The sequence below is a fragment of the Somniosus microcephalus genome, chromosome 6 (genome assembly GCF_052327205.1).
Source record: "Somniosus microcephalus isolate GS21.2 chromosome 6, FLI_Smic_1.0, whole genome shotgun sequence".
Lineage (NCBI taxonomy): Eukaryota > Metazoa > Chordata > Chondrichthyes > Squaliformes > Somniosidae > Somniosus > Somniosus microcephalus.
The window spans coordinates 221,990,646-222,062,734 of record NC_140992.1 but is presented as its reverse complement, the minus strand read 5'-3'; the positions used below and the strand labels follow the sequence as shown (position 1 = coordinate 222,062,734).

General features: G+C 41.0%; 1 protein-coding gene and 1 long non-coding RNA gene across 3 annotated transcripts; both read right to left on the bottom strand.

The window, feature by feature from the left end:
* Positions 1–13,196: 13,196 nt before the first annotated feature.
* On the bottom strand, positions 13,197–27,459 carry LOC147116471 (uncharacterized). 2 transcript variants are annotated; one of them, XR_015078815.1, is made up of 4 exons: positions 27,273–27,459; positions 21,482–21,561; positions 19,758–19,812; positions 13,197–17,132 (listed from the first exon to the last, which is right to left on the bottom strand). It is a non-coding gene; the product is annotated as an uncharacterized LOC147116471 (long non-coding RNA). The 2 variants fall into 2 exon arrangements; XR_015078814.1 differs by lacking the exon at positions 27,273–27,459 and adding an exon at positions 26,774–27,145.
* Positions 27,460–33,111: 5,652 nt separating this feature from the next.
* On the bottom strand, positions 33,112–48,775 carry sall1a (spalt-like transcription factor 1a). The gene is made up of 3 exons (XM_085991446.1): positions 48,450–48,775; positions 36,285–39,703; positions 33,112–34,672 (listed from the first exon to the last, which is right to left on the bottom strand). The coding sequence occupies exons 1-3, from the start codon at positions 48,610–48,612 to the stop codon at positions 34,232–34,234; spliced, it is 4,023 nt and encodes a 1,340-aa protein (XP_085847572.1). The 5' UTR covers positions 48,613–48,775; the 3' UTR covers positions 33,112–34,231.
* Positions 48,776–72,089: the final 23,314 nt, after the last annotated feature.

Below are 72,089 nucleotides of genomic sequence, written 5' to 3'. Positions count from 1 at the left end.
CAGACGCAAGCGTCGTCTGCATACTGTAATTCGACGACAGAGGATGGGACAACCTTGGATCTGGACTGGAGATGACGGAGGTTGAACAGTTGCCCGTTTGTTCTGTAAATTAGCTCCACTCCAGCGGGGATCTTACTGAGGGTGAGATGGAGCATTGTAGCAAGGAAGATCGAGAAGAGTGTTGGTGCGATGACACAGCCTTGCTTGACCCTGGTTCATATGTGAATTGGGTCAGGATCACGGCTTGCATGTCGTCGTGAAGCAGGCGGAGGATGGTGACAAACTTACTATACAAAGAACTCCTTCGGAGTACACAAAATACACACCTCTTTTCTATTATTATGCAATTATAAAAAACTACCTTATGTGATTTCTAACACCAAATGTATTGAAGCAGAATTACAGAAACATGGAACCACTGATAATGTTAGATTTGAATTTGAAATAAACTTAAAAACCATAGTCTTCTATAACTTTGGATTTTGGTGCAGAAATCCTCTTCCAAGTCTTAACAAATGAAAATCTGGACTGTTATTTCTTTATATTCTCTATGAAGTCAGCTTGTCTGACCACTAATTGGCAACAATTCTGTAAATCCACAGGTGCCCCATTCAGGGAATCAAAATCTGGGAAGTCCTGACCAAGCGTCGGTTGAAAAGCTCTCCATGTCATGGCCCTCCTCCTTCATCAATTCAGATCATGTATTATTAGAATCATCTGCTACATCAGTGGTGCTTTCGTGTGCAGAAATTGCTGAGACAACAATGACATTTCACTGCTCTGCAGGTGTTGCTGTGTGCTGCTCGGAACCCCTAAGTGTGGTTTAATATTGTTCCATGTAGGCACTTTGAACACAGACACAAAGACCACATAGCAATCGGATGCCCTTTAGGCTACAGAGAGTTAAGGGTAACCAAAAGGCCACAGCAGGAATGGATGATTAATCCATAATATTTACCTCAATGGCAACTCCAAATCTCTTTAAAAGTCATAAAGCCTGATGCCTCGTTACACAACAACAGCTTCAAAACTGTTTTCTAAAACCACAAAACAAAGATCAATAAGTATTTTTGAAAGAGTATGAACAAACACATTGAAGGAATCTTCAGCTGGCATTTATCAATCATAATGCCATTATGAGCACTTCAACTGTATTTCTTAATACGTAAGTTTAACCTGGGGCAAGTCCTTTAATTTCATAACTTAGCAGGTATTATGTAAGACTGCATTTCACAAAGTATTTCCCTTTTCAGTACCAGCACTATAAATAACACTGAGGTTCTGCAAGAGAAGATCAATTGAACATATATTTGCTATCTGAGCTTTGGCTGCTGCTGTATTATTTCACAGTATAATCAATATTCAACCTCTTAAGTGCATAGCCAAAAACCCACATCATCATTAGCCCAAGTCAGTGTAGGTTTATTACACACCTAACAGCATGTTGTAGTCTTTCTCAGCATTACTAACTGCAACAAAAAATTCACACTGCAGTAATACTTTCTACGGACACTGCTAAGGGTGTACTATGACTGTCTGTTAAATTGTCAGTTATTTATTTTTTCACCTACCCCACCATGAGGCCTTTTATCTTCTGTTCGCACGTAGATTTCTCTACAGCCACTCGTGATGTCAATGCAGTCAATAGAAAAATGCATCAGGTCAGATTTTCCTGAATCTTCCACTAGTGTTCGAACAGAAAACTGAAACCTCGTCCAAGGTTTGCCAGACGGAACAACTGAACAGTAACTAAACCTGTAACCGTGTCTGAAAAGTCAACACCGCAATTCCTAAGGTACCAAGAGGGAGAAATTCGGTATAGCCCCATTTGGGGCACTAAAACTTTAAAAGTTGAAGAATTAGCACCAGGCGCTAATCATTGTCGACTCCCACGAAATTCATCGTTAGCGCTCCAAGAGGGAAGTGGAGTGCTAAATCAAGTGCTACACTCCTAACTTTGGGCACTAACTTCCGAGAGCGGAGTGTTACTGGCAGAGCGATAAAGAAGGTCATGCGCAGTCCAAACGGCACTCTTTAATCACACAGGCTGCTTCCATCTCTTAAAGGGAAGGGCCATCACACTGTTTAACCTCATAGTCATTGCAGCCCCCATCACTTTCAGAAAGTGCAGAATTTGGAGATGTTTGAGGAACAGGTGTAAAAAGTTTGGCGCAGACAGCAGACTGGTGCAAGTAATAAATGGTGCAATCACTGAAAGCGCCTTTTTCGCGATGTTCAAGCGACACGGAAGCATTTCCTTTAATTACCGCTCCTGCAGCGCACCTCCGAGTACACAACGCCTCCTCTTACTGGCGTCGTCAGCGCAAGGCACTAAAGCAGGGGGCGAAAGGCAATTTTGCATCAGGGCCATTAATGTGGCGTTGCACACGCATTGACGTCATCAGGAGAGGCACTAGAGGCCTAGGCGCTAACAGTTAGAGCCAGCGTTAATTCGCCACTGAAGGTCGCGTGCAGCGTTGGATTCGCTGCGGCCGGGCGCTAACCCATTAGTGACCCCGCCAAGTGCTAACGGGAGGCACTAACCTACCGAATTTCGCGACCCAAGATTCCCCTTTGTCTCTTTTTAATCACAAGCTTTCGGAGCGCTGCTCCTTCGTCAGGTGTAAAAAGTTTTTAATAACATTCATGAACTATTTTCAGGAATTCTTTATCACTGATATTTTGTGTTTACAGGGCGTTTTGCAATGTTTGTTTAAGGAAATATTTATGGATTTACAGCAGAAACCAAGATTTTCTGGCAAATGAAAAGCGGGGGAATAGAATCCATTTAAAAATGCGACATGCTATATTTAAACATCTGTGATTGGCAACAGAAATGTTATTGCTAGTAAGATACAGGACCATTTAAGTACTGTGAAAAAATTCCTGCCATGTTCCTGCCATTTTGGAGGCACATGATTTCAATGATGCCTCTCTCATTGTTTTCATGTTCCATTGATTGTTTGAGACAAAAACACCAAATCCAAAACATGGATCGCAGAAGATTATTTTAAATGGCTATTTTTCAGATCTTGTTCAATTCCAACAGTCTGAATCTGGTTTATGTATTAACCAATTGTTTTGGTGGGGTGGAGGAGAAAAGGTTCTATCTTGGAAGCTAGTAGCACCTGCCAAATCAATATGCTAAGCAATGTGTGGGGACCCTAGATACACAACTGTGTTGGCACTACAGGACACAACTAGGTAGAATGGATTTGAGACTCCTTTACCTGCCTGTGTAATGAAAGAATGATTCTTATAGTTCTTACGATGGAAGTAATGCTTACCTACAGATCAGCAAGGTACTGGGAAGAATGAAGGAATTGTGTACACCTGAGTTAGAGGAAATTTTACCACTTTGGCTAGGCTGAGGGTCAACAACAGCAATAGCTAATAGTACCCTCTGACAAAACAAGAGTATTGTTCAATGGTTCGTGACAATTTATAAACGGAGTACACTATTGCCTTGAATCCATTATTTGATCTAGAAACCTCGGAACATCTCCAGCAGATTACAACTGGTCTTCCAGGTACTTTTTTATCCTCCTAACTAAATGCTTATTAGTTTTATATTGAAACAAAATGAAGTTAGTCAGGCATGGTCATCAACAGCCACACAGCAGAAACTGAACACCAATACACAATGCCACAATGTGATGAAACACAGGTCCATGGCTGAGATCCTCAAGCACCATGTTTGTAACCTTAAACACCATTGGCAGGGAAAGGCACCAAACAGAGGTTAAGTCTTTCCCCACATAAGGTAAGAGTCATCCTACATCAAACTCTTGCACACCTCATAGTGGCCAGTTTCATAAATGGTAACTGTGGATGTCTGGGAGCAGGTTACTCATACACCCACTTGATTTTATCCTGCTAAAATCAAGGAGACAAATCAGTGAGTGGGTTGTGGGGGCTGTTGGTGGAACAAGAAGATAAACAAAAAGGTTTGGAGTCTCAAAAAAATAGGTTGAATCACAATTACTCCAGCACTTCAACAATTTAATTGAGCCTACACAAGCACTCCAATAAAGCTGATGCAGGATTATGCACCCTAATCCCATTTTTATAAGTGATACAAGGATAGACTAGATATCATAAACTGCAATCTACAGGAGGCTTTCTTTTTTCAAATGCAAAGTGATATACTGATGTCACTATATTTTAAACTAAAACCCAAAAACAGATTGCAGGAGTTCACACTCCAAGACAAACATGTGGCAGTCACGAGTGGTGATGTGGTACCAAGACTTTGCAGCGTACAAATGTGGTTAGCGCAGTTTTCTTTAGATCACGTTTTCATCTGCAGCTACCACCCTTCCCATTGTGGATTCAATGCAAATTGCAATCCATTTAGGAGCACAATCAGTAAATTCAGTAAAATATCTCTCCAACACAGATGTTTGCCAGATGTATGGTGAGGAAATGCTAGCCTGAAGTCTGAGTGCTTATGCCCGAGGTGAGAAGGTTAAAGGTGCTTTCACACTAATTTGTCAGTGCTAAGATTATTATATATATATTTCAGCGCAATTTAATCTTACACAAGGTTTACACTGACAACTTTATCAGTCTTTTATAAAAGAATGAAGTAAAAAATTGCAAGTGTAAGTGGGGTTTTAGTTGGGTAACAATCACACAGGGTTCTTGCAGCTGATAGCTATCCAGTATCCCTGCTTGAAACTGTAATGTGTGCCTAAGAACAGATTTGGGCTTGGCTCTAATGTCCCTACAGTCAAGTGACCTGCCAACATTCAGTGCCTACACTCACACATGAAACTACTGAGCATGGCTGGGACCCATACAATGGCATCCCAGCATGAAGCAACGCCTTCAGGAGACAAAGGGAGAAAAATGTTGGGGAAAAACCCAGAAGGGTGACAATAGAGCAGTATACTGGACTATCGACAATTAAAAAATGGCTGTGACAGTAGGGCAGGGTTTGGGAATCCAGTGAAGTGGAAGAATTCGCTTACAAAATGGGGTTGGGAGAACAAATAAATAAAAATTGTTAGAGTAACCCGTTAGCTGGGTACTCGAAACAATGCATATAATTAAACATTTTATGTAGAGTAAGATCATGGGGGAATTTCAACCCCCAAGAACTTTGGGACCGGGTAGGGGATAAAAATGATTGAATTTTAGAGCGGGAGCGCAACCCGGCTCCAATGCACCCACTTCCGGGTTAAACGGAGGTGCATTTGGATGCCAAAGAGAAACCTACTCGCCGAAGTCAGGGATTTCCTAATTGGATGCGGGCGGGTACTTATTGGCGCAATTAACATCCTTAGGAGATGTTAATGAGGTATTTTTAAATTGTTTTTAACTTGGCTCCAAACTTTAGTTGAGCAGGACGGGTTTCCCGCGGCTTGGGAAACTGACCAGGGAAATGGAGGTGAGTTTAAGCAGCAGTTCAGGTGGGTATTTAATCTCATTATTGTCCCATCTGAATAAAACCTCACTTATTGCAGCTGCTGCCTCAATTCCTTCTGGCAAATGTTTGGCAGACAGTGCTTGTGTGGATACAGCTTTTTTCAGCGTTTGAAGATTTTAAATTGACAAGATCAGGATGGAGGCGCCTTGGATGTGTTTGACAGCACATCAGAAGAGGAAGACCATCACCATCCGTGACAGCGAGGTGGGATCAGCACATGCACAGGAGAGGTGTTTGCAGGTGGAGGAGGACAAATGGCTCATCGCTCATCAGGTGAGGAGAACATAGAGGAAGAGCAGGAGGATGAAAATGGAGCACCCATCACCCGACCAGCCGCTTACACTGGCTGCTCGGGATGCCAGGGATGCCCTAATATTGCAAAGGTTCACCTAGTGTGAAATATATCAAATGAAATCCTGTGGTGCATTCCCAACACCAGCACCAACCACCACCTGCCCTCCCTTTCTACTAAACAGTCCTAAAACCTCTCATCCACCCACTGCACATCCGCCCAATGGGTCCAGTCATGTATTGACATTCATCATGAAACAAGTGAAAGGGCGAGTTGGCCCTTGGGACGCAATAATGGGCAAGATGTGGAAGTGGTGCTAATCATTAAATTTTATGTGGTACTATAAAACAAAAGGAAACTTAACAATATAACATTTTGTCAAACACCCATGTGCATATACTTGGTGAATTACAATTTCTTCAACTTAAGCTTCCTACCGCTTCTACGTGGTGCATCACCTGTGGCTTCAGCAGAAGTGGAGACAGACTGCTCAGATCCCTGCCCTGACTGTTCAGATGCTTTTGGCCTATGCCTTGTGGTTTTGCACCCCGAGGGCCCGGCCAAAGACTGTTCCACCTGCACCTGTGCGGGGGTAGACTCAGCCATCAGGAGACAATGTCGGGTACTGGCAGGGGGGTGGTGGTCAATGGATGAGAAGTGGGAGTGCTTTGGGGGAGTTCTCACTTCCATGTCCCCTTTCGCCATCATCTCTCTACTCGGCCAGCACCACATCACTTACCAATCTGCTGCAAACTAGCTTGGTGGAGATCAGTGACAGAGAGCAAGGCCACGGATAAGGTATCTAAGGCAGCAGACAAGTTGGCATCCAAAGTCTGCACTGTCATAGTCGTGGCCTGCATGGACTCATTTGAGAGCCATGCTTGAACCTCTATGGAGGCGGCCACTCTCTCCATGGCAGACATTCTCGCAATTCCCTGCGCCAGTGCACTAGTGATTGAGTTGGACTCCACCACCCTCTCCGCTATTGTGGACTGTGCGCGTGGCACGCCTGTCAGTCCCTGGCTAAGTTGCTGATGCACCTCTAGCATTCTCCTTCTCAATAATAGCCTCTGGGGTTCAGCATCTGTGTCCAGCTGAGCAGAGCTTGGACAGGATTGCACCTCCTGACACGGACTCTTCCCAGCTGTCCCTGCCACCAGTGACTGCTCGTGCTGATTTGTGAGGTGTGAATCATCAGATGAAAATACAACTGTCAAAAATCCAACTAACTTTAAGCGCCCTGAAAAAGTTAGCACCCCAGTGCCCAAAATTCACTGGTAGCACCCCAAGAGGTCAGACGGGGCGCTACTGGAAGTGCTCCAGCTCCCTCTTGGGGCACTACCAGGGAATATCGCGGTGCTACGTGCCGCAGCGCCGCGGCACTGCAGGCCTTCCTCCCCTTATTAAAGGGGAGGGGCCTTGAGCAGCGTGACCCGGGGCCTAGCTGGGCCACCAGGGATCAGGGTGCCAGACTGACGGAGTGCGGCCGGCACCCCATGAGGGAGCTGCAGAGGAGGGCGGGGATGGCAAAAGGGGCAGATGCTGGCAGGCGGCCAACAACAAAAATAGCTGCCTGGCAACTCCCCTTTAATTATCGCCGCCCCGGCCGCACGTACGCCCCCCTCACCCTGTCAGGCATAGAGTCCGGCGGTAAGTCAGGGGGGTGCTACCGAAGTTCGTGGCCGGGGCACGAGCGGGGCGCCGCGCATGGCGATGACATAAATCACTGGAGGCGCAGCACTGTGGGGCGCTACCAGTTATCGCTGATGCTAACCTCCCACTGAATTTCGCGGGAGGCGTTAGCGGCGCGGTGCCGTGCCCGGGCGCTAGTTGCTTTGCGTCCCGTTAGTTAGGGTGCTAACAGGAGGCTCAAAGCAACCGAATTTTGCCCCCATAAAAATTCTAATTAAACTCTTCACATGAAATATTAAGGAAATCATGGTTCATTACAGAATCTAAATACCTCAATCCAAACCTGCATTTCTCATTAAAGTTTTTTGAAAGTATCTTTTCTGATCATAAAATTGTATTGCAATTTAAACCAGAACCACAGATCCAAAATATGTTTTGGTACCAACGCCTGGAATTTCCATGGGTGTTGGTTGGCGGAGGATCTGTGGATCCTCAGAGACAGTTATGGTTATGCAGTGGTTATGGTTATGCAGTGGTTATGTTATTGGATTAATAATTCCAAGGCCTGACTAATAATTCAGGGAATAGGAGGTCAAATCCCACCATGGCAGTTTGAGAATTTTGAAATCAGTTAAATGAAATCTGGAAATAAAAAATCTAGTAGCAGTAAAAATGACCACAAAGCTGTCAGATTGTCATAAAAGCTCAACTGGTTCACTAATGTCCTTTAGGATAGCTAATCTGTCGTCCTTACCCGGTCTGGCCTATCTACGGCTCCAGTCTCATGCCAATGCAGTGGATTCTTAACTGCCCTCCGAAGTGACCTAGCAAGCCATTCAGTTGTATTAAAACTTCAAGAAGGCAATCTTCTCAAAGGAAACTGGGGATAGGTAATAAATGCCAGCCTTGCCAACAACACCTACACAACTGAGAATGAACTTTTTTTTTAATGTAAATAGCTAAAAATGATCAGTTACACCATTTTTCTGAGGCTTTTGCCCATTTCTCAACAAAGTTATGAAAGGAGATTGGGAGAACCCTGGGAAAATTCAGGGCCAACATTTTTATATTTAAATACAACTTCAAAGTTTAAAGATTAAATAACTACAAACTTTGCTTTCTTTAGTAAAAACATCAGTTGTTAGGTCAATTAAATTCATCTAATCAGAAATGTTTGTTTTGCCACAGGCGTGCACAATAATAAACATGGTTCCTCAAACCATTAAAGGAAAGTTGCGATACACCAAACTGTTTAGTAATTTCACTCTGGGAATCTTTCGGCCCATTTAGCATCGTAATTACTTTCATCTCATCAGCAAAAGAAAGAACCTTCTTCTTTAGAGGTGGTGTCTCCATTATTCACAGAGCCAGAAATTTTGCCAGTTTGTTGCCAAAGGGTTTGAGCATCACTAAAACATGGCAAATTATAAGCATCACAAAGCTTGAGCATTAACACCCAATGAGGATGGTTTACACACCTAAATAAAAGTGCTTGTCACATTGATTGCCAAAAGTACTTGAACCCATCACCTGATAAGGTGAAAAAGACTCAAACAAATTGGGCTGAACCTATCGGCTTTAACAAAGCAGTAAAACACTTAAATGAATAAATCCAAATTTTTGCAATTCATTTGAACATGTTATTAATTTAACTTATTCATTTGACAGGGACGACTACCATTGGAAACAATAGAAAAGGAATTTGTGCATTTATTCTCTTAAACATTTTCTTTTAACAGTTACAGTATTATTTATCAGCCCCACAACCCTCCGAAATCTCTGCGCTCCTTTAATTCTGGCATCTTGAGCATCCCCGATTTTAATCGCTCCACCATAGGTGGACGTGCCTTCAGCTGCCAGGGCCCAAAGCTCTGGAATTGTCTCCCTAGACCTCTCCATCTCTCTCCCTCGCTTTCCTCCTTTAAGACGCTCCTTAAAACCTACCTCTTTGACGAAGCTTTTGGTCACCTGCCCTAAAATCTCATGTGGCTCGGTGTCAAATTTTGTTTGATAACCCTCCTGTGAAGCGCCTTGGGACGTTTTACTACGTTAAAGGCGCTACATAAATGAATTAACCACAGCAACAACTTGCATTTATGTGGGATTGACTGTACTACTAAAAAGATCTATGTGCACACATGCAAAACACACATATAACAACCTTCTAGAGTTTTCATTCAGAAAACAAAGACAATGAACACATTTAGGGGTAGATTTTCCTGAAGCTGTCGGGAAGGAGGCGGGACTACAACTTTCGGGTTTTAGTCCTGCCTACATCGACGTCCGGCCAATCCGCGCGATTTTCCCTTGATTGACCTTGTTGAGCCCACCCAGCGGGCTCAGCAGGCCAAGTAAGGGCCACCCGGCAACAGGTGACGTCACAGACTGAAATTTTATCTGTCAAGAGTTCTTGACAGATGAAATATCAGTGTTTCACAGCTGTTTGAAGCTGTCAAACACTGACAGTCTGACTTCTAACCTGAGTCCTTCTACACAGACTCAGTTAGAACTGTCACCGGCAATGAAAGCTGAAGGCTGTCACTTTTGACAGATCGCAGCTGTTCAGCTTTCAGTTCCGGCTGAGTGATGGACTCCCGCAGCCTAGAGGAAGAAAGGCTGTTAAGGTAAGTACAGGTAATTTAAACTTCTTTACACACTTTAGACACACCAAACACACTTACCTTTGCACTCATGCACCCATCACTCACCTGAACACCGACATCGCGAACCCTCCAAGTCCTTCAACCCGACAGCCCGACTGCTCTAACCTGGCATGGTTTGGAGCCATCGGGAATCCCACACGACACCCCTCAAAATAGGGATTAGGCTAAAAACTGCCTGTTAACTGGCAGTTAATTGGCACTAATCCCTTCCCGCCTCGAGTCGGCGGGTCCCAGTGCGGGGCGGGTACCCGCCTCCTGTGAAACTTACGTGGAGGCGGGTTTTGGGCAGGTTGGTGTCTGGACCCCCGAATTCGGGATTTCCCCCCACACGCCTGAAACCCCGCCTGACGGCTCCAGGAAAACCTACCCTTAATGTAGCAAACATTCTCTGGAATGTTTTCTCACAAAGCTAGGGAACACCGTTGAAATATTAGAGGTTAATATGACTTTTCATTGAAGCCACACCACTCCCACCTTAGAAATGGAGAGTTTGGCCAGTATGCTGTCAGCCACAGGAAAATAAATAATGCTGCTTGGGACCATCCAGTCGTGTTTCCTGTTGTGAAGTGAGACCAAGAAGTAGTAATTATTTAGAAAAATATTTTCTTAAGTTTTTCATCTTTGTAAATAATCACTTCCCCTTGGTCTCCCTTAACATCAGGAAACATTAGTGGGTGGTCCCCATCATCTAGCGGGAGTAAATGTATTTATTTTTCTGCTGCAGTCAGAAGATTAGCAATAGAATTACTGGTAAACTCTTCAATACCAAGAAGCATCAATTTAAATTGACTTCTACCCTCCAAATCCTTTCGTAATAACTTTATGCTGAGCACAAGCTGACTATGATGTCCTCCTTTCTAGAATACAAGAGCTGAAGCAATGACATCCCATAATGGGAAAAAATACAATGTTACAAACTGAACATTACAGCACATTTTCAGGGCAACTGGCAGACAGCTTTGGAGAGGGCAAAAAAATGGTGACCTATGCTGTTTTACAGATCCTCCAGTACTACATCCAAGTGGCCATTCCTCACACTAGCTAGGTGCGTTTTGACAGGCTATTCAACTGTGCAGAGATATAGAGAGATAGAGATAGAGGATAGAGGATAGAGGATAGATAGAGAGATAGAGATAGAGAAAAGCGATGCCCTCAAAAGAAAATCTCAGCAATTCTGAAGTTAAGGTCATGACCAATCCAGTATGACCAATATGTCCACAAGGTTGAGAGCAAAAAGACCACAAGTGGACTAGTGCCAGCTTCACAAGTGGTGACATTCGGCATCCATGATTCTGGCTATTCCCCTTCTGGCCCTTGAATGTGTTGTCGTCTCCCAAATCCGTGTCCATCTTTCTCACAACTCCATGAATGCTCCAATCAGGTTTTCGCCCCTGCCACAGCACAGAAACAGCCTTAATCAAAGTCACAAATGACATCCTGTGTGACTGGTGCACTATACCTCCTCATCCTTCTCAAACTGCCTGCAGCTGTTGGCATGGCTAACCACACCATCCTTCTCCTACACCTATCCTCTGTCGTCCAGCTCCGTAGGACTGCCCTCACCTGGTACCACTCTTACCTATCCAGTCCTAGCCACAGAATCTCCTGCAATGGATTCTCTTCCTGCCCCCACACCATTACCTCTGGAGTCCCCCAAGAAACTATCCTTGGCCACCTCCTATTTCTCATCTACATTTGTACTTTCTTCCAAATTTTAAGACTAAAATAAATAAAAACAATTTTGCAAACAAAGGAAAATGACAACTATCACATGTATCCAACTAAGTCAGAAATGTGTCAAGAATATTTTTTAAAGAACTTCATTCAAAAAAGTCATACAATGTAAGTGTAATTCTTAGAGAATGCAGAATTGGCCCAACTCATATTCTGAAGAATACTGAATTTAGATGGGATGCGATGCGGACAGATTCCTTCACTTCTGTTAAATATTTTTGATGCATACAATGGAACATTCCTTGAATGTTGTAACTTGTGACTTCACAGTTTATTTTACATTTTAAAAATAAATACTGGGTTAAGAGAATTTTGAGTCAGAAATTCAAAAAAAATCTCGTATAAATTATGTTATTCTTTTACTGCACATTTCAATGGACAACCTGTCTGGCTGCACCAGAAATTCCTGGTGAGGACACAGATCATCTGGCGCAGCTGCTATGCACTGCACTGAAATGAATTGGGCCCCTGAGGGAAAAAAAGTCACGCAGTCTCCATCTGTGGCCTTGTTTACTAGGAATCAACTAGAAACCCTGTTTAACAGCTTTTTATAGTTTTAAACGGGGCATCAATACAGATTGACATAGTGATACTTTCAATCAACTTCTTGGGGCATTTCATTTGCACTTTAAAACTGTAGTGTTCATTTTGTCTCACATTCTGGGATGTGCATTATATACAACTTTTTTTCTTTTAAAATTACTACACCAAGTAATGTAAACATTCACTTTCTAACTTTAAAAGTTAAATTACCGCTCCAATATCATATATTAAAGTCAGAACAGAGAATAAATATCCCTATCTGCATTAGAAAATATAACTTTTTTCAGGAGGGGGGGAAGAAAATTAACAAATTAAATTTAAGAATATTGAAAGTTTGCATTTAAGAAATTCCCCTTTTTAAGAAACAATGGCAATCCCAAGCACAAACAACTAGGTGAAAATATGCTGAAGAGCATGTTACCTCGGTAATGAACAATAAGAAAGTTCGATCTAAGAGCAAAGTGGTAAATTGAACATCAATTGCATGCAAGAGGGCCAGAGCTGGCTCGAAAGGAGCACTCAGCTGGATTCTTATAGACACATTATTTTCTACAAGGACCCCCACTTCACTGTGACAGCAGCAAGATTAATGCACAGAAGCCGAGACATGTTACGGGCAAGTGCCCATGAAATGGGCGGAATGAAGGGCTTGTACCTTGGCCGTAGCCCAGCTTCACTCAGCCACCTAGTATTCCTTTTCTTAAAATGCCCAGGACACCAAATAAGAACAGCACTCATGGTAATCAATCAAATTACTACGTACAAGCTAAGTACAAGCTAAATACCTTTTAAAAAAATTGTCCAAAAAATATTAGACAACGATGTGTGACAGGATCCCAAAACTGTCTGCCCTGCAATTTCATTTAAGACTGGAATTTTTTTTTTTTTTTTTTTTTTTATATAAATGTGTTGAACATTGGCTCTTTTAACTAAAATTAAACAGGTAGCCAATCCTAAATAAATCTCTATTAAAGTTGGGAATGAAGCTCAGTCAGATGAACCAATGATTAGAAGCAATTAGTAGGTTCCTATGAATCTTCAGTTACAAGGTTCAACGGTATATCCCTTTTTTCAATGCTCGTCAATTCCAGGTGCCAGTTATCAATAATTATGTCTTTGTATACTTTTGCAGTTTTCAGATTACATATATATTTTTATTTTTAGTAAATTGAACCTTTGTTATGACCCATCACTATTTATGTACATATACAATTTTAAATATAATCATATTTGAAAGTCAGGTCCTATATGAGTTCTGTGCACTTTGCATTACAAAATAACACATGCGATTCAGTGAGGTAGTTAAATGTGTGGCTACAAGTTGGTTAGCATTCAGTGATGTATACACAGTGATGTACAGATATGCTAGCAAACCTTAAGACAGTTTTCTTCACTGAGAATTAAATCAGATCAATAGCAACTTGCATTTATATAGCACCTTTAACACAGTAAAAGGTCCCAAGGTGCTTCACAGAAATGTAATCAGACAAATATTGACACCAAGCCAAAGAAGAAGACATTATGATAGGAAAGAAGTAGGTTTTAAGGGGTGACTTAAAGGAGGAGAGGTGCAGAGGTTTAGGGAGGGAACTAACTAGTTCTCTTACATATCACTCCCCGTTACTAAACTAATTATGCTGAGAAAGCCTGTTGGATGTTCCCAAATTGGTCATGTAATGTAATGCCAAAAGTGTTAAACTTTACTCGCAATATTTCACATCCAGAGATACAAGATAGTAAGCCAAAGGAAATGCATCAAGTTTGGTTGAGAAAGTCTAACAAAGTAACTGGGTATATGTGCATACAAATTTGGAGAAGTACAATCAAGCTCCACGCCTTTATAGCAGTGCTGTCCAATGGAAATTGCTGACTAGCCACAGATGTGGCTACGACAACACCATTTTAGCCACATGCACTAATTTTTAATAGAAAATGCCTTACACACAATACAGGTAAATATACGTCATATGTGTATTTACTTAACATCTACCACCATTCAGTATGAAAGTTTGCAGTTTTTCTCTTTCACCAAAGATTGCAATTCTGGGATGAATTTATCAGGCACAGCACATCTTAGTGCAGCTTCTAGATTGGAGTCCAGCAGTTGCAAGCAGTACTCTGACATCATCAGAATGATTTCTGAGAATGCTGACTCGCATGAGATGCGCTAGATCTGCTCCTGCTAGAACATGATTGGATGCTGCTTGCCCTTTGTCATGACGTTCCATGTTGGAACTGCTTGTTATTGGTTGGGCTCGCTTTGTTCTGCTGGCCTGGAGCGGTTATTCTGATTGAGCCAATCATGATAACAGCTACTCTCTCCATACAACGCTGCTGCGGTTATTTTAGCAGATTGTAGGTATTCGGGTTTACCGATGTAGGTATTGGACGAATTCCTACTTAATAATCGAGTTCGACTCCAGGAGAACAATCAAAAAGGTTTTTAATGCAGGAACAGAGGAATTCTAACAGGTTGCAGAGCTAGGTACAGGAGAGCCATAAAATAGGTCTTCACCAGACGGAGACGCCACGAGGACTGAGTAGGCAGTCCCGTGGATTGCGTGATGACGTCATCGCGTTCTTCCCGCACTTGGGTAGTCACGTGACTTGCGATGACGTCATCGCGTTTGCCCGCGCTTGGGACAGTCATGTGATGTGCGACGTGACGTCATCGCGTTAACCCGCGTCATTGCGTTCGCCCGCGCTCCCAAAGGAGGAAAGCCCCACACCGGCTACATCGTTACGTGAAAGGGAATTATGTACGGTAAGTAAGGGACACTCGGTGGTACTGCTACAAGATAACCAATAAGCAGGAACAAAGGAAGTATAGCACACACAATGATCAAAAAACACTTGCACTCCGCTTTTTGTCTTACCATTTTACCAACAAACACACAAAAAGGTTAAAGTGTACATGCATATGCTGTGCGAATATAAGTATTGAGATCACATGTTCAGCGACAGTATCTATTATTCATTTTTTATCTATCAAAAAATGCATTAGCCACACCTGGATTCCAAACTAGCCACATGTGGCTAGTGGCTAATATATTGGACAACACTGCTTTAGAGGCACATGTGAGCTAAATCCATTCAGTGCTGACAATCTGCTATTGCACTATTAGGACAATTGAAGCATTTAAAAAACAAAAAAAGGTATCTTGAATAACATGCTTTATACAGTCAGCACAGCTAATAGTGAACAGCAATTTAAGAGTTAACTAAATATTTTAGATAGAAATTCCTATTACAAATATACTGTGCTTTAGTCCATAAAATATACTGTATCCTGTTTGTCCCATTTACTCATAAGTTCTGTGCATTATACCATACCAAATTAATGTTAACCAGTGGGTAATTTATATATTTTTTTAATCTTTTCATTACAGTTTAGAGACACATTGTCATAAGGAATGTCTGGCTTGCAAGCCAGACATTCTTGGCGTAAAAGTAACCCACTTGACATTATTAGATATGGTGCCAGCTCTTTTCAATACACTATTTTTGACAATTTTTTTAAAAAGTGTAATTTGTCTACAATTTAAACTGTTCAAAAAAGTTACTAAATGCATGAGAATGGACTGACTGTGTAACACCATGTTAGATGCGAGCATGGGTATTCTGAACAGCTTAGATTGGTTTGATACATCACCATAATTACTTGCTTCCCCACCAGGATGATGATACCCCTTCAAAACATACCAAACCATTTGACTAGAAGATAGTATTTCAATGTGAATTGCTGTTTATAAACATTCGGAGTAAAAGTTCTGTGGTGAAGAAATTGTCCACTTAACCCTCAAGAACACAAGTCACAACATTTGTTGTGCTAACTGTATAATGCCATTGCATTCAGCAGAAGATAAACACAGGTTTCCCCTGCCTAAGTGTAGGCTCCTCCCAAACTGCATTTGTAGGCACCCAATAGGACAAATAATAGTCTCACTTGTGATACATACAGATTAATTTCTGTTATATCTTTAAACTATTTCTCAGACTAAATAATGTCCCCAACAAATAAAAAAAACTTTGCTCTAAAATAGCCAGGGAGAAAGCTGGTGTACTGAATTAGAATTACAGTATTTGCACCACATGTACAGAGGTAGACTTTACAGAGTCCCAGGCTTCAACTTCCCACGAAAGGGATAACATTTTCTCATAAATGAAATTAAAGTGTGCTACAACTTAAACTTCAATAGCTGTAATACTTTGGCCCAGTGGGGCTTATTTAATAGAGAGGTGAAGCACCTCAAACTTTCCTTCACAGTCCAAGATCCTATAGTAAAATATCACCAGATGTACAAGAGTAGAAAAGGAGCCTGTGGATCTGTGATCAGGATGTTGTAAATATGCAGACATTTTATAAACCAGCTGTCCTGTCTGTATGGCCAGGGTAATATGACTTCTCAAAATCTGTTCTGCCAGCAAATGCAAAGACAAAAGAAAAAGGAAAAACAGCAGACAGTCCTACCTCATTACAAACCTCTTTTCAATGTGAACAAATTAGACATTAGTCCATGGTTAAAACTGCATCGTGGTATAGCGAGCACAAAACATTATAGCCCCCATTACTGGGTTTAGCACACCCCAGGATGTCTCCACACTGAGCCAATAAATATCCAGTGCACATTGGAGGGGCTGTGGAGCAGTTGGCAGCTTCCTTCCTTACTTCTGAATCTGCCTTTAAGTATAACTTTATTACTGAGGCACAACCAAAATAATTAAATCCATTGCTGCATCTCAAACAAGCTTGAACTGTCGCACTCACAGTTTTGGCTCTCTGTAGAGTTCCAGCTTGAGCTTCTGATGGACCTCCTACTTAATCTTCTGCTCCTTGCTGTGAAGTGAAATGTCCCAGTGAGGTGGTAACAAGGCAGACTATATATGGTGCAAAATAGTCCATTCAGAGAGAACTAAATTCATAAAATACAGTCTCTCCTCTCCTGCAGTACTTCAACTGTTGCACTAGTGCAAAAGCCCTTTCACAAAGTCAGCTCCACTAAGCTATGCTTGGCAACACTTGTCACATGAGTTACTTCAATCCATCTACTGAGAGCAAAATGATTTCTTGATCTGCCTTTGCCAGTAATCCAACAATCTTGAGTTAACTATAATAATAATAATAATTCAACTTTATTGTCATTGTACAATGCACAACGAAATGTGATCTTGCAAGCTCCCATGAGTCCAGTACAAATAACATTAACATTAAACGTAAATAGCACCGTCCTGGGAGAAGCAAAGCCGCTGCGTCTGTGCGCGCCGCCATTCCATTTCCACCATTCCTCCTGTCCGACAATCTTCAGCCCAACGCCTGGGCCTGCTCACCAGCCGCCCCTCCTCAGGGCTCCTTCCGTGACCTTCTGCACCTGGTCTTCCCTGATGGTCACCCCTCCAGGTACTAACCAGGCCTGGCTCTGCTTAGGCTTACCAAGCCTTGCCAGTGACCCTGTCCCTAGTCCCAGGAACAGGGATCTCATTGAGGGGATCTCATTGAAACTTATAAAATTCTAACAGGACTAGACAGACTAGATGCAGGAAGGATGTTCCCGATGGCAGGGAGTTCAGAACCAGGGGTAAGCCATTTAGGACTGAGATGAGGAGGAATTTCTTCACCCAGAGAGTGGTGAACCTGTGGAATTCTCTACCACAGAAGGCAGTTGAGGCTAATTCATTAAATATATTCAAGAAGGAGTTAGATATATTTCTTAAGGCTAAAGAGATCAAGGGATATGGGGAGAAAGCAGGGACAGGGTACTGAATTTGGATGATCAGCCATGATCTCATTAAATGGCGGAACAGGCTCGAGGGGCCGAATGGCCTACTCCTGCTCCGCTCTTCTATGTTTCTATAAATATTGGCAATTACTTTATCTTGTCCATACCAAAAGTTATATATTCCACTTTTAAGATGGATTAAAAAGTAAATAAAAATTTTGTAGAGCAAAGATGAATAGTCAGTTGAATTTTGTAGGACCAGAAAGAAGCTACGTTAGGCCTATTAGATGCTTGCTTCACCCTTTATCTTCACAAGTTCTCTGTAGATCACTGAAATAGCAATGACTATGTTCTTTATATTTATTCATGTCTGTTTCTCTCTGTATGATATTGTACACCATTGTTATTTTTTCCTGTATTTAAGTTCCACTGTTAAGAGCACGTGTTCCACCCACCGGATAGTCAGTATCTGCCAGCACCAATTGTGCTCCCTAAAGGCATCTCGCCGATTGGGAGGGTGGGAAATCTGGCAGGGTGACCACTAGCTAAAAGCAGCCTGCAGCACTTTAAGGGGAAGGTACACTGTTTGATAGTAAAAAAAAGTGTGATATTCTGGAACAGCAGGCATCATGACTTCAACCAAGACCAAAGTTTCTCTGATAGACCAAGTCAGCAGCAGGAAGGAGGTCCTCTTCCGCTCCGATGGACGATGGGTGCCCAGACAAATTTCTCAGCAGCAATGGAGAGGGGTGGAAGAACATGTAGATGCCACAAGGATTGTTCCCAGGCCTGGCGGCAGTGCAGGAAAAAATGTAATGACCTCACCAGGACTCCCTTGACATCTTTCATACTGTCCACATAGCCCTGTACCACCCTAATTTAGCTCAGCATTATTAATCCTTCCCTCCCCATCTTGCCATGCCTCCCCTCCAATCATAATGGGACACTTCACTCCTTCTGCTTGCACTCACACCCTCACCTACTATTGCTCTCACAACTACTTCCACTTCTTGGCCACACTTGCTGCTGCTTCCTGTCACCATACACACAATGCTAAGCTGTCCCAAACAGTTTGAAAACACAATAGGGCACAGACATACCCACAGCCACTCTTTCTGTAGAAGAAGCTAGCACAGCCGGTGTTTATTGCCCATCCCTAGTTGCCCTGGATATAACTGATTGGCTTTCTAGGACAGTTAAGAGTCAACCATGTTGGTGTGGGACTGGAGTTACATATAGCCCAGACTGGGTAAGAATGGCAGGTTTCCTTCCCTAAAAGATATTAGTCAACCAGTTGGGTTTTTTAATGACAATCTGACAGCCTCATGGTCACTTTATTTTTACTGCCCACAGGGCAATGTGGGTGTAATCAATGACTTGGAAGAATCCTGTAAACTGAGTGAATCCCAGGACCCTATCCTGCTGTATCTGATGTCCATGGGGAAAGTCGTGAAAGTGTTTTCACCTGCTTAATGCAAGCATGGACTGCAGACTAACTGATGTTACTGACATCCCCTGTGGCAGCCTGGAAGGAGCCAAAAGCAAAGGAGTTCAGGACTGCAGTGACCTTGACTGCAACAGGCAATTCTGTACTAGCTGTGGCAGTGGATTGCAAGAGGAGATACATCTCCGACAGCTTCTCTAGTCACTGCTCCTCAGCAAACTGCAGGTATGTTGTTCTGGGTCTATACACTTTGTTAGAAGGACAAAGATTCCTGCAAGCACGCCTCCTTCTATTTGCTCACCTTGTAGCTCTGTTTGCTCCTTCCTCCTGCCAGAGTGGAATTGCCAGAAGGATCTCTACAAAGAAAAAAGTGCACTGCCAGAAGCCCTATAAGAATACAGAATGTTCTACAGCCACTATAAGCACTTTGAAATTGTCTAAGTATCAAAAAAAAATAACATAATACAAGCAGAATGTCTCCCAAAACTTTCTAGCGTTTCACCTCAGAGCGGCTGAGGAGCGCTTTAAATATCACTGGAAACAGCCACCTCCTGACTTGAACCGTTCATGGTTTGTGAGCGGGACCAGAAACAAATGGGTAGCAACACAGGTAGAGACGAAAACAGCAACAGGAGTCCTGACGACCTCATCTGATCCCAATTTTCATTTGTTCATTAGCCCCACCTATTTCGAGGTCGGCCCAAAAATCAGAAGAAGTAGACAACCAGCGGTTCCATTTCCCACCCAGCTTTGGTCCTGTTTTTAGGTGCGAACGGGGTGCTAATGAACATAAATCATCCCCCTATGCTTACAGAGGTCACAATGCCCTTTAAGAAACCTATGTTTTAGAAAATAGGAACATATGCCAACATTTTATCAATGTAAAATCGTTTCCCTGTTTCATTGTGGCAGATAGAGTTCAATGTGGGGAAGTGTGAGATCATTCACTTTGGACCGAAGAAGGATAGATCAGAGCATTTTCAAAATGGCGAGAGGCTAGGAAATATGGAGGAGCAGAGATATTTAGGGGTCCAAGTGCAGAAATCACTAAAAGCTAGTGAATAGGTACAAAAAATAATTAAAAGGGCTAATGGAATATTGGCCTTTATCTCAAGGGGTCTAAAATACAAAGAATGGAAGTTATGTTACAGTTATATAAAGCTCTAGTTAGATCCCATTTGGAGTATTCATTCAGTTCTGGGCACCGCACCTCAGGAGGGATATATTGGCCTTGGAGGGGGTGCAGCGCTGATTCACCAGAATAATACAGGAGCTAAAAGGGTTAAATTACGAGGATAGGTTGCATAGATTAGGCTTGTATTGCCTTGAGTATAGAAGATTAATGGGTGGTGTCATTGAGGTGTTTAAGATGGTTAAAAGAGTTGATAAGTTAGAAACTATTTCCTCTGCTGAAGGAGTCTAGAACAAGGGGCATAACCTTAAGATTAGAGCGAGGCTGGGGTGATCCATCAGGAAGCGTTTCTTCACACAAAGGGTAGTGGCAATCTGGAATTCTCTCCCCCAAAAAGCTGTTGAGGCTAGGTCAATTGAAAATTTCAAAACCGAGATGGCTAGATTGTTGTTAGACAAGGGTATTACGGTTACGGAGCCAAAGCAGGTAAATGGAGTTAAGATACAGATCATCCATGATCTAATGAAATGGCAGAACAGGCTCGAGGGGCTGAATGGCCTACTCCTGTTCGTATGATCCTAGACAAAAGAAGGAAAGAAAGAAGGAAAGAAGGAAAGAAAGAAAAGTTAAAAAAATTGTCAGAATGGATTCCTAAAATTCTCATTATCTGAAACCATGGCAACAGAACCTGCATGAATAGTAGGATGAGTCAACTTGCCATTCAACGAATAGGGAAACAAGGGTAGAAAGCAGCAATACAAAATTGGGTAAAAATTAAGGAGCTGAAATTCCTCCGGTTTATAATTTTACTGAAAAAGACAGCTTATGAAATAGAATTTACCACTCTGTACTGATGCTGACTTCTCTGATAAAATTGACAGGAAGAATCTTACCTTTAAACGTGCATTTATAATAGCACCTTTCATGATCTCAGGATGCCCCAAAGCACTTTGCAGCCAATGAAGGTTAGCCACTGTTGTAATGCAAGAAAAGAAGCAATAAATTTGCAAACAGCAAAATCCCACAAACAGCAATGAAATAAATGACTAAATTGTCTGTTTTAGGTGTTGCTTGAGGGATAAAGGTTAGCCAGGACACCAGAAGAACTCCCCTGCTTTTCTTCAAATTATGCCATGGGATCTTTTACGTCTACCTGAGAGAGCAGACTGGGCCTCAGGTTAACATCTCATCCAAAGGCACCTCCGAAAGTGCAGCACTCCCTCAGTGCTGCACTGAAGTGTCAGCCTATATTATGTGTTCGAGTCTCTGTAGTAGGGCTTGAACCTTTAATCTTCTGACTCAGTCGAGAGTGCTACCACGGAGCCAAGACCGACACCTTACACATAATGAATAGTTACAATATTCTAATAATTTAATTATTTTGTTGATAATTAACAGCAAAAGTTAAAAGTACTAATCATTAATTACAAAATCACTAGCATTTCATTTTCAAATGTTTTATCTTATTAGTTTTAATTAACATTTTAACAACTGCATAAAAACAAAATCTAAGTGACAGCTTAGGATGCAGTGTACTGCCACTTTCACATCAAAGTAATGCGATTTCAGTCATCAACATAAAAATGACAGAACTTGGGAGTCAGATTGATTCCTGATCACACCAAAACTAAGAGGTGTGAGGACTCCCCTGGGGTGGGAGGGTCAGTCTCACAACACTTTGAATTCACACTGGTGCACTGTAACTCAAAGTGCAAAGCTTCATTTAAAAATATTCCAAGTGGTCCATTGGATCTCCTCAGAACTTTGAAAAGTAAATTTATAGCCTTTTTAACATTAAGAGGAAGCATATCCTGCCAAAGACTCTCTCAGAGAGCAGAGCTTTGTATAGGCATTCATGCATGAATGCGCATACATTGCACTGCCAGCAACAAGGTGGTAAGAGTCAGTGGTCCATTCTACAGGTATCGATCTGGAAATAGTATCTTCAGTATAACTACAGTTTTATTATAGTAATAAATCACATCCTTCTTTCTGACTTTGCCGATCAATCATTATTCTGGATTCTTTCTTGGTTTAGCTTTTAAAAAAACTGTGATGCATGACTTAATTTTCACATCCTAACCTTCAGCTCAATCACAACTTATTTAAAATACTACCAATCTCCAGTGACATTGTTCACAGTAAGTCAGACGATGTGCTGTTTTATAACAACAGGAGCATTATACCACGTATACACAACGGGGTAGATTTTTATCTTCATCACCTAGTCAGTAATCTGGGCGGTGGGGGAGCAGCTTGGACACCCTTTGCAGAATTTGTCTGATTTTCATTGCATTGAAATTAATGGAGTGAAGATTAGGTGGGTGCTGTAAAAGCAGTGAATACTAAAATTACCTGTCCTTTCTTTTCAGGCCACAAAGTCTAATTGCTGAAAGTAAGCACACTTTGACTCACTTAGTGGGTACTGCTATAAGTGAAGAAAGTTTGCAGATTGACAGAAGCTTGTGAATTCCTTACTCCTGGTCGAATGAAACAACATCCTTTCTTTCCTTTTTTTAAAATAAATAGAGTGAAACCGGTAAATCACAGACACCTATGGGCCTGGCCTCAGCTCCCCTTTTTTTGCAGATGTCCTTATTTTCAAAATGTAGGTACTGTAAAAATTATTCCAACAATCTTGAAGAACCAGCTGAGATTATGATCAGCACCTAATCAGCTCCAACAGTACGAAGAACTTAAGTTTGGAAGCAGAAATAACAACAAAATTGATGTGCTCCACGTGGGGTCGGGTGTGTACACATTCTCTGGGCCCTTGTGGGGCCCTCGTGGGGTCGGGTGTGGCAACATCCTCTGGGTCCACGTGGGGTCGGGTGTGGACACATCCTCTGGGTCCACGTGGGGTCGCGTGTGGACACATCCTCTGGGCCCTCGTGGGGTCGCGTGTGGACACATCCTCTGGGCCCTCGGGAGGTCGGGTGTGGACACATCCTCTGGGTCCACGTGGGGTCGGGTGTGGACACATCCTCTGGGTCCACGTGGGGTCGCGTGTGGACACATCCTCTGGGCCCTCGTGGGGTCGCGTGTGGACACATCCTCTGGGCCCTCGGGAGGTCGGGTGTGGACACATCCTCTGGGTCCACGTGGGGTCGGGTGTGGACACATCCTCTGGGTCCACGTGGGGTCGGGTGTGGACACATCCTCTGGGTCCACGTGGGGTCGGGTGTGGACACATCCTCTGGGTCCACGTGGGGTCGGGTGTGGACACATCCTCTGGGTCCACGTGGGGTCGCGTGTGGACACATCCTCTGGGCCCTCGTGGGGGTCGGGTGTGGACACATCCTCTGGGTCCACGTGGGGTCGGGTGTGGACACATCCTCTGGGTCCACGTGGGGTCGGGTGTGGACACATCCTCTGGGTCCACGTGGGGACGGTGTGGACACATCCTCTGGGTCCACGTGGGGTCGGGTGTGGACACATCCTCTGGGTCCACGTGGGGTCGGGTGTGGACACATCCTCTGGGTCCACGTGCGGTCGGGTGTGGACACATCCTCTGGGTCCACGTGCGGTCGGGTGTGGACACATCCTCTGGGCCCTCGTGGGGTCGGGTGTGGACACATCCTCTGGGTCCACGTGCGGTCGGGTGTGGACACATCCTCTGGGCCCTCGTGGGGTCGGGTGTGGACACATCCTCTGGGTCCACGTGCGGTCGGGTGTGGACACATCCTCTGGGCCCTCGTGAGGTCGGGTGTGGACACATCCTCTGGGTCCACGTGGGGTCGGGTGTGGACACATCCTCTGGGTCCACGTGGGGTCGGGTGTGGACACATCCTCTGGGTCCACGTGGGGTCGCGTGTGGACACATCCTCTGGGTCCACGTGGGGACGGTGTGGACACATCCTCTGGGTCCACGTGGGGTCGGGTGTGGACACATCCTCTGGGTCCACGTGGGGTCGGGTGTGGACACATCCTCTGGGTCCACGTGCGGTCGGGTGTGGACACATCCTCTGGGTCCACGTGCGGTCGGGTGTGGACACATCCTCTGGGCCCTCGTGGGGTCGGGTGTGGACACATCCTCTGGGTCCACGTGCGGTCGGGTGTGGACACATCCTCTGGGCCCTCGTGGGGTCGGGTGTGGACACATCCTCTGGGTCCACGTGGGGTCGCGTGTGGACACATCCTCTGGGCCCTCGTGGGGTCGGGTGTGGACACATCCTCTGGGTCCACGTGGGGTCGGGTGTGGACACATCCTCTGGGTCCACGTGGGGTCGGGCGTGGACACATCCTCTGGGCCCACGTGGGGTCGGGCGTGGACACATCCTCTGGGCCCACGTGGGGTCGGGCGTGGACACATCCTCTGGGTCCACGTGGGGTCGGGCGTGGACACATCCTCTGGGCCCACGTGGGGTCGGGCGTGGACACATCCTCTGGGTCCACGTGGGGTCGGGCGTGGACACATCCTCTGGGCCCACGTGGGGTCGGGCGTGGACACATCCTCTGGGCCCACGTGGGGTCGGGCGTGGACACATCCTCTGGGCCCACGTGGGGTCAGGTGTGGACACATCCTCTGGGCCCACGTGGGGTCGGGCGTGGACACATCCTCTGGGTCCACGTGGGGTCGGGCGTGGACACATCCTCTGGGTCCACGTGGGGTCGGGCGTGGACACATCCTCTGGGTCCACGTGGGGTTGCTTTTGGAAGCAGGGACAACAGCTACAGGGGTGATTCAAATCATAATACTGGCATGAACAAAAGGAAATCCAGGAACAATCCATCAGTCATCATGATCTTCAGACTCAGATACAGAACATTCTTTGAATAGTTTAGTGTTACGTCAGGCTGTGTTCATATTTTAAGGTGTGAAAGCGCTTGGTGCATTCAAGGCTGTCCGTTTTTGGGAGTGTTCAATTATACAGATTTTGCTGTACTATTGCTGCTTTAAAGTGCCATGCATGAAATGTGTAGGGTATGCACTAGACTTACATTGCATAATATATCTATACATCCCTTTGAGTTTTTAACTCCAAAGAGCAACTGTTAGCCTTCATCCTGCAAATAATACATTCAAACTAGTCTTTATTTTTATTAAAATTGTATGACATTACAATCACAAAGAGGAAGGAAAATCTATGGGAAAGTAGCTTTATTCAAACTATTCTCCCCGTTAAAGAAGAAATTGTATTATTCAAAGCTTTGTGGGAAACTGAAACATTCCTGCTACCATTGCACATCAGGTCTCTTTCCTTGCTAGGCTGTTCTGGTGACATTTATTATAGAGAACACCACAAGCAATCCCATTGCAAACTGCAAGGAAGGAGGTGTCTTCAGGCTGACCTGAGGGCCATTTTGAAGCAGGACCACAGGAAACTATGCTGCAAACAGCTGCCAGGCAGCTCTGAGGCTGATTTGAAGTCCTACCTTGTGAGACTGCCCAAACTTATTTCACACAAGACCTTTACAGCTAGCAGTGTGAGGAAAAATCAATTCAGCCAATCTAGGCTGGGCTCAATTCCAGATTCTAAAAACATTTTAAAAAGTCAATATTCTAAGTCCATCAAATCTTGAACCACTCCCAAAATATGGTTCTTTCTTTGCCTGAAATTACAATGAACCCCTTTAATGAGAATAATTCCATTAAAGTAAGGAGGTAATCAGCAACATATGAAAATATCTTTTTAGCATGCTGGCTAACATCTTTGAGTGTAGTTATACCCATTTTTGTGGTTTCTACATCACAACAATCCAAAAATAACAGTCTGACTCGGGTTCCCTTATATAACTCTAAAACAGAGCAGTGCAAGACCTCGCGGAGGAGGCCATCTCGCATTGCTTTGGCTTGACATCACATGTACTATAACTCCAGCACAATGTTTTGCCAAGCTTAAGAAGTGCTTAAAGCAGTTACTGGATCACCAGGATATTTTATAAACCTAAGAGGAGCTTATTTAAATATTTTGAGAGGGTGGGTACTCTCCCCATTTAAATTTGTGTCAGGAGTGGAAGTCTACAGGTATGCAAAGAGCTCTCTCCTGGCCAGGAAAGTCCAATTTCACAGCCAGGCAGCATAAACAAGATGCAACCAGTTGCAAATAGATCCTGTAACTACTGACTTAAAGATTTTTTATATATATTTACAATAAACAATCAACAGTAGGTTATACTACCAATAATACCAAGGTCAACTAACTATTTTATAACTTGAGATTCGAATTTTTAATTTCACTTACTTTATTAAAAGAACGTGTTCCAAAATATTTTTTAAGCTTCTGCTAACAGAACAGAAATCCTCGTGCTACATGTTTGCAGTTCGAGAATGGAGATGTGCCAACGGTTACCTCGCACACTCTTCCATTTGATCCTCTCATATTAGCCTTCCACTTTAACAAGGTGAGGCTTGGCCAACAGTGACTTCACAACCCAGCCAGCTGCGAACCGGCGCCATGTTGGCGGTGACGTCATGGCGCGGTGACGTCACGGACCCCGGGCTGGGCTCGTGGTTCAGCAGGGCTGAGCTCGAGCTTGTCCCCGCCGCGCGACACCAGGGGCTGTGCGGCCGCACTGGGCGGCAGCGGAAGTCAATGCCGATACCGCAGCGCTCTCCAACTCCATTCTCCCCCAGCGTACAAAATCCCCCTGTGCTACAAACAGCAGCATCAAAAATAAAAGCGCACGCACCCAATATTGACAAACCCGCCCTTGGATTTTAAAAAAACAAAAGCGAGTCACCTGTAAACATGCCATTAAATGGGCTGAAGTTCCCACAGACACCGCCTCAGCTTGTGCGCCGAATCTGGCAGCCGGTGGCCGTCAAGCTGAGCGTAGGGATCCGTCAGTCACCCTGCCTCATCTTTCGCCGAGTGCAGTTCCTTCGGGAGCCGACATTAGTTCCCTGGAGCAATGTAGCTGCGGGGCAGCCTCCAGAGACAGGGAGCCGGGATCCTTGTGCATCCCGTCAGTGACGCTTTAGATCAAACATTTAAACTGCAGACAATCAGATTTTTACTGTGTGATCAGAAAGCAAATTGGTGCTAAGCAATAGTATTCTACCCCCCCCCCCCCTCCCACCCAACCATTCGGCATCTTCCGAAATTAGAAAGCACTTACTAGACTAGATCCGTAGTTTTTAAATGGCAGTGGCAGTTTTATTGGAGTACAAAAAGAAAAAAGATGAATGAAAACAGAACTATTGATACATTACGCGACATCTCAGATTTCTGTAAATATTTGACAGCGCTTTACTGGCTTTTGTTTGTGTTTTGTTTTGAGGATTGTGTGTGGCACTGCAGTTGTGATCTTCGAGTTTGGTAATCCTCAAGGATTTGTCTTAGGGTCAGATAAGTATCAATTCAAATCAAGAGGATTACTGAGGAATCCAAAACTGAGAACAATGAGTGAGCAAGTTTTAATTGTCACCTGGCCTGAATATTTTACTTTATAGGGACAAATTTAAGATATATTTTAGCTTAATTTTAGAGAATGACCTACACTCTGACAAACTATTTAGTTTTCGTTTATTTTCTATGAATGGCATATTCGGGGATGTTACAAAATAAAGAAATTGTTCTACAGCATTTAAAAATACATTTATTATGGGGCGCTTAGCGGACTAGAAATATGTTATGGTGTGTTAATAATTCTGGGATCCTGCGCAGATCACATTAACTTTTGAAGTTATGCGTCCCACCTTTTAAAAGCTTTGGCATATTTGGTGTGAAAACATGATGATGACACAACATATGTGACATTTTCATCTTTATAATTAAATCATTGTAGGAAATAATTTTCTGTATATTTTAGTGGCAGAATAACTTGACTGTTAGGTGATGAATTTTCTTTCACACTTGTTTATTTTAAGTTGCAACTATGTAACACAATAGAAACGTAGATTTGCATTTCAAACGAATGCGTCAGGCGGAACGGGACAAAATTTTAAGCAAAGTGAAATATAAAATTCATATAATTGTGATAATCGTGTTTCTTTCCAACGAAAAGGGAAGTTATATTTGTATATGAAAAATAATCAAATACACACGATACTTTGTAACTTCTCTGTCAATAAGTATTTCATTTAACTGAGTCTGTCTTTATTGGTATTACACTTTCGTATACTGCGTAACCTACAGCTTTTAATAAGGATGTTTGTTCGTATCTCGCAATCTGCTGTTCAAATGTAGAGGCTTGTCCTTCTTTACAACAACAGTAATTAAATGCTGCAATTGTACTCTGTGATCGTCACTTTTGAAAACCAAGTGTGTCCTTGCAGAAACTAGCCCCAACACACATTTTACTTACCAGCATCAAATGCGATTCACTCAATTACAGAGGACTTAAACACTATAATTAAATGATTTAAAAAATTTAAAGGTCAGTGTATGGATGGCCATAGGGAATTGGCTGTGCAAATAAATGCGAAACGGAAGAATTTTTCAGAACAATTTGCACTTAAGCCGTGCGATTTCCTTCTGAGCAAATACTGCATGCGATGAAACAATTCGTATTTAAATTTCAAGCTAGTTAAAATTTCAAATGGAATTAAAATATTTTGAAGACAATGAATATAAACTACATCAAAATGTATTTCTAATTATCAAATTTCTATTTGTGATAGATGTTATCGAATATGTGTATTCAATATGTATTTTAAATCGAATTACATTACTTAGATTTAAGAATGCTTGATATGGAATGAGTTCAGTACTGTATGAAAATTGATAGGGTCATATCATAGTTATTCAGTGCAAACATTCATCGTATCCTTCATTTAAATACAAGACAGAAATTGAGTACAATCTAATGTTGTATGATATTTTAACATTTTATTTCGTCGCAAAGCAACAAAAATAGTTTGCACGTATGTGGGCAATATCGTTTTCATTAGATTTTACTTTAATGGAGATAAAACTATTCTAAAAAAAATCGTTTCCGCTGTTTACTAGTTTTACATGTAAATGTGTATGATGAAAAAGAGCAAATTTGTTTTTTTTTAAATCGCTTCGTAGAAATCTATTCATTTGTTATTTATAACCGATTTTATGTAGCCGTCTAGAAAATGAAGGTACAATTCGAAATGATGTAGAAACAACATTCGGATGATGAACTTAAAAGTTTCCTCCTATGTGGCAGTGTTGTTTGTGTATTTGTACTTCAAAGTATTTTAATTGCTTTCGTTCGACTTGCATTGAAGATCGGGAAATGTTTAAATTATTTTGCTATATTAAATTTGTCAAACTGCATGAAGACTACGTAAGTAACCAAAACAATCGGTTAGCTATGATCTGAGCTAGAAGACCAAACGGGACCATCTACAGCAAGCATTGAGCTTGTATCACACAAACTTCAAACTTCAGTTTGATTAGTGACTTTGTTTCACTTTAAAAATAAATCAAATATTCCTTCATCTTTACGTTACGCGTTTTGACGTAGAAAATTATTCGTCTAGCGGTGAAAGAGGAGACAGATCTGAAGTTATGTTTTAACAATACATAAATAAGCCTCTCCCTTGACAGTTTATCTGCAGATAAACATGCCGGAAGCTGATGCTCCATGGACAAACAAAGTGTTCAATTTAATCCCGTTTGAGTGCCAGGAAGACAAAAGGACGAAGCGAATACCCAGAGCAGTTCCAAGGATCGTTTAGCGTCTAGTCCTGTAAATATTGGGGAATTTGGCTTGTTGTAAAACCCAGAGAGGATGCCGTGCTCGAATTAACAGTTCCTGCATTGCAGGAAGTGCAACGATGTGTAAAATTAAATGCAGCTGTCGAAAAGGGGGGAAAAAGATCACTTCAATAAAAGAAATGCACTGTTCAAGGCAAATACCTGCGGTTTCATTAGGATAAAGGCTATGCGATCTTTATTGGGACTCATAGATCTTAAGTTCCAAAAGGGACTGAGACAGTGTTCCATGGGAATGTAGTAAAGTGAAAAGCATTATTGGAACAGGGCTTTAGTGTTTATTTCACCCAATGTCCCTGCAAGTGATCGGCCTGGTAATAGGAAAGCAAACATGAAAATGTGGTATAGATTTTTAGCCTCATTAAGAAAGCGCTCACCATTTAGCGTCAGTCAATCAATTATAATCAAGAGTAAAGACACACGGCATTATTATAAAAGCACTGGCCCAGTGATGTTATATTGTAAATGAGGAGATCGGTCTGCGGTACGCATTCCATCTGCAGAGAAATCTTTTAAAATCAGCTTTGCATTTCAGCAACAAAGTTGATCTGGAAAGTGATTCTAGCTAGCAGGAGGACGGAACGTATCAAGGCTCCCTTTGAAAACGTGGCCGTTTAAAAGTGCGTATTTTAAGACAAAAAGGGAACAAATGATTTTTTTTAAGTTTCAGTAAAATCAAGCATTTCATTTATGTATTTCTTGTAGATTAATACTGCATTCTACCGATTCCCTATCTAACGCCGGCAAATGTGTTCTAATAGATGTTCGAGTATTCGGACAGTACTTTGCTCTTTGCACCGAAGTTATTCAAACACGCAAAATTCCTCTAAAGCGTTCAACAGGCTGAAGAGAATTTTAAGTGGAATGGACCGACCTCATACATAAAGTCTGTGTGCGAGATGTAAGGGATTGCAGATGATACAAGCCGTCAATCATTCTCATAATCGTTGGTCTAAATAAAACATACAAGCCCTTCCTTAAAGATCCCAGACTTGCAAGTAGATTGAATTGTCAAAAGTAGCTCAGTTATTTCCCCACTTTCTCTTTCGTTTCACCATTAACATTTGAGAATAACAAGCCCCACTTTTGTACAGCAGCTATAAAACAGTATCTAGTTTGACCAGACTGCAATGATGATGGTGCACCTTTATTGAGGTACAACTGCAACCGTGTATTGCCTTCCACAATTGGACGCACCCCTGTAAATGTCGTACTACCTTTCAAACTTTGTGCCATAGTTCTTGAAACATATGTGGCTATTGACATGAACACCGCTTTTGTTGCACCTAATGAAAAGCTCACAAGATATTCCACATTCCAGAGCAGTCGTGATAATCCACTTCACGATTTAGTAAACTTGGGCCAATTGGCTGTAGTCAGTAGGAAACAACTTGTCGTGCAATACAAAATATTCTAGAGTTGAAAGAAAATGGGAATCAGAAAACGCTTCCTGTGGTAGCAATAATTTGCACAATCGACGTTGCATCAACGGTAAGCAGTCAATATAATTTCGTTTTTTAGTAAATTTCCCAATTCCATAATAAGTAGAAAACAGCTTATACAATTATCAACAGTCTTATACGGCATATTATATTGCGACCCGTTACAGGTACTGTACACTTGGTTAAAGTAAATGCATTCTATATAACACACACACACACACACACACACAGGTAGTGGCTTCGGCGCGATAACTAATTTAAGAGATAAGAGAAAACAAATATCCAGCACAAAAGCAATTACCAGGGCTAAAGCCCAGCTCCTCCCATCAATAGTGACTGAAGGACGGAAGGAGCCTGATCTAATCGATACTGTAATTAAAGATCCTATGAAGCGACCAGAGAGTGAGAAGCACGCGAAGAATTTATAATCCTGTCCCTGTGAGCACTTTATGAAGGAAAATCATTGGGAAAAGCTCCCTCTGTCTCCTTCGATGTCAATACTGTGCGAACAGCAAGTAGGAGACAGCTCGAAAAGACTGTCAATAAGATCTGCTCGCTTTTTCTTTCATAGAAACAGCAGCGAGGAATTATTTCCAACTGAAAGGGGGCGTTTTGGCGAAAGGAATCTGTTCAATTCCCCCACGATCCCCTGCTAGCAGACGGCAGCGAAAATACCTCAATCAATTGGGTCAATATTAAAACGCAGTTTGATTAAGTTGCCAAACATCCTACACAATCTACTAGTTACTACTACTCTCGGGGAGGAATCTCTTTAACCAAGAGGCTGACATTTTAGTCTCAAGCACTCATACTACTTTAATCTATAAAATACAAGTGCACGGAGATTTAACTTAGGTGCAAGATGCAGCCCAGCATGCAGGCTGTGTTTTCAAACGGAGTAGATAGGCAATAGGTTATCAGAGATATCACAAAGCTCTCTCTGTACATCAAGTTCCTCATCTAGTAGTTTAAGTCGACAACTGGATTATAATTACCGAGATGTTTATTAAAAAAGTGTATAACTGATTTCATTTGATGCTGTACTATTGAAATATTTCACTTATTCCATTCATTATTGCTGAGACTAGTCATGAGTTGCTTAGTGATATATTGTGAAAGGTGCATTCTCAGTCGTTACTGAGTAGTCTTTACATAGGCCGAACCATGCAATAATGGAATGTCCTTATCGTAGTGTCATTTATTCAACCGAATCATCTTTTAAAATCACATCATTCTGCATTGTTGTTTTAACTCCAATAATGTTTTAGAAACTCCTCAGATTATTAGTTTTCAAAAAGCGCTGCTGAATTGAATAGATTTATTTTTTAAAAGCCTTTTACAATGGACACTTACCTAGTTTCGAAAATAGGTCAATTGGATTGAAGAGTGCACAGGGCCCCAAAAGCAAGTGTTTTAAGAGAGAAAGCAAAAATACACACGCATCAAGGGTGGCTGTTGCAAAACTCATGTATTTGATTAAATGAGTAAGAATTACAGTACCTCAGCTGTTAGTAGGTATTAAATTTTAGTGAAACTGGATCGTTTCTTCCAGCTTTCCAAGAAAGTGCATATATCAGTCACAAGGGTTTTTCATACCTAATACAAAATTATTACACAATAAAACACTATCTCTCATCGGTCGGTGAAGATGAAGCTTTGTCTTAAGCAACGTACCGGTACAGTATATACATTAATGATTTCCCTAGACATGTGTCATTATGATATATATATACACACAAGACATAATCTACAATAGCTTCATATTACTCCCTTCAAAGTTGTTCAAAAGATGCATTTACGTAGCAGCAATGTGAAAGTCCAGCACATTTTTCTTCTATACTAAATATACCTATGGGGCAGAAAACCTTATTGTATTTAAAGGTACAATAACAGGAGTTTCCTTCTATGACCATCGTGCTTATTACTTCACTGAAACTCATCAACATTTAAGATGACGTAAGTGAAAAGCACAATACAAAGAACCATTTAGAACATAAATGGTTTAACCTACAAAAAAAAACTTGCAATTTCACTTGGTGTTAAAAACAGTAAAGGGTAAACTGCTTACAGAGCAACGGCATCGACATTCAGTTTGAAGTCTGCAATTTACAGTTATTTTGTTAATGGAAGGTATGACTGAACAATTAACTGATTGTGAATACTCCAGCAGACTACCAAAACTTTACATTATATATACAGACCTTTCTTAGTGAGGAATGGTCTTTTGAGGCATTGCACCAATGCCAGTCATGTTAAAACTAGATTACTCACAAATCATAAAATAAGTTAATGCAAGGGCAAAAATCACCTAACAGAATAGGTCTGCAAATGCTAGGAAACTTACATGTTTAAAGCACTCTAGTCCATTAGTATATAGGCCAAGATGCTGAAGACCAGTAGTTTACATTTGCAATTTGTTTGCAAAGCAAAGTTATTATCACTAATAAATAAGTTTTTCATACAACACTAAAAGTTAGGCATTGTACAAAAGGTGTTCTCACAACACTTTGGTCCATTGGCCTGAAAGACGCCCCAGATTACTTCCATTGTTGGAATGTTGACTGTCACTTTAGTTTGATACAATTTCTTTGTTGTCTTCCACCAAGCGGGTGAATCTATGGTTCGTTCCATTTTCAGTGGCTGACATTTTCTCCAGACCAGCTAGAGGTGCACTGGGTTCAGTACTGTGAAGCTTCTCCATGCTTCCCGTTAAACCACTGATGGGTGAGCTGCCACCATTGCCCAGACTAGCGGGGTTTGGAGGAAGTCCACCATTCTGAATCACTGAAATCTCATTGGTCTTCATTGCTAAGCCGTTCGTTAGTGCCGCTGCATACTGGTTCCAAAATGAAGAAGGGTCTCCATCACGAGCCCGAACAGCCAAATCCTTCTGAAGCATTTCTGTGAATTTAATAGGATTCCCGCCTAGGAATGCCATGGGACCATCCACTGAAAGACGCCGCCCTCGCCTTGCAGGGGCACTGTTCCACATGTGTGTCCCCATATGAACCTGTAATGACAAAATCAGATGGAATAAAGTTAGGTCACACAACTACAGATGTATTGGGTACCAATGAAGACCTTGCTATACACGATCTATTCAAATGGACATTCTTTGGTAAAGAAAAATGCATGCACTTTGAGACGATGAACCTCAATTGTACTGCATTTGGCTAAGACTGCTGCATCCAATTACTTTGCGATAACTCATATTATGTCTGACATCACTAACTCTACGAATAAACGTTCTTATCAGACAGGGATAAAATATCCTTTACTTGTCAGTTTGATTGCTCATCAGAGAGAAGCCACTGAAGGTTATTATTCCTCTCATATTACAGGGGCGATCCCAAGAGAAATAGTTTGTCAGAAGAAATCGGCACACATTTATAGTGCTCAATGGCTCCCTAAATTAGGTACCAAACAGAAGTGCATTTAATTTTTTGCGAGTCTTTTTTTCCCCCCCACATTTAGTTAGCCCATTTTCTACAAGTGATCAATTAATCGTCAGGATGATACACGCATCGAATTTTATTAACTGTGTAAGAATTAATTGTTGCACAAATCACATACACACAATTTAAGCACACTGTAGTATTTCCCACGAATATAAATTGCTCTTTGATTATTCTGGCATAAGGTCAATTTTCTGTACTTTTGGCTCTCTAATATCACGCATTAATTACACTTTCTATAATTTATTTTCCTATTCCCCAACCTCCCATCCCCTCAGCTACACACACAGCATTACCTCTGGATATCTTTACTGTGTAGAATGCTGCAATATGCAGATATCTCAGCAGGCTTCTTGGCTAACCCATGAATACATACACTGAGACTGACAAAACCACCCTAAGGGAGAGGCCAGAGTGCTAATGCTGACCAAGCTGGTATCCAATCTCAGGATCCCCATCCAAACCAGAATTTTATATTAGCAGATACCAGAGATCCTCCTTGTATTTTTTTTAACTTCCCAGACAAACTATTTGCTTATGTAGTCCACTCAAGAAAGGGATAAAAATATAATGTACAATCAGTGGATGAGGTACTAAGGTGTGCAGTGAGACACTAAGGTGTGCAGGAGTCCTTTGATGGTTTGGGGTTTCTTTAGCTATTTGTGTACAAATAAACCACAATAAATTCTGGGTCACAGACATTTTATTGTGTATTGCCAAGCACTTATTATCATATATCTATATCCCTTCTTCATGCATTATCCAACTTGTACAAAACATAAATGTACTGAAGTATTACTGACCCTAATACAAACGAATAAAATATGTACAGTTCTGAAATAAATATGGAGTGCATAGTTTTAATTTCTCAGGCTCTAAAGTCAATTAAGAGAATTCACATTTATAGCTATTGTTTTAGTTAAATATATACACAGGTAGAATTGCATTGTTTATATGAGTAGAATTGCATTGTTTGTTTGACAAAGCAAAACTATTTTTGACCTTAAATCAGGTAAAACAGTGTACACATCCAATTTGTTCTCACCTTCCTCCTTACATATTTAAAGCTGAACAGTATCACTAAATATTGCTCTGCTCCCATTTCGCTTAATATCTAAACTACTTGCACTAATTCAACATATTTGGGAACATAATGTAGGAAAATACCTTCAGATTGCCTTTGGTGGTAAAAGCTCTTCCGCATATAGTACAGGCAAATGGTTTTTCTCCAGTATGTGTTCTCTCATGTATCTGCAGAGCGCTGGATGAGGAGAATGTTTTCCCACATGCTGTGCAATAATGCTGTTTTGGAGTTCTTCTTTGCGGTACTGGCAGGACAGGCGAGATAGCAGATGCAGACAGAGGCCCTGATGAAATAAGGCTAGCAGGTGGATCTTTACAGTCCTGGGAACACCCATGCATGAAACCATTGACCTCAGTTTTGATTAAGGATGTCAAACTGTTGGCAGCCACATTTGAAGAGCTCTGATTAGGACCTACATTAGAGTTGTTGGGTTCAAACAGCTGAGATGGAAGGTCCCGCATCTGATGTGTCAACATATGTTGCTTCAAATTACCCTTAGTGGAAAAGCCACGATTGCATACTGTGCAAATATATGGACGCTCTTTGGTATGGCTTCTGTAATGAATGTCCAAGGCACTCTGACAAGCAAATGCTTTGCCACAGATATCACAAGATGTATTCCTTAACTTACCCCGATCTCGACTAGGAAACAGCATGCTTAAAGTATCATCTTTAATTATTCGTTCTGCATTACTGGAAGTCAGGTCCAAGGCACCACCATTGGTAGTTGCTGGAGACGCTGAATTAGATAAATCTGATAGTAAAGTTCTGTGCTGTCTCTCTTCACAGCCTGGTGACTTTGACCTACGACTATCTGTGTTGCTGTTGGTTGGGGATGGAGCCTGCATGGAAGAGGTAGATTCTGAAATGGCAGGACTTCCAGCACTTTGGCTCTCCATATCCCCTATCACTGAAAAAGAGTCACTAGTCATTTGGTCTCCATCAGCTGATCCATTCTCACCTGACCTGAGGCTTGCTTGGAGTTGCTCAACAAGACCAGCATTAATCATTTTCATTTGATTCTCAAGAGCTGCAATACTGGACATTTCTGATGGCAATGGAGATGGAGATAAACTGCCTTGAGACACCTCTGCAGATTTGGGTGTGTCTGGTACACTACTATCAGGGCAATCTTCCATATTCTCATCTGAGTAGTCATCTATATCATCAAAATTTTTGTCTTCAAATGAAGCTGTGTCAGATTCCATAGATTCAGGATAGTTGTCAGCAACAGGAGTATTAGGAATCTGGCCTCCCATATGCATTCTAATGTGCTGTTGCAATACAACAGCATTTGTGAATTTTTTCTGGCAGATCGGACAAGAATGTTGAACTCTCAGTGGTGGCATGGCACGATGAACACCGTAATGGGTCTTCAGGTTTCCCTTAGTGGTGAATGCGCGACCACAGACTTTACATTTGAAGGGCCTCTCACCAGTATGTGTACGATAATGCATCTTCAGTGCACTATGGCAACTAAGAACTCGATGGCAAATGACACATTGGTTGGGGTCCGTCATCTTCCTGTCAATATTTTCTACTAGCTGCTGCAATTTCGAAGTTTCTGATGCCTGTAAAGAATCTAAGAGACCTCCAAATGGAAACTTTGACTTAAACTGGTCTGACATAAGTGGTATAAGTGGGCTTGTAAAAGCAGAAGTAGTACTTAGACCTGAATCCGATGCACTCGAGCTGACAGGGACAGCCAAGCTGGTGACAGAATTAATAGATTGTGTGTTTTCATCTAGTTTACCATTTGAGGTAGGTGAAGCACTTTCTTCCACTTCGTCCAAATCATTAGCATTTTTCATAGAGGGCTCTGTTGCTCCCAAGTCACTCTTAACTGAGCCAGGAGGGCTGCAAGAAGACTGATTAACTGAGATAGACTGACACTCCTCTGATTTGATAATAGCAGACAAACCTGATATAGTTGATGGGAGTGGCAGGCCCACAGATGTGGTCAATGTAGGTAATACAGGCTTACTATCCAGCCAACTTGTTATAGGTTTTTCAGGTGGTATAGACATTCCATATGGAATACCTGTATTTGTTGGAACGTTGTCTAAATGTTCTGGAACTGGATAGGGGTTCATATGAATATGGGGATATTTCTCTCTGTGCCTCTGAAAGTGAACCTTCAAATTTCCTTTCGTGGAGAATCTGTTACCACAAATGTTACATTTATAAGGTCTCTCGCCAGTATGAGAGCGCAAATGAATCTGCAAGGCACTGTCACTTCCAAACACTTTAGCACAGAACCTGCACTTGTGTTTAAAGAAAGCCTCATCAGAGCTGCTTTTAGTCTCAAATACTACCACATTTGGTGGCTTGCCTTTCCTTTGATTTGCCAGAGCTGACATTGAGCCAAGGTTTCCTGAAGTTGTTTCAATGCTTGAGAGAGGGTTGGAAAACACAGAAGTGGATGTGGAGGACTGAGGTAGCAGTGAGCTGGACAAAACAGATGCAGGACTTAGTAAACTGCTAATTCCAAGAGCTGGTGTGGACACTGTAGATACTGAAGGACTGATCAACTGAGAACCATTGATGGTATTTGTAGATACACTTTCAGAGGGCTGTATGGTACTAGGCAATGAGGATGTGTTTACTTTTGGAGAACTACTGCCAGGCTGAGCTATGGTGTTTCCAGGGTTGCTCTGAGGTAGATGAAATTGCTTTCCACCATTTATGTTGGCAGATTGGCTGGCAAGGCTCTGTGCTAGCCCAGCTGCAGCAGCAAGCTGCTGAGATAGATGTGAACTAAGTGTAGTTAATGGATTAACAGCAGTTCCTAAAGTACCTTGGGAAGAGTTGACTGGTGGTGGAATTTCTGCATTTTGGGAAGCCAATAAGATTATCTGGTGACGGATTTGTTCAATAAGCTGTAACTGATGGATCTGTTGTTGTTGCAAAGCCAGTAGTTGTTCCATAAGTGCGGGAACAGCAACTTTACTGTTTGATGCACTATTAGATCTTGTTTCCTGGGAGAACTGGGCTACTGCCACTTTAGTACTTTGAAGATTTTCAATGATCACATTACTGTTTAACATTGAGAAATTTCCCAGAGCTGTTAGATCACCTATATGAGGTAGAGGTGTTGTGACAGCTGAGGTACCCATTGTGGGATAATTACTGCTTGTATTACTATTGTTATTACTGTTAGAACTGCTAACGTTACTGTTGCTAGTGATGCTGGAAGTGTCCACCTCCATGGATTCTTCCTGGTCAAGTTTTTTATGCTCTACAAGGTCACTACAGTCTGCTTGACTTGTGTTATTAATTTTGTCATTTGCTTCTTCAACGGGGTTATCAGGAGATCTTGGAGAGGAGGTTTCGGAAGGAGCTGTTGAATTTTCATTTACAATCAGAACCAATTGTTTCTTAGTGCAATTTTTTTTGTGATGAAGGAAATCGGGCAGTTCAAAGAACTCAGCACAACATCGGCCACAGACATGAGCATCCCCATTCTTAGCGACTCGTTCTTCTTGCCCTTCTCGTGAAGCTCCTAGAAAATCAAAGGGACATGAGATTAGTCAACAAGCAGACACAAAATCCCTCACCAAATATGGGACATGAACTACATGAAAGGAATAGGGAGGATGGAAAAAAAATCAATGTTTGAACAGCACAGATCTTACTTAGAATGAAAATCTGTAAAGCTTGCATTTGGATTCCATCATTCACTAAATCTCAGTGAATCATGTACCTCAGACAATCCATCAAAATATAAAATTCTCCAAATTAAAGACATTGGAGCTTAATGAAATTCCATAGAAAGTATTGATTTCCAATATTTCATACACATCATCATCTCCTTGTCCACTGGGTGCAAATCAAACATTTGAGGACTCGTTAGACTCTCCAACAACTGTCAACTTTCTTCACTTCTAGCAGAATAAGAGAGGTCTTTGACAGTTCTCTCCCTGTCACTAAACCAATTTGTAATCATTCAGATCCCAATCACTATGTGACAGGAGAAATAGAGGCCATGTCACCTGGCTGCAGACAAGAGATGCTGAGATGTAATATCTAACTGTATCATGGATACTCCTGAATCTTCCAGGTCTCAAGGCACCATGTTTTAAAGTCACAACCTACAGATATTCTAAAATAATTTTGTTATATCAACAGATGACTAAATGTAAAGTAATGCACAAAATATGCTCATCATTATGTTTTCAATATATACCAAAATATGCACTGCACTTAACTTCTTAATAAGACAATTTAAAAAAAAAGATTGTTTGCATGTTCTAAATATTGCATAACATCCTTTAAAGCTTTATCATCTCTCCAGGATGGTCTGCTGATGCTATTTTGATAAGCAATGTCAGAGGATCTCTTAAATTTCAAAATTGTTAACCTATTGTCTAACTTTTGTAGTTATTGTTTTATATGGCAGCATATATTGAAGGATATTTGGAAGGCTAAAAGGTCATATATTTCTACTGCTGTGTTTACATTGGTAGCTGAACGAGTTTGGTGGGCACTCTGGGTACCCATCTGAAAAACTACAATATTTACACTGCTGTGGACCTCTGACCTTTTAAATCCAGCAACACAGGTGCAGAGAAGGGACACCAGCATTGCAACTAGTTCACCACACTGGTGTCCTTTATTGCCTGGAGACATGCAAAGAGATCAAAGGCTCCCTCTACAACCAAACGAAGGCTTGTATATGTACTCTCATAGAACAGTTATAAAACTGGTACAATGCCTATAGTCGAGAAATGGTTTTCATATTGGTATTCAGGGAGGAAATTTTACAGCTAGGTTTACTCCAAAGCAGTCCACATTGCAGTTAAATTTCACGCTATAAAATGGATATAGTTGCATTATGCATTAAGATCAATTTACTTTTTTCATGTAGAACATTTAGAAATTCTTGTTGGTATGCCATAAATGAAATGTTTTCCCAATAAGGGTTAAACATTTCTTTGAAATATATTTAGTCAGAGAAGCTAGTGTAATCAAACTTATTGTACATCTATTTACAATTTGATAAGAAGAAAGAATTTGCATTTATATAGTTCCCCTCGTGACCTCAGGATGCCCCAAATTGCCAATTAAGTCATTTTGAAGTGTAGTCATTGTTGTAATGTAATGATACTACAAAACTGTTTCAAAGTAGTTTTCAATAAGTATCCAAAGAATAAATGACTAACAATTCCAAGGATACTCATTAAATATATTTGTTAAATGTAGTGACGAACATTAGAGCATTAGTATGTGATGCCATGAGTGGTGGGATGCAGGATCAATTCCCCATGTATTGCTGATATCAGCCAGTTCACTAAGTAAATGCCAAGCTGAGATCAAGAAAGAGGTACCACCTAATGACTAGTTCAGAGCAGTACTGAAGCACCAGCAACAAATTGCTCACTTGCTTGGTCACATGACTGGAAGAAGGGACCGTGCCCTCCAATCCCCAACAAGTATTGTACTCACAAAGATGAGTGATGTAGAATGGTACACTTTTCCTCTTTTGCACTTGATGCGGGCACTGTGCACTCAGGCATAAAGTAAATCTTGCTTTCTTCCCTCACACTGAATGAGGTGTGCCTCTGAGTGCTAGATATAACAAAATCTTACACATTTAAAAGAGCTAGTTTATAACTTTGATATGCCCAGCAGAGAGGAAAGCTTCCCCCATTGTGTCTTAATCTCCCAAACTCAGAAAAGCACCCTACTGTACCAATGTGAGTTTTCTATTTCCCAACACCAGTTATCTTTATGGCTTCTTATTTAGTGTCAATTTGTGGGCAAGTGGTTCATGCCCACTGGGCTATAGCTGAAAAAATTAATCTGACACAAAACCATGCAACTATCATAGAGTGGAATCTTCAGTCTAGTTTGAAGTACAATATAGATGCCGGAGATGACAACTGCGCCAGCTGTCCCCTTACTCAGTCTACTTCTGATAGTGCTTGGGCACCAGAGGACTGAAGAATTTACTGAGTTACTGATAATTATGGAAAATATAGATGTATACATACATATGCATACACATACATTGATACAAAGACCACCAACAAAAAGCAAAGCAACAAAAAGTTACTGTATATTTTCAATTATATCCAATTTAAAACCTTTTAACTTTTGTAATTGCTTTATTAAATATCAAAGCAATTATGTATATGCTTCACTTACAAAAAAATGAAGGAATTCAAAACTGTAGGAAAATACTTTGCATAATATAGGCTGTACACAAACAGTTATTTATGGTATATAAATTAGAGATATCCAGAAATGAATGTCCTTAAAGATGATTGCTGAAGCAAAGACAATAGAAAAGGTTGCTCTATGCAAAGACTGACCTAATCTTGAGTATTAAATTGCTTAAACTGGTTCAAAGAGGCTTTGGAGGTTAATGGGTTATACAGTACTTCCCAGTGCCAGGTTCTGGAATGATTTTTGACAAACAACATGTAGGCTGCACAGTTGGAAATATCTGTGTTAATTTGAAACATTTAGTTGCAAAATCTGATTTATTGATAAGCAAATTGTCCCCATTCAGACCATTCACTGAAAGATCCCTTTACTTCCTTTTTCATTCGCACTGGTTGCTTGCATTTCTCATCACACTGAGGATTAATTTGCAAATCAAACAAAAAATTTCAGCCCTCTAACCCACTTCATCCTTTTCAAGGACAGGATGGCTCCCTATTGTTTGCTCAGCATGAGGACAGCAACTTCTGTCTCACAATGGTGTGTGGTCATCAGGGAAGGCCCAGAAAGCTGATCTTGTTTAATTCAGGGATTATCTCCCTGCATGTTTCCCTTTACTACAGAATTAGATAATAGAAAGTTGCCATGACATCAGAATCCAAGTCCATAGCAAAGCACAGGAACAATTAATTCCAGATATTGGGGAGATCATCTGAAATAATGTGGTTCAATTGCCACACTGCTCAAGTGTCTCTGGGCTACATTCAGAACAATGGCCATTAATGTCATCTCCTGCAGTACATTCAGTTTAATACCTACAAAGTTGTAATTCTGTGACCTGCTGAGCTCTACTTTTAAATGCAGTTTTAGAAGTTATTTACATATTATTGCACACAGTCAAATCCAAAATGACCATAATTCTATGCATTTCATATACATTTAATTTACCAGAGCTGACGAGAAATGCACAAGAATTATTCCTCTGTAGTATTCTGAAAACAGATTATTAAAATATTAAGTTAATCATTATTCATGTCAACTTTAAAAACGAGCTTGTATGCCGAGGACTACAGGGAGAGTTTTTGGGAAGGAAATCAAAATACAATGGCTCCAAGGAACACCAAAGTAGCAAGTGAATGATTTATCTGGCATCTGGCGCATTTTTGAAGTTTTTAAGCACACAGAGCCATCTGCGCTTAAGGAAATGACATTTGAGATATGATGGATTTTACTAAATTACTTGGTTCATCTGTTGCATAAATTACACATGGATGTTCATGCTATATTTCGCCTGTCCAAAAAATATTTGTGAAGAAAGGAAAAATTTCACTTGGATTTTATATATGTCACGCTCATTATACGTATCATTTTTCAAAGAGAATTATGAGTAAATCTGAGAATTTAGCAGCAATTCTAATTAATTGCCAATACTTGGCACATTAAAAAGTTATACCCCTTTGCCTACATGTTAGTAAGGCTCCCCACGTAGAGAAAAATACTTTTCAACTTGATCACATTTATCAAAACACAAAGGCACTCTAGAACCTGGTTTTGCTTGGTCAGCTGTGCTTAAACAAATAATTATCAATACAAACTAAATAACTACTGTGGGAAATCACAAGACCCACTTCATCAGTTTTGTAACTCAGCATGAAAAAAATCTGAAGTGCAGACCCACAAGCTTAGTGTGGTCTGAATATATTAGTTAGTAATACTATTCAATACTGGAATGTTAATTCTAGTGGAAACCTATCTAATTGCATTTTTAAAAAACTGAGCAAAAATAAAACACGAACCAATGAATCATACCTGCTATTAAAGTCACAATGTCAGAGCACAGTGTACTGTCCTAATCAACAAGATAAAGCCTCTAATTATTTTGCTTCTGGCCTTTCACTTTTTATAGATTAAAACAAAATGGGAACACAAATTGAATTACAATTTACAAATAAAATATGGTCTCAGAAGAAACACTTAAGTAATTTTTCATCAAATAAAACATTTAGAAATCAGTGGCATAGTTTATTTTAAACAATTTTGCTATTTATCAATATTAACTAATAAAAATATATCCATGTACATCTCCTTTATGAAATGTCCTGTTGTAACAAATATTTATTAAATATTTACTACTATTGGATGTTTGGAATGTTTGGTACTTTACACAACTCAAGAAGTAATGCCCTTTAAAGAAATGAAAACTTCACAATCAATACTGAAAAGACACCATTGTGTGTTTCACTGTGTTGCAAATATATTGGCTATGGGATCAAACTATTTTTCAACCCACTATTTAATAAATATATATATTTATAGAACTATCTGAATTGTAAAATTTGGTAAGAAATGATTAAACACAAAGTTGATGACAAAAGGTGTTAGAAGACAAGACACATTCCAATGAAAAGCCATTTAATGTAAAATGATAGTTCTTCTAGTTACTTATTTTTGTTATCATTTCTATCAAATTAGTTACTTCTTATTTTTATGTAAACTGCAAAGATTCCACCAAACTGACACTATTCAATTATATATTTGAAACTACACTTGAGACGTATGACAAAACTGCGGTGATTTGCTGGTTTATGAGCGAAGCTCAAGTATGAAATAATTCCGGCATTCAGCTGAAAATATGGGTGCATCAGAATGAACACTAGATGGGGTACCAGTTGCAACAGCTAAGTGGGAAATAAACTTCAGTACTACTGTCCTACTCTCACGTAAAGTATTTCTGCTTTAGGCTACATACCAAGCGTTGGCTGCATAAACATTGGCAATGTGACAAGAAACTAAATCCCTGTTGTAGGTAAGGTAAAACTGTGCCGTGGGAACTACCCGTCAATCACCTCATCAGGGGTCTGGCATTTAAGGGGAAAGGGGAAAAGGGTTAGTGGTTCATGTAGTACTGATAAGGTTAAAGCTGAAATAAACTGCTGAGATCCTGCTAGGCTGGCTGTGGGACTGACTTCTGGGGTCAATTCAAAGGTACTGAAGTACATCTTATGTTATGAACTCTTGTCACCTTAGGATGGAGGGAGGCCGGCAAAGGTTAAAACAGCAGAACACTAAAGTACTTCGCAGCTCCCACCATTAAGAATCGCGCAAGATAAAGCCATTTACTACAGTACCAGGATAAGTACAGAAAGTGCCACAAGTACCTTTACAACAAAGGGCCAGTAAAATCATGTATCCAACTCTTCAATTTTCCCACTAAGCTGTTTATCCAATAATGCATAGTATATCCTATAGGCTCACCACTGTGCAGCGATAAAACACTTGATTCATCAATAGTGCCAAGAACTCAACACTGCCAACTCCAAATGTCTTAAAAATAATTGTACACTAACCAATCCCATTAAAAATATTAATTATATTTTTTGGAATCTTCCGTTTTGACCACGTTACTAAGAACAAGGCATTCTTATTGCAAACTGACTGAGTTGCCACATGACAGTGCAAAAAGCTCACATTTATATTCATGTATCAAGGAAGCCTATTGCATTACACATGCAATACAAGGTCAGTCCACACTGGAAATAAGCTAAAAAGAAATCTTGACAAACGCATTTTGCATCCATTAGATGTTTGTGCAGTTTGTGTAACAAGAGAACAAGCTACAAAAATGGACTAAATCGTTTCTGTTTAATCCAAAGTTCGTCTAAAAAGTTCAAAGCAAAATTAAAAAATATAACCCATTAGGATAACTTACTGAAACAATAATAATAAACTTGCTCTTTTAAAAAACAGACTTCTTTCTTCAAATCACACTGGATTCAAATTATTGTTGCCTGTGCAGCCCTTGGAGTGAAATTCTAGTAAAATCGCCTTCTGTTGTGCAACTCTACTATGAAGCAAGATATAGGGCCACTTTGGTCCCAGACCCAGTAATAATAAAGCTCGAGAAATGTTTCTAGTGTGGAATCCATTCCGTTTTAATGGCCAAGGTACCATAAATAAACAAACCAAAACAACTTTTTTGATAAGACGTCTTATTTTCAATCAGCATTTACTCGAAAGATTTCGCGTTGACGCGCTTTCAACAATTAAAAAAAAAATCACAAATAATCTGAGCTGCTGGTCACGGACCGCTGATGCAGTTCACATTTGCAAATATTTGACAACAACAAAAAAAATCCTAAAACTAAATTATCCATAAAACCTCTTCATTTTTGATATCGGTAAATTACAGCACTTACCACTTCAAAAGAATCTGAAATGCTCGAGAAGTTCCAATACACTCCAGTGCAAGACCTCAAAATACATTCTGTTTACACCTGTAAAACTATATGAATCCACTGGAGCAAATCTATCCTTATTCGGCCTACATTCCACAAGTCTAAAACAGTATAACTGACTTTCCACTCTCTCAACGCTAAGTGTATAAAGGATATGTGAAATCTCCACTTACTCCTCAATTAATGACAAACTACAATAGACTAATATGAATTTGAAAGGTTTTAGGGAAAGTATTTACAGTCTCTGCAATACTAACTGGCTTTAAACAATGATAATTTTGTGGAAAAGCGAAGATACATACCTATGTTCAAGCAGTTTTGTTGTGATAGCAGTGTTTAATGAATAACCCTGGTTGAGTGTTGTTGGGCTGGTTTAATAGTAAATCTCTGGCTGATCCAGGAGGCTGAGTGCGCTGTGTGCTCTATTCACAGATCAGGATGAGTCACACACATCCGAACTGGCACGTCAGCTCCTGCAAATTCCCTAATAGTGCAATTTGTTGTTTTTTTGTAACAGGGTGAGCGATCGTGGAGTTTGCATAGCGGACGTGAGTTAGCGTCCAAAAATCGTCCTAAAGTATCTGGAAACAAAGTCAAAGGTGCTTCCTAACCCCGGGGCTACGAAATACAACCAGTCTCCTCCGAAACGACGGGAATGGCAATAGCGAACAAAATCATTTTCTACTTATCTGATTTTTACAGCCCGGCCTTTTCTTTCTAGTGAAAAACCAGATAATAAATATTTAGCAACTCAACTCTGTACAAAATATACAGTAAGTTAATGCTCGTATTTCAAACAAATCTTCTAAAGCTTTACATTTCTCTGCAATATGAATTATCCTTCAAGAAGGATTGAGGAAATGAGGGTTTCATAAGTTACTGCGTCAAATAATTATTTTCAGGATCGTCTGAACCTCAAGAATGGCTCGTACTCAAAAGAGATTCTGCACTTAAAGAAAACACAACGCTGGGGCTTTGCAAACAGAATGTTGACAGACTAAGCATTCATGTGTAGAACTTTCTCGCAGAGACTACGACGTTTCTGTGAAAAATGCAGCAAACTACCCGATGTTCTGTAAAACACCAAAGAAACAACGGGGTCACGTCCGCGTATATCTTTCAAAATGTTAATTGCCTGAAGCTTACAGCAAATGGCCTTTATTTTTTTTTATCCTCGCTCCTTTTTTTAACCACTTTCTGGGGGAGTTCCTTCACTTTTTAATCCATAAAGTCACGCAGATTCGCGTTGTGGCTCTGCCTTGCATACCCACAGTACTCGGGCGAACTTTTTTTTCCTAAACGAGGTGTTCGGCTCCCAGTGACTGAAGTCATATTGGGACACACACAGCGCTGCCATCATTACAGTCAAGTTATTTTTAAACCTAGCCTACGGTTGCGGGCTCCTTTCCATCAAAACATTCAGCGTTATTTCAGCTGAATACTGCCTTTTAAATCCACCAGCGAGCCTAGAGGGAGACTTTGGAAGACGTGATACTTCGATTCCACATGTGCAGCGCTGGACCAGCCTCATTCCACGCTCTCGCAAAGGTACGAAATTAAACTTTCTTTTTTTTGGGGGGGGGGGGGGGGGGGGGAGAGGGAAAAGCGAAAAGAAAATGCAACGGAAGGCTCAGTCACTCTTTAAGTGTTGTTTTTTTTTGCATCTCTGCACATCTCTTTGCATATCAGTATGGTTGAGAGCACATCGTGACTTCTGTAGAATTAGTAGCAGAGCCTCCAAACAAGAGCCAACGTGTTAATTACTAAATCGTGTTAATTTCAAGCCTTCTAACTCCAGAAATCTCCCCTTTTCAAACTTTGGATAATTTTACTCACAATCAGACTCACCATTCTCTGCGGATAATGCTATATCCTGGTCCGACTTGATGTGTTGCGGCTTCGCCTGCTTCCGACGCGACATGGTGGTTGATACATCAGCAAGCGAATAAAAAATTACAAATTCTGGAGTTGCAAAATTACGGAAATTGACCCTGCCGCCTTCAGTGCGCATGTGTGGGGTATAATTATGATTATCAATAATGCATTGCGATTAATCATCCGCTTCTTGAAAGCCGATTGGCACGTTTCCAGGCGCGGCTTAAAGACTATTCAAATTACTCGACTTAATCAATTAGCTTGTGATTTGCTGGCGCGCTCTGGCTCCGGGTCCTGTTCTCCGGGCTCTCGCCCAATGAGTGGCTGCGCGTCAATGTGTGAGCGCGGGGCCCCGGCACCTGGATACCGCAGTCCTTAGCAACACGCTCACAGCCAGATTGCCTTTGCACGCGCCTCGTTGCTAGGGCTAGTTTAAGACTGTAGTAGTCCTCTCAATTTTTTTTTGCCAATTGCATTTATATTAAATGCATTTAGTGCACATCGCTGCTACCAATTCGCTTTCCTTTCTATCATTGCATTTAAAATACATGGGGATGGGGAGGTGAATGGTTTGGTTTTTTTTCAAAAAAAAGAATTGCAATTGACAAGTCTCTGAGCTAGTTGTTACTTTCCATAAGTGTAACTGGCTGAAAGTCGGCAGCATCGGGACTAAATGGCTGATCACACTGCCAAGGCGAGACATGTGCATGCCTGCGGAAGGATGTGGCGTTTGTTTGTTATTTCACAACATGCCGCGAAACTCGGGACCGATCCAACGGTTCATCGCCAGATTCATAGACAGTCGAAACTGGCACTAGCAACACATTCGTTTTCGGGGATCGTACATGGGCTCGATTGGACTCTGATCTTTTTGTTACGTGTTTGTGGTGTGCTTCGGTTTGCTTTAAGTTAGAATAAACTGATTGGTATTCCCCTTTTTGCTAAACAAATATAACTTTAATATTCAAAGTCTCTCATACAGAAATTTAAAAAAAACTTATTTTGAACTGGCGCTGACTTCTATCCAAAGTTTGAAGTTAACATTTCTAGGAAGCTTGATCCTGCCCCGAAGTTCCGCCTGCACACCGGGGCCACGATGTCCTTCGCTTTCCGCATTGGCTACTCGCAGTCAGTGACGATCGCCACAAGATGCGCCAGTTATTGGCACTCCGAACTGTCAGTCAGGGGTCGCTTAGGTAGTCGTTGGTTACTTGAGCTTTCAGTCGTGCAATCCCGCGATTACTATCAATTCTGTTATGTTTGCAGTGGAGACGGCGTCGCCATGGCTAAAACTTACCAGCTTAGGGAGTTCAGCTACTGACGATCACTTTTTAACGAAACGTGCCTTCTACCTGTAATTATAACGGGGGGGGGGGGGGAGGTTGACGAACACGTTCTACTGCTGGAATATCTAACACAAATTGTGCGATCGCATGAACGAAATGATACATTCACACGAATGAAGATGTGTAAGGCTGCAACAAAGTAAATTATTGATCAGTGCGAGACATCAATGGACCTTTTGGAATTTCTTACACAGTAATTTATACCCAATTAGTGCCTTGGATACGTTGGCGGTGGATTATGCCTATGTCAAATATCTATATTGTTCTAATAATGTTCACATAATACACAGTTACCTATTTTAAAATCACAACCATACGATTTAAATATTTCCCCTTTAATTTGTTTTTCACCCATTTGTTTAAATTAAATACTGTACTAGGAGTAATAAAATCGACTTTTCAACAGCCGCCTCCAAACCTTCGATGTTGTGTTTTCTGTTCCCCCACCTTGAGTATTTGATGAAATGAGCCAAATAAGACCCGATATTGCGAAATCATCGTTAACCGAGCAGCATCAACAGCATTCAATACTGAGAAAACTTTCAGAGGCTCTTGTCTTTTTTGTTGGTGTATCGCATCCAACTCGTAAGGGACTGATAATTTTTTTAATTTTCTAAATGCAACGTGCTAAGATGTGAGTTTTATGAATTAAACAAATTACTAAAATGTATATAACACGGAAACCTTGCATTATTAACACGATTGGGAATCGAAACGAAACTATGTTCCCAGTGTTATCGTTCCATTGATTACCGAAATAAATTGTTGACTCTAGATAAATCTTGCTTGATAATATAAAGATTATATAAATATTATGAAAGAAATGCCGGTAAAAGTAGCACGAAAAAGAACACACGGCAAATGCTTTGCGATTTTAAAGAAATGACAATTTTGAATAATTAATTACATTTCTTAACTTGTTTAAAATAACGTCATTTTTTAAACAAATCTTTCAGCCGTGGTTATTTCTTCCTTAATAAGACGATTTTTCTGTAACGTTTGTAGAGTTCATTTTACTGGAAAGACAAACGAAGCTATCATGTGGAGATGATTTTGAAGAATGAAGATAATAATGTGGTTAGGTGCTTCTTGAGTTGCCATTATTTTTCACGGAATATTTAACTAGGCACTTGGTCAGTGATGGATACTCAAGAGTTCCTGCTTCCATTTTTAAACACATCATCCTCCAAGCCATGCGATAAAATATTTGTTTAATATTTCCATATGCTTTTTAAAATTAGATATGTTAATAAAGTCTTATATCAATATTTATGTATCCTACTACAAACTAGTACTGTAGTTTGACTTGTAATACACCGGTGATAAACTGTACTGGTTCTAATATTTTAAGGCTCCGAGTTAGCAAAATCAATTTCGAGTTAATTGATCTAAGTGTGTGGATGCGACTGTAAACAGGGTATGATCTGCAGTCCACTCATGTGAAAGACGACCTAAATTAGATTCTTCTGGGCTAGATTATTAAACCTTGCAATCTAAATACAAGTGAGTTTCACAATACTCACTGGAATTTAAAACTTACACGAAAAAAAACACCCCAAATAAAAAATCAACCAAGCTATAGTTTTTAATCTAAAGCAGATAATTTGTTCTAAATGACTTTTATTTGTTGTAATAATAGTCTAGAAGGAAAACAGTTTTATTGTTGACTCATAAGTAAACTGCACTAAAATAATAACCGCAAAAATTGTAGATTGATCGGTTCTTTAAGATGATAAGCAGGTTTAGAAGCAACCCGACTGGGTTAGACGGATTTTTAAGAAATAATACAATCCTGTAGTTTTCCCCGGTAAAAAAACACATGTAAGTTATTTAGACAAGACAGATATTTTGTCTGCATTGTTGTTTGTGATGAAAAAAAAACCTGGGACTGTTCTAAGTCTGATCGATGGCTATCTCTCCGATTTCTGATGTTTAAGAACCAGGATGTCCAGTATGGTCTGACGGGGGCACTACAACGTGGAACATCAGCCATCACCCCAAATACTGATTTATTTACTAATAATCGATACAAGGAGGGGAACACAATTGAATCACCCTCGATTATTGCTGACATAGCATAATTGATCATTGTTCATGAACAGAGGTTCTCACCACATAATTGAATCATCAGCAATATGGGTCAGCCAAGGGCGCCAACTTAATACAGTAGTAGCCAAAAAATGATGCTGGTTTCTCAGAATGTCCAGAGGGTGTAAGGGGCGAATCTAGTGAAAACTGCTAACCTTGTAACCAGATGAGGTGAAACATTTTAACTCGATTTGTTTCTTAACACATTTGATGGCTTTTGTTTGACCTGTTTGTCAGCAACCCACTAGTGCTGTCCTTTTAACACTTATTGATAGACATACTTTAAGATGATTAACTACAGATTTACAGTTGACAACCCACCTGTGGAAGAGATAAACGCATTCACCTTTATGGAAGCGTTACGTTATATTTTAGATGACAGCTTGTCAGCATTTATAAATGCATATGTTAATTGAAAACGGACCACAAGACGCAAGCAGTCCACATTTCGTATTGTTTGTGGCCAGCGATCCAAATGCAGCTGCCTTGCGTGCATTTTGAGCTTTTAATCTTTTGGCTATAACCAGCAAATATGTTTCATTTTTTTGCGTGTGTGGAAATGACAGTGAAAGCGTACACATGAAATAGTAATCAGGGGTCAAAGCATTTCAAACGTTTTATTTGTTGCAGTCTTGGGCACAAGATGTTTATCTACAGCCACCAGACACACATCCAGGACAGAGGACCTTAATTCTGTCTGAGACAGGCTGTTATTGTTATTGATAGTTAGCATCAACGTCCAGGGTGAGAAATGGAGCCGCTGCAGGGAACTTCATGCAAGACATGGTATTGATCTACTGGTCCCTTACCTCCCTGAAGCTAGATGGAAAGAACAGGAGAAACTTGCCATCTCACACGTTTTATTCAGTTTCTATACCAACTATTATCAGTTTGGGAGCATATTGACAATGACAGAAGGCGATCCCTGGCTATTCAGCACATCCATAAACCAGACTGAAGGAGAGGAAAAAACATATAGTGTATAAAGACAAATGGTACATTAAAGTGCAGCGGGATCGTCGACGAACACATTCTCTTGTCAATGAAGACCCACGTAGGGGGAATAAAGAATTAATCAGATTACACATACCTAACTCAGCTGCGATCGATTGCCCAGCTAAATCCGCCACCGAAGTGTAAGCATTGTTTGATTGGCTTACCTAAACTTAAACCCAACCACAAAAAAAAGTGAATTTCAGAGTTGTCGATTTCATATTATCGACCGATCACTAACTCTGACAACTTGCTCAAGTATGCACAGCGATTCTTTGCATTTTTATTTCCCTCCACAAGACCATCACAATTACTGCAGCTCAGTTCCAAGGCCTATCAGTTAATGGTTCAGCAATATAGTTTGTATATGTTTCTGAAACTATTTATCGGCTAATATAAGAATCTTCGTATAATGAAAGAAAATATTTGTTTTGTAGGCCATTCCTATTTCTGTCTGAACACATTTATAACGGCTGTCTGCTCCTGTCAGTATAAATACTGGTTTTGGTTAAGTGTTTTACCACATGGGGTCATTTGGAAAGTTAGTTCTTAGATTGTAATAATAAAATATGAAACCCCAAAACATTCATATCTAAACACACGCATCTTACCTTAACTATCCAAAAATAAGGGGGTTAAACATCATTATTCAAAAATAATAACAATTATAATAAGGCAGCATCAACATTTTGACTGTAGAACAACGTGCATTTTTTGTTTATTTTCTAACCTCGTTTTATACCAATGCAAACAAACTTTGTGAAACGTGACGCTGAGTAAATTTCGTTGCAAGTTACAACTAGTTACTTTAACAAAGCTTCAAAGACGATCTCCTTCGAGCGGTGAAATTCAAACACTGTTTGCGATTTTCGTGACGTGCAGCTATTCCATACGTCGTCTATATATAATTAAATCGGTTCTTTGAAATAAACAGATTGGGAACAATGGGCAGTAATATATAAAATAGTAAAGAAAATCCCTTAATTGCTTTTAGATGATATTAATTAAGTTAAAATTAATAAATTAAATTATGTGAGAAGAGAAAATTCCAAACTCTGAAGTTTGTAGAATCGTCAGCGCCTTAAAAAAAATCTGCCGCTTTAACTCACTTAATTCTCTCCCTCATGCGTCACCTTATTTCCTACATTAGCATCATTGCCACTTATATAACGTCGCGGAACAAGATCCAAATGTAGAGAAGTCATTTAAGATTTCCGGACCCCATTTCACTGTAACTATGTAATTAGAATAAATTCAGATCTAAAACTGAAATGTCTCGCAGTATATTCCTACCACCTACTGTACAGAAAAACAAATGCACTGAGAGAAACACTATATCTGGCATCTCCCTCTCAGATGTACCAGCGCCCCTGCGCTGTAAAGTGCTAAAGAGGACTAGAGTACAAGATAGAGCCTATCCTGAGGATTTTAAAGATGTAAAATAAATATTAAATATGCAGGTAATGATTATTGTCCACGGTCATGTCATCATCAGTGAGATACTAGCTGTAATTCTAAACCATACTAGCTGTGTTAATGGGTTAATTGTATCATTCATCTGAAAGCACAAAGACCTTCCATAACTGAAAAACCACACATAAACACACAATCTGTTGATTTTGGACAAAGAGAAATTTGGATGCTGTGATGATTTCTGTGAGCCTTTACAACACAAATGATTATTGTACTTCAAATCTCCAAATGCAAAGCATATCCTCCCCTAGGAAGATTTCATTCCATGCCAGAAGTTGTTCAAACCTTAATGACGTTTGGCTGAATTTATCTGGAAACAGTGAATTGTAGAGTTTTGCAGTCTTCATTTTTTAACTGTCTGAAATACACGGTGAAGGTATAAGCAGATATGTTCAAGTATTTGTATAATTTCCCCTTGCATAACTGCCGCACTATATCTTAGACATTTGTTTTATTTTCTTTTATTTAAAAAAGTTTCTAGACATTTTGCAGACTTTATTTTATAATCATAATTTTGGTATTTTCTGAGCCAGTGGAGAAAATAAGGCAATCCTTTAACATATGTTTGTACATCCTTGTATCCATATGTGGAGCTTGAATTTAATTCCAAAATTTGTCTGGCAAAAAAATGCTGCCCAAATTATTTTTTGTATATTTGGCAAAGGCATGACTCCATAAACGAGGCACCCTCATCCTCCTGCTACTTTTAGCAACACTTATGCTCAGGATCTTTGAAGAAACATGTTTTTTAGGGGGGGAGGGAATTTAGACGAGTTAAATTGTCCCTGTCATTAGGACGGCTAGCAGTTAAGGATTAAATAATTTGAAACAAGAGTAGATGTGAACTAATGTTTAAAGATAAATGTGGAATGACAGAAAAGTGAGGAAAATCTATCATTTGCACTGAAATAATGCAAAGACCAGCCATAAATAATTTAGATGCTAAAGACAACAAAGGATGATTATTTTAACTGCAGGATTTTCTTTGCAGTTTTATAGCATCTGTAAAAAATGAATTTTGCTTATTTCTTTGTGCTGAATATTGAAATGTGATATGAGATAAATACAGGAAACCAGACAATCTTGATTTAGTCATAATATTCTCAGAGCACTTTGGAAAACAATAGCTGTAGATAAATATTTTCTGGATTTGAAATTTTAATATTACCAGTCCTGACTGCCTTACAGAATAATCTTGTGGACGCAGTGATGGAGTGGGAGTGAAATAGCATCATTTATTAATGATTTGTATTATTCCTACAACTTATGATAATACTATGTAAAAACCTGTCAAGCAAACTTCTTTACAGTTACGTCTGCAACAAATACCCTGGAGCTCCAAAGCGCCATTCATTCTATGCGCTCTGCAATTGAAAATTCAGTTCCGAGGCTCTGCTCCAGCCTGTTGACACTGTTCTGAGTACCAAGTTTGATTCCCATATCCAGTTTGAGGGAGTCCCACACTGATTTATGAGTTTGCATCTCAACCTTACCAGCCACTCCACCCTCTTTCCTCCAGCTATGATCTTGCATCCCTCACTGGCACCATGAAAAGATCTTTGAGGCTTTACTTCTCCCGCTTCTTTAAGCCAGAAAAGAAAGTTGAACATATTAAAAATGTAGAGTAAAGCAACAAGATGATGGAGTTAACGTTTGTTAAAAATCAGTTTAAAGACTATGTCAATGTGGGGGTTGTCCCTGGCAGCTCAGTGGGGTAAGTGCAACACACCATGTGGTATTGAGTCACACAACTAGGACAATTCCAGATTTAAACCCTGATCTATGTTAGGTTATCTTATCTTGGTCCAGGTAATGGTTGAGGCGGTACACTTTCCAGGCTAAGGATTAGGGGGAAAAAAGCTAGAGTTCTTCCTCATGATCACTGTTCAGTGATCTTATTTCAAAGTACATATGTGTGAATGTCAAGTGAGGGCAGGATTGGGTATGGTGGTAATTCTTCGCCCATGGGTAAAATAGTTCACTGACTGTCAACTGACTGTTGACGCTCATACATGACTACGAGGGTTGCTGGCACCTAATAAACTATAGGGGTGATTCCATGATCTGGCACTCCCAACAGGGAGTGGTGTTTGCAGGGAGCATACTGCAGGAAATTGCATGCTGCAGGCCCTTTTGTCTCCATGATTCTCACCCTAGGGGTGCTACCCCTCCACTGGGAGTGTTAGATTACTGAGTCACCATATATTCCACTGAGTCATGACCTTTAAGAAAGGATACAGAGTGTGTGTGTATGGAGAGGAATTGGTGGATGCGGGGAGGGGGGTGGGGAGAGACGGACGGTAGAATACAGTTCGCAGTTGTATTTATGCTTACATTTACAGAGAAATATAGGTACAAATCACACAAAAAAGTGGTGACATTAAATAAATGAATTAAAATCAGGACTTCAAACAGTCCCAAAACTATTTGTCAGAATTTAGGGCAAAACTGACAAAACTGTGACAGTCCCAACCACACTAGGCATTCTAGTCAACTTATTCAAAGCTGAACAGAGCAGCTTTGTTTCGCTCCTATTCATAATCCTCAGCAGTTCGCAGGTTGTTTTTACTCCTTCAAGTCACCTACAATTTTTCCTGTACTATTTCTAATGTGAGAATGTGGCATACAGAATTTCCTCCAATTAAACATTGGGGAGACCGAAGCCATTGCCTTTGCTCCCGCCACAAACACTGTTCCCTAGCCACCAATTCCATACACCTCCCTAACCATTATCTCAGACTGAACCAGGCTGTTTGCAGCCTCGGCGTCCTATTTGATCCTGAAATGAGCTTCCGTCCCCATACTCTCTCCATCTCCAAGACCACCTACTTCCACCTCCGTAATATCACCCGTCTCCACTCCTGCCTCAGCCCATTGGCTGCTGAAACTCTCATTCATGCTTTTGTTACCTCCAGACTTGACTATTCTAATGCACTCCTCCCATCTTCCACCCTTCATAAACTTAAGCTCATCATAACTCGCACCAAGTTCCATTCACCCATCACCCCTGTGCTCTCTGACCTACATTGCCTCCTGGTCCATCAGCACCTCAATTTAAAATTCTCAACCTTGTTTTCAAATCCCTCCCTAGCTCCGTAACCCTCTGAGAACTCTGCGTTTTACCTCTTTTGCATCCCTGACTTCCTTTGCCCCACCGTTGCCAGGTATGCCTTCAGTTGTCTAGGCCCTAAGCTCTGGAATTCCCTCTCTGCTTCCCTCTCCTCCTTTAAGACACTCCTTAAAACCTACCTCTTTGACCAAGCTTTTGGTCACTTGTCCTAATATCTCCTTCTATTGCTCTGTGTCAATTTTTGTGTACTGTGAAGCACCTTGGAACATTTTAGTATGTTAAAGGCACTATATAAATGCAAGTTGTTGTTAGCCAGGGAATCAATACCTTCAAGAGCGGAGAGAACAAAGAAAATTGACAAGATAATAATAACTTTGTAAAAGAATATGTATTAGTTTTCAACAAAATGCTCTCTTCCTGTCAGCTGACCCCATTATAACCCTGCTCGAACATCATAATGTTGTAACAACCCTCTTTCTACAAAGTGATGTCAATCCATGTATCAAAACTGAATGATCATAATAATGCCAATTAGTAGTGATAACAAATAATGGTGGTTGGAACTGATGATACATACTCTTTTTTTTTAAATGTTCATTAATTTGCCCTTCAATTTTCACCCTTGACTCCTCCTTTCATTAACTCATTGGTACAGTTCTACGTGGGTGGTACCCTCCAATACCATGCCCAAGTAACCATTCTTTATGTGTGAGTCTGAACGGTCAGTGGGCTAATCAGCTCAAGGGCATCATAGTTGAGCCCAGTCCTGACCTCACCCAATGTCCACACGTATGTACTTTCCAGCAGGGAAGCCTGCACTGCAATCAGGAGCAAAAAAAACAGCAAATTTTCCCTTCCCTAGCTTGGGGTCAACTGTAGTGCCTCTATCATTACCCTGGCTGAGACTAACGACCTCATATTCTAAAGGCAGAACTCAAATGAGTAAGTTTGGAAGTGGAAAAATAAGTCATGAATTTCTATATATTCTTAATAAAGAGAACACTTGGAATGTATTTGTGACTGTAACACACTCAAAATTCATATTGGTTGAGCTTCGCTGTTACGTTATCTTTACTTAGTGTGTTATAGTTTTGCAACATGCTCGCAGCCATCTGTAATACTCTCTACTATTTTATTTCTTAGTTGGTGGCAATTAAAGTTCATTTTCATAGTGAATGTAGCTATACACTGCTATCCCTGATGCTTTAGTTGTGTGATACTTCATCATACAAACCAGGAAGCCCTTAATCCTGACACCTGGTCTGTGCTAAATTAAGTGATTTCAGCCAGGGCATCAATGACTCCACTGTGACAGCTGGAGAGTTCAGTCATATTGCAAATCAAAAGGTAGACTACATTTTAAATATCTATATATGTAAAGGGTTTTGGTAGCCACTTTAATTTTGTTTACTTCAGGTTTGGATTATCTGGGTTAAGAGGGAATCCACATTCCTCAAGTATGGATGGAAATGCCACAGGGGGTTTGGTCTGCCTTTTGTTTGTGCAGATGACTGCAAGCAATCACCTCAGCCATTTTTTTTGTTTATTCACTTAAATCAGACCCATGACAAAGTGTTACAGTTCTGGAGGCTACAGATGCTTCCGACCATTCCTAGTGGCTGGGCTATTACAGTTGGCTTTGTTCTGTATAAAAACTGGCCAGGTTCCATTGTATCTTTTGTTTGATGCATGACAAAGGCCTGTGAAACCTGTACTTAAGTAACCTGGCTCTCATGGCAAGGGGAGGGTTGCACCATGGGATATCTTTAGGGGTAGGGATTGATTAATAACACCATGCTCAGGCAGGAGGATATAGTTTCTCCCAATTCAACCGTTCTTCTGGTTCCAATGATGTAGAGGAAAACACCTGTAAGCTCCATGGGAGTGGACTAAACCTCACACATAAGTTTTGTGTTATGGACACTAGGCCAGATTTGGAGAGTTAGTGAAGCATCAAGTCTTTCACTATGTTTGTATCAGAGTTAAAAGTCCTTTGATTTTCTGCTACTGTTCAACTTTTACTTTAAATAAACTTGATTCATAGTCTATAGCCTAAGTTGTATGGTCTCATAGTGATCATCCTTCCATTATACAAACATTTGGAAAATATGAAACAGTTCATGTTATTTTCCATTATCTTTGAACCCTGAGCAATGCTATATTAACAAATTACCAGGTGCATATAAGGTCACCTTTTGAAAGAAAGGACTTGCATTTATATAGCACCTTTCAGATCCTCAGAATGTTTCAAAGTGCTTTAGAACCAATCAATTACTTTTGAAGTGCAGTCACTGTTGTTTTGTAGGCAAATGTGACAGCTAATCTATGTGCAGCAAGGTCCCACAAACAGAAACGAGATTAGGACCAGTTAATCTGTTTTGTTGGTGTTGGTTGAGGGATAAATGTTGGCTGGGACACTCTCATGTTCTTCTTCAAACCTGAACAGGCAGATGAGGCCTCAGCCTCATCCGTAAGACAGTACCTCCAACAATTCAACGTTCCCTAAGTTCTGCATTGAAGTGTTATCTTAGATTACATGCCCATGTCCTGGAGTGAGGTTGAGCCCACGACTTTCTGACTCAGAGGCAAAGGCGCTACTAGTGAGCCAAGCTGACATAATAGTTTGTAAGGAGCAAAAGCTCACTTATGGGAACAGTCCTTGGCACTAAGCGCAAGAGAAATAATCTGATGAGAGCTTAAAAATTGTAACAGGTGCTAGAATTGCCTCAGTGTCCAGGAGTTTGGGAAGGGAAATATCTGTCAGGGTTTCTACTCCTGATCACTGTTGAAAGATCTCTACTGTAAAATGTTCATGTATAGATGTAAGGAGAGAACAAGATCAGGCTTAACTGTGACGTTAACAGACTGGTAACATTCACCGTCTAGGCTCACGCATGAAGAAATGGCTACTTGGGTGAAGGACCCAGGTAGCTGCCAATACCTGTAGAACAGTACTCCAGCACAAGTCAGGAGAACAAGGCAGAAACAGTGAAAGAAAATGAAATGTAACCACAGCCAGGAATTTCTCAAATATGATTTTGCTTAATTATATAAAAATAGTTTCTTACAATGTGCCCCTTCAGTTCAAAAGCAGCTCACTAATGAAAATATAAAGTGTATGCAGAAATCCCATTGTGACAAAACAAACCAATGCTACAAGGATCAGAAGCCCTGTGGAAGAAAACAATACTGATGTTTTGCATTAACTAGTCCTTGTGCATATCTGCTTTCAGTACATTGCAGTTACTTTTAGCACTGCTTATATCCAGCCTACTTGTTCCCTATACACAGCTTAACCCTTTGATCAGTGGATAACTCATTCAGCTGGTATGTGTAAACAGCAATGATAAAAGGCTACAAGAGAATCAAAATGCCAGACAACAAGCAATAAAATCCAACTGAACATTGTTTCTGAAGATATGTACTAATGGAATGTTTTACTGCTTCCTGTTTTCAACTTTGAAGTAAATTAGCAATAAAAAGCACTTTTTAAAACAACAAACATTTCAAGTTAAAAGGGATAAATGGAGGAATGATACAGTTTAATGTCAAAATGTACATCCCACTTGTTTCACAAAGCAATGAGAATACCGTTATTAGTGTTGTTAATACGATTTTTCATAATCTTTTCTGATGTACCATAAGCAACACAAAGCTTCCTCCGTTTAAGGGAAATTTACCATTTTATTCCCAGTTCTCTTTCAGCAGCAGTTCCTGCATTCTGTGCAGGATAAACAAGCAGTGAAGCAAACAGTCGATTGAATAGAATTTATAGCGGTGCGTTTTTGGGTGATTTGTAAATGATTGCACGAGATGATATCAGGCAGGGTTTCGGGTTCACAGCTTTTGGAAACAGTTCTGTTTAAGAAGTATTATTTGCAAAGTGTGTTTTTTTCCTAATGATGCATTTGGATGTATTTAACAAAAGAACACCTGGATGAGGTTTAAAGAACAATGGTAGTCAACATATTTGAGCAGCTCTGCTCATCCTTCTGTGCAAATGCCCCAAATACAATGAGATTCTTAAGCATACAAACTGCATTCATTTTCATTGATAGGGATCCTGGAATGAGTTGTGAATGGGAAGTATGTTGTTTATTTCAGGATAACTGCAATACATTTTTTTTAGTTTAATTTAAAAAAATATTCTGGAGGGATACCATTAAATAATACTTTGACAAGGAACTACTACATTACAATGAAACTTATGCGCAAGGTTTCTTTAGACAAGCAATAAGCATGTGCAAATAAAAGTTCCTTCAATGAACAAATGAAATGAGGATCATATTACACCATTTGTAGCTTTATCTAAAATGTTATCTCTGATCTATGGTTCATTTTATAACACTGCCAGTACATTTGAAAATGCACAAGATAAGGGTCTCAATCTCAAGGATTAATCTAGGCTAGTTTCTGCAACAATTTGACCTCACAGATGACTTTGGATAGTATTACTTGTTTGAGTCCTCAAAACAATTATCAAGGGACAGTTAGAAAACGCTGCTTTAATGGTGCAAACTGCAATTGCTTGTTGTAACAAAAGACTAAATGTTGACCCCTGAGATTTTAAAACTGGAAAAATACTGTCACAACGCTGATGCTGCTCTGACGACAGATAGGAAGTGAAGTCACTGAAATGAATTAAACAAAAGGAAAGATAGCCTCTGACAAACAAGTACACAAAAGGAGAGAATGGAATGCATTGTGCCAAGAGTCTGCTTTCTTTAAGAGTTTTGACCATCTGTTTTATTAAACAGCATGCTGCTACCATTATAAGTCAAAAATAGGTTTCCTGCAAAAAGCACCAGTACATTACTAAATCGGAACAAGGAGGGGAAAAAGAATTTGCCAGTGTAAAGACTGGCACTTTTTTGTTGCATGCATATTAGTTTCGAATTCAAAGGCAGAGAGAGCAGGAAGACAGAGAAGGCACCAATAGAAGGCAATTTCTCTTTGTTATCAAGTGAAATGACTCAACAAATATGACAATAAATCACTGTAGAAATCAATCTGAGTGTAGGCAACTGCTCTGGGCTGATAATGCATCAATCAATATTTAATGTTTACACTTTAATTAATCCACGGTCAAGAAGCATTCTTTCAGTGACAAAATAGTGATTTGGAATAAAGCACCTTTTATATCAAATGCATACAAGTTGCTGGCTATCTATTACTCTTTGATTTGACCGCCAATTGATCATCATGCCCTTTCAAATTTCATGAGCGTACATTGTGACAAAAGCTGGGATACAACATAAATACAATCTTTGGAGCCTTGTTTTTTTTTAATAAAATCTGGTTACAGCAGATTACAGTATAATTAGAAAAAAGACAGGAAACATAGAGAGTAGCAAAATGCATAGGTGTTCAAAATCAGAGATGCTGCTCAGCATGAAAGGTAGTTAGTATTCTGACTATTCAAACAGTAGAGAAATCGCAAATGCTAGCAGTGCACATACACACATGTGCAAACACACAGAGATACACGCTCCTACACACGTGTGCACATACATTGATAAAATAATCATATAGAGGACACTTATTACAATTATTGCATTAAATAAAAATAAATATAAGGGACTGCATTACTATAGTTTAGTACTGAGTTCTGGTTTGTCATGTGGAAGACTTCTTAGATGAAAAATGATTTACAGGAGAAAAACACATCTTGCACACCTCTGAGCAAGCTGTCACAGAGCAAAGTTAGTATACATCAAGAGCAGGTTGACTCCACATCTTCCCTTTGTTGATATTTCAGACTGTAGAGAGGGGGTGGCACAACAACAACAACAATGTGTATTTATATAGTGCCTTTAACCAAGGCGTTTCACAGGAGCGTTATAAAACAAAATTTGACACCGAGCCACATAAGGAGATATTAGGGCCGATGACCAAAAGCTTGGTCAAAGAGATTGCTTTTAAGGAACGTTTTAAAGGAGGAAAGAGAAGGAGAGAGGCGGAGAGGTTTAGGGAGGGAAATTCAAAGCTTAGGGTCTTGGCAGCTGAAGGCATGGCCACCAATAGTTGAGCGATTATAATCAGGGATGTTCCAGAGGTCAGAATTAGAGAAGTGCAGATATCTCAGAGGGTTGTGGGGCTGGAGGAGATTACAGAGATAGGGAGGGTGAGGCCATGGAGGGATTTGAATACAAGGATGAACATTTTGAAATCGAGGCGCTGCTTAACCGGGAGCCAATGTAGGTCAGCAAGCACAGGGATGCTGGGTGAATGGGACTTGGTGCGAGTTAGGACACGGGCAGCAGAGTTTTGGATGACTTCAAGTTTACGGAGGGTAGACCGTGGAGACCAGTGTGGATTGGAATAGTCAAGTCTAGAGGTAAGAAAGGCATGGATGAGGGTTTCAGATGAGCTGAGACAAGGGTGGAGTCGGGCGATGCTCTGGAGGTGGAAATAGGCGATCTTAGTGATGGCGCGGGTATGTGGTCGGAAGCTCATTTTGGGACAATCCTCATGTCTCAGAATAAATAGATTAAATAGATTAAACAGATTATGATTCAAATTCCTGTTCCTGTGTCAAGGTAACCTACTAATGCATGCATCGGACTGTGATTTTATCCATTTGTGCTGTCAAGTTTGTGTAAGAGTGATTCTCATCATAAACTTCTTCAGATCCGACACCAAGGTTGCCAACAGTCTGGTTCAGCCTCAGAGAGTTGCCGGGTAGAGGGATGGAATCAGTGGCTAGGGAACGGAGTTTGTGGCGGAGATCAAAGACAATGGGCTGGATTTTACGAACCTCAGCGGGTCCGTGGTGGGCGACGCCGGTGGCGGTTCCCGGCCCTGCTGTTGGCTCCAGCCCGGCTTCTGAAATTAATTTACCTTGATTGGGCTTGTTAAGCCCGCCCAGCGCATTTCCCGGCCAATTAGAGGAAGCGGGTCTAGTGACGTCATTTGAGCCTGTTTCCTTAAAGGGACCATGACCAACTTTATTTTGATATTTGTGCTGTCAGTGTTCTACAGCATTTTGGTGCTGCAAACACTGACAAGCACGGCACAGAGGTGCAGGCTGCACCCAGGCACTCCCATGACTCCTTCCATAAGTCACAGCAAGCAGGGAGGTCCTCTTCCCCTCCCATGGGCGGAAAAGACCTCCCCAGGAGAGCAACACAGCCTGGTTGCGCATTGCACAGGAGGACACAAGCAGGAATGTCGTCAGGCGGACCAAGCTGCAGTGTCGCAAACATTTCAATGATCTCTGTAGATCACAAAACATTAGTACAAAGTGACACTCAACCTCATCCTGCTGTGCCACTCATCACATCCCCATCACTCTGCCTTCCCTACCCTACTCCTGCACATCCTTACTCACACCAACTTACCTTGCACCTCCACCCATCCCTCTCTATCTACATTATCAATCCCCATCTCACTAGCCACCCCTCACGCTCACCCTCATCCCAGTGCAATCATACCAACTAACAACACACAAGGGTAGGCACTTGGGTATTTTATGCAATGTTCATGTAAAGTTTCTGTTAACGTGCTATCAAACATTGAAACCTTTATTTTCAACACTTTGCATTCTTGGACAGATTTGTGTGCACCTTTGGAAGTGGCTTAATGAGTTGCAGTGAATGGTGAGACAACGGTATCCCCTGCAATGGTCATGAGTGTGAAAGGAATAGCTTGGGCATTGTAGGGATACTTTATGGTGTTGGTGTGGGGTGGTGCCAACCTGGCACATCATGTGGCAGCCAGGGTATACAGCATCAAGTGAAGTAAATCTGGCTATGGTGAGGCCACCCCTGGCTTCCCGGGCAGCAGTGTGCTCGGGTGCTGATATCCTGTGTCCTGTGCAGCATCAGTTGATTGCGGAGAAGGTTGGTGTTGTTGTTGGTGCTGCTGGTGTGCCTGGTGCTGTTGGTGTTGGGGCTGGTCGTGGTGGGATTCTGAGGACCAAGGTGAGAGAGTTTCAAGGGCACCCATGCTGATGGAATAGATGGCAGGTGAAGTAGAGATGACAGAAGCAATCTGTCAATGGTGGGAGAGGTAATGAGGCCAGATTGGATGGAGACTTGTGTAAAGACTTGCAGCATCCTGAATCTGTAGTGGAAATGCAGTTTAGAGAAGCTAGTGGTTAACATTTCTCAATCAGCTGGGAGCGTTGACTTGACATATGAAGCTGTCAACTCATCAGCTGATTCAATGGCCACTGACCTCCCGCTTCAGCGTCACAGACGAGATCTAGGCACAGTGGGAAACCGGTGGATGACCTGTGAAATCCAAAAAGCTGGGGAAAAAAGTCATTGATAACTGGCTGTAAACAAGCCACTAATGATTTTAATTGCCTCCCCTGCCACTGCGTGTCAGGCCTGCTCAGCGCTGGCTGACCCGACATTTGGTAAAGGCGTATGTGGCGGGTTCACAGCGGGGTCCCGACCCGCTGTGGAAAAAAACTTTCCCACCCGACCCACCACCGATTGTGCCCGCTGACCCCCCACAAAATCCAGCCCAATGGCTTCCGTCTTCCCAATATTTAATTGGAGGAAATTACTGCTCATCCAGTACTGGATGTCGGACAAGCAGTCTGACAACTTAGAGACAGTGGAGGGGTTGAGAGAGATGGTGGTGAGGTAGAGCTGGGTGTCGTATAGGTACATGTGGAAAATGATGCTGTGTTTTCAGATGATGTCGCCACGGTCATCATGATGTCAGAAATTAAATAAACATATTGGTGGGTTGAAGTCTGGCATTTGATTGTTGCAAGGAAATATTTCCTTAAACAGTGTTTTACACATCATTATGTTCTTGCATTGCTACTTTACCACATCACCAGTTTCCAAAGTGACATTTTATTTATCTGAGGAAAGTAGGTATCTTTTCCATGGTGTGTGTCGATTTAAAAACTTGTGTTCACGGATCTGAAGAATTTTATGATGAGAATCACTCTTGCACAAACTTGACAGCACGACTGGATAAAATCACAGTCCGATGCATGCATTAGTAGGGTACCTTGACACAGGAACAGGAATTTGAATCAGAATCTGTTCAATCTATTTAATCTGAGACATGGGGATGGATGTTTTTATTCCCAGATTACATCAGAGTACATTCCTACCAATCCTCACCGAGCATTATTATTCAGGACAGAAGCATATTCTGAATCAATCAGAATGTGCAGTTGTCGTTCCAATGTAACTTTACATTGGTACCTGGAGTGAGTTTGGTGGCATTAATCCGAGTACTAATTTGAGCTAAACAACGTTTGTATTCGGCATCTGAAATGCAGTTATGAAGCCTGGAAATATGATTGGCAGGATGATGCCATCTATTCACCACATAAGGGTTGTTCTCCTTAGAGCAGAGAAGGCTAAGAGGAGATTTGATAGAGGTGTTCAAAATCATGAATGGTTTTGATTGAGTAAATAAGGAGAAACTGTTTCCAGTGGTAGAAAGGTCAGTAACCGGAGGACACAAATTTAAGGTGATTGGCAAAAGCCCAGAGGTGGCATGACGAAACATTTTTTTACACAGCAACTTGTTGTGACCTGGAATGCACTGCCTGAAAGGTGGTGGAAACATATTCAATAGAAACATTCAAAAGAGAATTGAATACTTACTTGAAGGGATAAATATTACAGGGCTATGGGGAGAGAGCAGGGGAGTGGGATTAATTGGATAGCTCTACCAAAGAGCCAGCACAGACATGATGGGCCAACTGCCCTCCTTCTGAACTGTATCATTCCATATTGCCTTAAGACAATGGGCAGATTGTAAGCTGAATATGAACATGACAGTAAACTCCTATTTCTGCTGCATCAAGCCATTCAGAGTGAATACATCGCCTGGTGTTTTATGGAGCCATACAGACCAGAAAGGTCCCAGGTTCAGTTCCAAGTCTGTGCTGAATTAGATGACTTCAAATGGTTCAGCAGTTCAGGTCTTAGAATTGTTTCCCGGGAGGCAAAAGCAGCCAGGGTCCCAGTCCTGGTTATCACCTTGCTGGAAAGTGCCCGTGTGTGTGCACATTGTGTGAAGATAGGATGACATTACATGGCCCCCCACGTTACAAAGCCTGATGACACTCATTGTCTGGGCCCTCACATGAATTGGCCTCTTGATTGCGGTCCTAGAGACCTACACCGCCTATGGAACTGTACCCCAACATGAGAGGAGGGAAGGAAAAAAACAGAAAATTTGCATTGCAGTTATATAAAATCTACCACAGTAGAGATAAAATAATAGTTATTATTAATGCATCACAGATCTTTGACAAGAGAAAAAGATACAAATTATGCAAAATAATTATATAGAGACCTAGAAGTTCTGTATGGTTCTCCCATAACTCTGGTGGGAGATTGGTGGAACCCTCAGAGAATCAGAGTAAATGGCTGCACATTGCCACTTATGCCTTTTTCCTGTGGGTTCTGCCTGTCTCCTGCTGGAGTTACAACAGGAGATTAGGAGAACCCCATAGAATTTCAGGGCCATATATTTCATTCAAAAAGTGTACATTCTATCATGGGGTTGCTTCGACCCCAAATACAAATAATTTTCAAACTGGTTATGCAACTGGTTAAAATATTCAGCTCTGAGATTGGTAGTAGTTGTAACATTTGAAAAATGCTGGCTGAAATTGTGCATGAAGTTGTTATAAATGGCCTGAAACTGCTCGTAACATTTACAACATCCAATGTTTTGGAGCAGGAATCAAAAAATAAACAGTACTTTCAAATATTACTGTATGCCATGGAGCCAAAAGTCGGCAACATCAGGACCGTCTGTAAAAATAGGTTCCACTTGGGGTTGTAACAAGAACATACAAACAAGGAAAGTAGGGCTGCCACCTTCTGCCCAATCCAAAACCACATGGCAACAGGTCATTGATTTGAAAATCCTCATCCTTATTTAAAAATCGCTCCATTGCCCCACTTCACCCGACCTCTGAAACCTCTTCCAATTCTACATCTGGACAAGTCTCTCCTCACTCCCTCGACTCCTACATCTACAGCAGAGCCACGACAGACCTGCTCCCTCTAATTTTCTTGTAAAACCCAGCCACCTTGCCGTATCTCTTCCCACCTTCAAAAGTCTCCTCGAAACCTGCCTCTTTGACCTCGCCTTCAGTCTCCTCTCCTAACCCTTCTCCCAATTTCAGTTCAGTATCTGAACTTTCCCCTCCCTTTTGTGAAGCACCTTGAAACTATTTTGCTACATCAAAGGCAGTGCAAAAGTAAACATTGCAATTGTTAAAAAAAAACTACGCATACCCGAAATGGGTCTGATTGGGTGGGCAAATGCATGGCCAGTCTGCCCGTGCACATGTACAGCCTTCTCTAATGAATAAGCTTGACTATTACTGGCTGGTTTTCAGCTATCAAAATAAATGTCAGCCACCTAGAATTAGATGTCCCTGCTGAATACATGATGGCTATTCACTAGGCTCAACAAGCTTGCCCCTTTTTGATGAGCTTTTCACTTAAATCCCTCAATATGGCAACCATTTACTTTTGAAAAGTAATGAAAGCTGTTTCACAGGTCTGCGGAGAGTATTATAACACCCTCCATACTTATAATATTGCTTAGGAACATTTAACAGAAAATAGTTTTAAACAAATGGGGCATGATTTTCCTCAGGTGATGTTTGTGGTGCCAGAAATAATACTACTACCTGGTTAGTAGTTTCCATGAAAATGCCAGTGCGCGAGTTAATGATATAAATGTGAACTTTATGAACCTTACATGCCATAGTGTAGAATTTTTTCTTTAATGCCATTAGAGAGCAGTGGGTATGTTGTCCCATCACATATTAAAGATTACATTTCAATTTTTTTTTTAAGTTCAAAAATTCCCATATATGTAGTTAGAATGCGATGGTCAGGACTCTAGATCGCAGCCATGGCTGCATCATCCCAGGGTATTTCTGCATTTGAGAGTGACAGCAAGATTAACACCCTTTGGCAAGTCCGAAAACTGAACAAGTGACAAGATAACGATAGGGCAGAGAATGGAATTAAACTGGAGTTTTGAACCCTAAATACTGTGCTGGTGGTGTATAGCCTTTTCTCAGTCATGCAATCAGGTGTGCAGGCCCTCTCACCTGATGTACAGTGTGTCATATTTTGCAGTAAAGAAACTGGCCAGCATTCTGGAGGCTGTGCTGACACCCAGTGAAAACCTCATTAGGTCATCGATCATCTCCCAGGTCCAGTAGAAACCAATCCCAGGCCTATGCTAGGCTAGGACTCTTGCCAGCTGTTGCTGTTCCCTAGCAGTCATCTCTACTTCCTTCTCCTCATTTGTGATAGGTGCTTCATCCAAGTGCTCTATCCTCAAACTCACTATCTAATTGCACTGGGATGTTTGGATGTGTGGGTGCTTGTGCCAGGTGGAGTGTGTGATGTAACATGCTATGAAGTGGTCAGTCATGAGTGCCACATGTCCTGGGAGACCATCTTAGGAAGCCTCAGAAGAGAAAAGGAAGACATGTTGCTCTATTTTCTGGATGGAATGTCTTCTAACAGAGGTAAGATGCCAATATATTGTGTGGCATACTGCTGTTGTGCAATATATGCCTCTGTGTTACTGAGTAACACTGAGACTAATAAATAGAAGATATTAGCTGTGTGGTGACTCCAAGCTCTGCTTCTCCTACTCCTCCCACAGATTCTTGTCCCAAGATACCTGGTGCCACCTCCTTGAAGCATGACAGTTGCGTGAGGTTCATAGGTCCACCTCCAGTGCTACTTCACATCTGATGGTTATGTACGATCGTCTCCTGAAAGCAGAAGCAAGACATCCAAATCCCTTGCGGCCAGTGAATCCATTACCATGTAGTCTGCATGTAGTTTCTGTTGGCAGTGTTCTTAATGATCACGCCTTTCAACATTTAAAGGGTGATTTTCATCTTAGTACCGCTCCTTTTTTCATCATCAACAAAATAGCGAAACAACATTTTCTTTTACAAAGTCACCGCTGATTTGTACCCCAAGACTCGTCCAAGGCGATTTTCGAGCCAGCCTTGATATAGGCAGCCAGCACTCCTGCCCGAAACAGATGGGAGCCTCTTAATATATTTGAATGGCTGTATATTTCAAGATTCTTTTGGCTTTCTTGATTCCTGCTCTGCAGTGGTTGAACATGTTGAGCATTGAGTTTACTCAGTCTCTTTCATACTTTATCCAGAGCTATTTCAATACCATTCAGGTAGCTGTTTTCCAGTGGGACTCTTATGATCGAGGTAAATCTCACCCTACCAGCTACACAGATTGATTACAACTACCTAGGAATAAAATAAACTTTGTGCCACTGGTGGCACAGCCCTTGGCAACTGCTAAGAGAAAATGAAGCTTGCAATATTTGTATATTTTATTTTGAGACTTAGGGGGAAAAATTCAGTTGTTTGCACCTCCCGTTAGCACCTTAAGAGGGCGCTAATGGAGCGCAAAGCAACTAGCGCCCAGGCGCAGCGATGTTTGCGCTGCTCACGAAATTAACGAGACATTTTGCGGCGGCACTAAACACTACCGCCACGATCTCCTGCGCCGGCAGATCGTGATGTCAGTCGAGTGCGCAACGCCCCGGTAGCGCCCTGGACCGGATATTGAGTGGCGCCCCCGTCTTACCGCCTGCCGCTAGCAACGACAGGTTGAGGGGAGCGTTTTGCAGTCAGAAAGGGACTATTTAAAGGCGACCGCTTCCTGCCTTTTTTTGTTGCTGACATTTTTGCACCACGCATTCTGAGAGAGAGAGAGAGACTTCTGGAGAGATTCAACGCTGTGTGAAGGAGTTTTGGGTACTGAACAGCACTATGCAGGTTCATTTTGATTTGCCCTTCCTTCGCCAGCGCTCTGAGGTAGCGCCTCACTCCTCGGCCTTTGCGCCTTAAGACAAGTGTGAAGCGCCTGATTTAGCGCTCCAATCACCTCCAGGGGCGATAAAAGCCAAGTTTGCCGTCGGAGGCGATAATTAGCGTCAGGCGCTAAACTTTGCGTACGGCTGATAATGGCGCCCCAAAAGGGGCGACACTGAATTTTTCCCCCTTAGGGTATAAATATTCTGTCAATAACTATGAAATTACACTCATGAGAAAGACCTTTACATCTCATTTGTGATTCCACTAGTTGTGTACGTTTTATACCGTCTTATTCACAGAATAAAATGGTATTCCTCAGCTAACCATTTAACATCGACTATGTAATTGATATGATTTCATAAATAGCTTTCTGCCTCAATGAAGTGATTAAATTACCATGTTCTATGTTAGTAACATCAGTTATCCATTCATTAATTCAGTTAACTTACCTATTTCAGCTAATAAGTCCTGCACCAAATGAACTGAGACCATTTACACAATTTTAACATCCCATTGTTCTTTCATCACCTTGCATATTAATAATTCCTAGGTGTTATTCCCCAGTGGGATTGTGTGTGTGTGTCTGGGTTGTGGGTAAAACACATCAAAGGCTACAGCATTAATTGTGTTTGCAGAGCGGTTTTTCATTTTGATTCATATCATTTACTGTGACTTCACTTAATCGTCTAAGTCTCAGTTAATCACTGGAATTCAGGCTAAGAGATTTTCAGCAGCAGTATTCAAATATACAATGCTGAGAACTCCAATTCTCATTGTACGGAATAGGACTTCATGCTGCTTTCAATTTTTTCTTAATTTCTTTAAAG

Coding starts and splice junctions, on each gene's coding strand:
- sall1a (XM_085991446.1), bottom strand. CDS start 48,612: ATGCGCACTGAAGGCGGCAGGGTCAATTTCCGTAATTTTGCAACTCCA. Junction 39,704..48,449: donor AGCATTATCCGCAGAGAATG/GTGAGTCTGATT, acceptor TTGATTTTCTAG/GAGCTTCACGAGAAGGGCAA. Junction 34,673..36,284: donor CCACCAAAGGCAATCTGAAG/GTATTTTCCTAC, acceptor TTGTCATTACAG/GTTCATATGGGGACACACAT.